This window comes from Chionomys nivalis, chromosome 6, assembly GCF_950005125.1.
Source record: "Chionomys nivalis chromosome 6, mChiNiv1.1, whole genome shotgun sequence".
Classification (NCBI taxonomy): domain Eukaryota; kingdom Metazoa; phylum Chordata; class Mammalia; order Rodentia; family Cricetidae; genus Chionomys; species Chionomys nivalis.
In genome coordinates this window covers 86,091,434-86,163,522 of record NC_080091.1, presented here as the reverse complement: position 1 = coordinate 86,163,522, position 72,089 = coordinate 86,091,434, and the positions used below count along the sequence as shown (strand labels likewise).

At 37.4% G+C, this 72,089-nt stretch overlaps 2 protein-coding genes across 3 annotated transcripts; both read right to left on the bottom strand.

Moving 5' to 3' along the window:
- Nucleotides 1-9,092: 9,092 nt before the first annotated feature.
- Nucleotides 9,093-12,799, bottom strand: Csn3 (casein kappa). Of its 2 annotated transcripts, XM_057773219.1 has the most exons (3): nucleotides 12,743-12,799; nucleotides 12,290-12,319; nucleotides 9,093-9,545 (listed from the first exon to the last, which is right to left on the bottom strand). In XM_057773219.1, the coding sequence occupies exons 1-3, from the start codon at nucleotides 12,797-12,799 to the stop codon at nucleotides 9,093-9,095; spliced, it is 540 nt and encodes a 179-aa protein (XP_057629202.1). The 2 variants fall into 2 exon arrangements, with proteins under 2 accessions (XP_057629202.1, XP_057629203.1); XM_057773220.1 differs by lacking the exon at nucleotides 12,290-12,319.
- A 30,806-nt stretch (nucleotides 12,800-43,605) lies between these two features.
- On the bottom strand, nucleotides 43,606-51,305 carry Odam (odontogenic, ameloblast associated). Its single transcript, XM_057773148.1, has 10 exons — nucleotides 51,255-51,305; nucleotides 51,126-51,167; nucleotides 50,441-50,488; nucleotides 49,757-49,987; nucleotides 49,315-49,359; nucleotides 47,156-47,260; nucleotides 46,712-46,759; nucleotides 45,476-45,547; nucleotides 43,842-44,003; nucleotides 43,606-43,635 (listed from the first exon to the last, which is right to left on the bottom strand). The coding sequence occupies exons 1-10, from the start codon at nucleotides 51,303-51,305 to the stop codon at nucleotides 43,606-43,608; spliced, it is 834 nt and encodes a 277-aa protein (XP_057629131.1).
- Nucleotides 51,306-72,089: the final 20,784 nt, after the last annotated feature.

Genomic DNA, 72,089 nt, shown 5'->3' with positions numbered 1-72,089 from the left:
TTCATTCTGGAGCATTCTGTTTAACAATAGTGGCACTTGAGAGAAAGAAATAACAGAGTCCATGATTCCGGAAATGTGGTGAAATTTTCTACAAGTTTTACATCATATTTAGAGGTTGAACCTTAATCTCAGGGTGATATAGATATGCTCTTTGATGTCAGTATTATAATTTTCAGGCTCAGCATGAACAGAAGTAGGAGTGGCAGTGGTGACATTATGGGCAGAAAATGTTATTTGTCCCAGTACTAAGTATAGAAGTAGTCACTCCTTGTGTAGTTGTCATGGTTTCAGAAACATCTATGTGATTGCCAGTTCAACTCTCTCCCTGAAATTCATGATGGTGGCTGTGGTGTTTCCTGTGGAAGGAGCTGCCGTGGTATCTTCAGAAGTTGCATGTAGCTGGAAGTCTTTTCTCTTTCCCGTCTGGTCCCGTGGGACTGGTTTCTCTTCCACCTGCTGTTCCCCTCAGCCCCTTATGAAATGATCATTTGGCGGCTTGCTATTATAATTGTTTGGCTCAGGCTTCTTACTGGTTAACTCTTACATATAAATTAACCAATTTCTAATGATCTGTGTATCACCTCATGCTCTGTGACTTACTGGTAATGCTCTGGTATCTTACTCTTCTGGTAGCTGCTGGCATCTCTCCTGACTCCACCTTCTTTCTTGCTGTGTCACTGCTTGGATTTCCTACATAGCTATATTCTGCCCTGCCATAGGCCAAAGTAGCTTATTTATTGACTAATGGTAGTTAAACATATTCATAGCATACAGAGGGACATCCCACATCAGTTGCATTATTTTTATCAGTTATGACTAACTATATAGAAGGGATTTCAACTATTGGACAGCAGGTGTGTCAGTTACTAGTTGTGCTGTCTTCAAAAGTCATGAGTGATGCTTTTCTTGGCAGTAGTGGCATCAGAAGGTGGGGTGATGGCTTGAGGCTTGAGATACAGAAAAGGCATCTGAGCTGGATGAATGTGGTGGTCCATTGTAATCCCAGTCTTCTGGAGGTGGAGATAAGGGATTTCTCTGTTGAGCTGGTACCTAGACAAGTTGAACTGGCCATTTGCTTCAATTCATGAAGCATACCTAGTCTAGCTGAATTGGTCATTTGCCTCAATGTATAAAGTGTATATCAATCAAAGAAGACAGCAAATAATCAAGTTCTGACCTCCACTGGCATGTGAACACACCAAACAAATTTGTATATTCTCATATATAAACACACACACACATACACTCACACACACAAACACACTCCATACACACACATCCTCATGGAGTGTTGTATAGGAGAGACTGAAGCATTCTCCTGTAATGAAGATCCCTAAGACAGAAAGCAAACAACTCAAAACAGCTCCAGGAAGTCTCTGAAATGACCAGAATCACCCCTCCTACTCCCCCAACTTGTTAAGCTGCCTGAAGGTTGTGCAGTGTGATACAGGTTCCCAGCTTTTGTGAGCTGTCACCCATGCTGGGGTAGGCCTCAGTGATACAACTGTCTTTGAATAATTTCTGCTCCTCTAAATAACCCCTCACCCATATTCCTATAACTAACCCCAATAAAAATGGGTTCAACAAGATGGGCTTTGATAGGTCTTATGATAGCCACCCCCATGTGGAGGTTATTTCTTATTGGGCTTGAGTTATATTTCCACAATGATTAGGGATATTAATTACTTTTATGTCATTGGGGTAACATCTATTTACACAATTTTCCCATTTCTTACTGGGTAATTAGTCATTTTTTTTCTGATACCAAGTTTCCTGGGTCATTTTTGTATCTTGAACACCAACCTCTTATCTGATTGATGTTTACAGTTATTTCCTCCAAATCTGTAGTCGTTTTCATTTTTAATTGACTTCCATGACTGGTTCATATTTGTGATGTCAAATCAGGAAACCATGAATTGTCTATCTCTTACAAAGTAAGCTCTTACAACTACTTAAAACTACTGTAGTTTTTAAGTTTCAGTTTCATGCTGTGGTAGTCAGATCTTTGGAGAAATGCCAAAACAAACAAACAAAAAATACCCCCCAAAAACCAAAAACCCAAAAACCCAAAAAAGCGAAAACCAAGGTCAACGCTAAGGAGTTTTCCCTCTGGACATTGTTTCAGAAATTTTGTGGACTTAGCCTTTGTACATTCTGGGCTGACTTTGGTAAGTGACGTGTAAGCAAAGCTCACTTTCATTCCTTTGCTCACACATCCAGTTATCCCAGGAAGAAAGTGAAGAAAGAGTTCTTTCCTTATGGTGTGTGCTTGGTGCCCTTTTGAAAACTGAGTAGATATGTGACATGTTTAGGATTATTTCGGCTTTTTGCTTGTTCTGTTACATTGGATTATGTGTCTGTTAAGGAATATGAACTTTCGAGCAATACTATATGGACTCGGTTATCAATACACTTTGTGGAAATTTATTTCATTTCCATTATTTCCTAACAACAAAATATTATGCAGTGTGAAGGGGCATAGCTCATTTGAGCATGTGGCTCTGGAAGGCCTTGCCCTTCTCCCCCATTCCTTCTGCCTTAATAAAACCTTTAGATTGTAATTCCAAAAGCGAGCCACCAAGGTCTATCCCCTTATTTGGCTACTTCCTCCTATCAGGGCTGATCATCAAGGTCCAGCTGTCAAAGTATTGAAATCCAGCAATCAGAAGTCCCCTTTTGGTCACCTAATTTACATCCTCAATTAAAACTAAACACCTCATTTTAGCATGGGGTTTTCCCTTTACCTTTATAAACTGCTGTTTGCCTATGTACCATGTCTGTCTCATTTCTAACCAGAGACAGCCCTTTGCCTCCCCAGGATAAATATCCCTTCCTCTTTTCCCTCGTTCCCTTCCCCTTATCCCCAGTCCCGTACCTCCTTTACCACCTCATCCTAGCCCATTCTAACACAGACTTCTGTTCTTCTCCTTTTAAAAATTATACCTGAAAAATAATTTGCTGTAGTTTTATGCCTGAGTCAGAAAGCAGCCACTTGAAGTTTTCTTCCCTGTTTAGTAAAGGAGCTCTCTGTGAAAACAGTGTTTGGGTGTGGTTTGTGCCTAATCTTAGATGCCCCCTTCTGTACATGGGTCTCCCTCACAGTCCATAAATAAAAACATAAAGAGAATGTTGATTGGCATATATAGTATGTATCACATAATTATTGGCTGCTTTTTAAAATTAAATTATTATTTATATATTGACAGTATATGGTACCTTGTACATAGTTTGTGATTTTTTTTTAAATTAATGAAGTTAAATTTTACTGTGCTGGGGGACAATGGTCTTGTACCCTGTAAAGATCTGTCACTTGTATTTGTTTAATAAAATGCTGATTGGTCAGTAGCCAGGCAGGAATTATAGGTGGGACTACCAGAACAGGAGAATTCTGAGAAGAGGAAAGGCTTAGTCTGCAGTTATCATCCAGACCAAGAGGAAGCAAGATGAGAATGCCTCATTGATAAAAGGTACCAAGCCACATGGCTAACACAGATGAGACTTATGGGCTAATTTAAGATGTAAGAATTAGTCAATAATAAGCCTGAGCTAATAGGCCAACCAGTTTATAATTAATGTAGGCCACTGTGTGTTTCTTTGAGACTGAATGGCTGCAGGACCAGGCTGGACAGAAACTTCTGTCAAAAAAAATGGTACTAACATGAAAAACTACATCCACATAAGACCTGAGAGAGCTTGGGAAATTCTAGACACAAAAGAACAGAGTTAAGCATGGTTTCTTAGTAGCAGCATTTTCTCAGGTGGGCTCTGTTTTATAGAGGCAAGCACATCTCATTTAAGAGAGGCTTCCTGACTCAGCTTTAGCTACAAAAATCTTGTAACCTTTTTAAGAAACTCCACCACAAAGCACTTCAGTGATGTTTATGAATAGCCAACAGCATGCTTCTTGGTAGTGGCAGGGACCTCGAAACTCCATAGAATTGTGGCAATAAACATGACTCCTGCCAATACCTGCACCATGAAGCTAGAGTCTCAGAAAGCTAAGGAATGAGGTGAAACCAGCTGTCAAAGTCATAGCTTTAATCCTAGCCATATTGCTTAGCAAATTAAAGACTCATGTGGTCAGAAAAAGAGAGATGGACAGTAAAGAGAGATTCAGATGAAGAAAAAAAACCTCTAAATGATTTTAAAATGTGTTTAAAAATACGCGTATGATTGGGAGAAAAAAGAAAAAAGGATAAAGTCCTTAAAAGAAAGGAAGGAAGGAAGGAAGGAAGGAAGGAAGGAAGGAAGGAAGGAAGGAAGGAAGGAAGGAAGGAAGCAGGAGAGTAGTTGGATATTGTAGGACATACCTTTAATCACAGCACTTGAGAGGTAGAGGCAGACAGATCTCTGTGAGTTCAAGGACAGCCTCATCTACAGATTGAGTTCCAGGACAGCAAAAGATACACAGAGAAACCCTGTCTCAAATACATAAATAAATAAAAATAAAAATAAAAGAAATAGAGTTTAAAATAAAACTATGTAAAGATGGAAAATACACAGAGAATCTGAATACTGTATGTTATTGTGTTTGATGGCTGGGGGAGAGGCAATGCTGCTAAACCCTAGCTCTCAGGATTTTTCAGCTGCAAGCCCACCAGAAACCACTCCCCTGCCATCAGGAACTCATGAGGGTCTTGTGCTCAGAGCAGCTGCAAGCATAGGAAAACAAGTTGTTTACTCTGGCAGACAAGGGGTCACAGAAAATTCAGGGTCTGAGGGACTACAGTCCCTAACAACCAATATTGGAGAAATTTCTATGGACTGCTGAGAAGAATATATCCTCCCACATAGCTATCATCCAAATTGAAAGGAAGGAGTGCCTTGGGCAGAAAAATCTTCCACTAAATATGGAGGCAGTATTGCTCATAGACAGCAGTAGATGCATCTCAACCACTGTATCAGCTGGCTAGACTGAGGTCTGACCAGAGCCATTGGCTGGTGTCCTGAAGGATTTTGGGAGCAGTTTTTTTTGTTGTTGTTGTTGTTTGCTTGTTTGTTTTTTTGTTTTTTTTCGAGATAGGGTTTCTCTGTAGCTTTGGAGCCTGTCCTTGAGCTAGCTCTTGTAGTCCAGGCTGGCCTTGAACTCACAGAGATTCACCTGCCTCTGCCTCCCCAGTGCTGGGATTAAAGGAGTGTGTGTGCCACCACCGCCCGGCTTGTGACTTCAGACAGGGCCCCTTGACCTTTTTTCCCTATAAGCAGCAATGTGTTACAATCCTTTGGGAGAAGGATAGAAACAGCTCTGATCACAGGAGGCTGCTGGTGAGGCTTTGGTGAGAGCAGAGGAACTTGGCAGTAACCCTGAACTTCTGCTAGCCTTCCCCCACTTTTCCCCACTGCCCCCACCCCCGCCTGTCTCTCCTACGACATGCCCAGAATGAATCTTTGAACTCTGAAAAAAAAGGTATTTAATTATAAATGCTACTGGATTAATTCAACACATATATTTTGAAAATGCCTTGATTTCAAAATTGAACAAAAGATATGTTACTTTGGAGAAGAGGTTTTGCTTTTGTTTCCACAGGAAATAAGAGGGTGTGGATTCATCCTAACACAGGGTTTCCTCCTTTACCTTTCTACACTGCCATTTGTCTATTCTAGTCTGTCTCCTATCTCTTCAGACGCAGTTCTTTGTTCCTCTGGTACACATATCCCTTTCCCCTTTCTCTTGTTCCCTTCACCTTCTCCCTCATCCTCTATTTCCTGTCTTGTCTTTTATTCCCTACTCTGTGTCCCTGTGTGGAAAATCTTTTTTTGTGTGTGCTGAGAACTTGGTCTTGGGGTATCTTGTACTGCATACTGGTCCCTTATAAGTCACCATGGATCACACCACATTTGTGAAAACATTGTAGGTTTAGAATAGGTTGGTAACCAGTAATAACTCCGCTAGACAATTCATGTTTTTCTAGTATGGTGTCATAAATATAAACCAATGATATAAGTGACCCACTAGCTTTCCTTATAATTAAAAAATTGTGTATGTGCTTAGTTCATATGAATATGTGTGCAGAAGCCTGAGGATAATCTCAGGAATCACGTTTAGAAATTCCATTTGATGCTTTTGAGACAGTTTTTCATTGGTCTGAAAAATGACTAATTAGGCTAGGTAGTCTGCCTGGTGAGCTCCAGGGATCTTTCCATTTCTGCCACTCTAGTGCTTAGATTAAAAGTTACCACCATCTTGCTTGGCTTGTATAGGTTCGGAAACTGAGCTCAGGTCCACATGCTTGTACCGCAAGTAAGTTGTTGACTAGCCATTGCTTAGTACTATTTCTTTAAGGGAAAATCTATGTTATATGTTAAAACTCTGATTATTCACCAAATAGACAGAAGAATCTGAAATTCTGAAATTCTAAAGCAATCTAGTGTAGTGTGTGTGTGTGTGTGTATGTATTTGGCCACAAACTTTTTAGATGCATTATTGTGAGACTCCTTTTGCATTTGTAGTCTGGAATCTTGTGATTAGCTGTGTTTGTAGCTGTGCTTGCTTGCAGTATACTTGTGCTCTGGGGCATGCTCTGGACTTTTATATAAATAAGTATATTTAATGACCACAAGAGTCACTTTGTGTATTCCTCTGGATTGCAACACTATGACATATCTTCTCTGGTCCCAGCACCATACTTCAAATGTCATCTGAATGTGGCAGTTCTTAGTGTCAAATCATGGACTGTGATCTCTGCCCACAGGTGAACTGTATACCCCAAATCACACTAAATATTAAGTCTATATTGCTTCCTGGGGCATTGCCATAGATCCCACATATGACATTCAGTGATTGACTGGTGAGATGGCTCAGTGACTAAAGGCACATTCTGCTTAGCCTGACATCCAGGTTCAATCCCTGGGCCTTACATTGTGGAAGAAAAAATGATTGCTTGCAAGCTGTTCTCTGACCTCCACACCTGTGCCATAGCATGCATGACACACACACACACACACAAAATGTTTAAAAAGGTATTGTCTGCTTTTCATTGACTTTATTCTGCATGAATCATAAACCAATTAACGGTGGCACCAATGCAAAATGAAAGGGAAGAAGCAAAGATCTGGATCTGTGAAAATTGCATCTTCTCTTAAATGATGGAAGACAAATGCCTGAAAAAGAGTATAATGTTGGAATTTGGTTTCTGTAAGACCTGTAAAAAATAAGATAGTTTGGAATTCTGTGCATAGCATGTTGACAATTTTCACATTTAAGGTTTTCTTTAGATTCAAAGAGTTCTTTTGTGACTGTATCCAAGAACTTTATTAAATTAAGTGTTTGAATTCAGATACAAAAAACTGACCTGTGCTGTGTACACACTTCATTGAAGTTTTTCAAAAAGACACTCTCCTTTACTAAAGTTTCTTTATAAATGATGCATAGTGATTTTAATTCAGGATTCTAGACTCACGAGTTATGAACACACATACTACTGAACAATGATTACTTCATTATAAGCATAGTAATGCAATGATTTTGGATCAATAAAATATATAACCTTATATTAAATAATTTTTTCATCCTATTTTATATTTTAGTCTCTAAAATGATCTATGTTGAATATTTACCTAGTTCTTCCCTTTCTTAGTATATATTAAATAACATCTCGAAACCACAATTTATAGCTATGGCAGTCTAGTGTAGTCCCAGGTGGTTTCTATTTCTCTTAAATTAGTCCCTACGGAAACATGGTATAGTATTAAGTGCCCACATTTGAAACTGAACAGGCTCTCACCTTGTACATTTTACCCACATTTCTACTTGAGTTGTGAGCTCAAAGTTATGACACAAAGAAAATCCAGAGAAAATGATAACCAGCCCGAGGTTATTAATGAGATGGTTGATTTTTTTTTCTGGCCTGTACCCCTCCTTCAGATCACAGACCCTTGCATGGCTTCTTAGACCATATAACATGCATCCAGTTTGATAGATAATAAACTTCTGTTATAACTCATCTTAGCATTCATACTTTTCTCTCTAAATAATTTCACCCTCTGTCAGGTTTTAAAAATACCATTAATATTTATCATTATTTAACTTCCTAGAATTTCCCAATTATTATAAACTTTAGCCATCTATTTATTCAAATAATTTATTCAAATAATAATGGTATTTTGCCTTATGTTTAATATTCTGAGATTTAATAGATAATTAGTTAATTAGATTACATTTAATATTCATGTATTTAAAAAGGTAAGCATTTTACTTCTTTTATGATTTATCTGAAAAGAGAGTAAGGAGTTCAACGCTTTCCAGGTGTTATGTCTGAAGTAAAGGACTTCATGAAAAGTAGATAATTTCTTTTGCCCTATTAATATGAAAGTTAGAGTGCAAATATTGCTATTACAGGCTCATTTCTTCTTTCTCTTGCTATGTCTTTCTGTCTGTCTCTCTCTTCCTTTCTTATGTTTTTCTCTATATACATGGAATTGAATTTAGGGCCTAACACATGTTAGGCAACAACTTTACAGTGAATTATATTCTCAGGCCTTTTTTTCATTTTTAAAGTTTGAGACAAGATCTTGCCTGCTTCTGGGGCTGGTCTAGTCTCTATCTAGACTAGACTGCTTTTGAACTTGTGATCTTCCAGCCTCCATTTCCCTAGCCATCTGAGATTATAGGCCCAACACTACATGTGGCTCTAGTATACAACACGATAGAAGAAATTTCACTCAAGCAACTTTAGAGTCCAAACGTGAGCTTGTACAAAGTATTTACTTCACTGTGTAAGTATGGATGAATTAAAATTAACAGATTAAAGGAGAATTGTAACCTTCAGGAAAATGGTTGATAAAAGTACAAATACAAGTTTTCTTCATTTTTCAAAAACATATTGTTTGCATTTCTTATTGAAACAAAGACCAATTTGTCGATGTTATACGGTCAATGCAGGTTTAGATATACACGTTCCCTATCCCATGTATAGTAATACCAAATTACAATCCTAGTTAGCTATTCTGCTTGGTCCCTTAAAATAATTTATCCTCTCTTACTAGTTTAGAATTTGTGATTGTCTGAATAAGTCATTACATGTTGTTTGGATTGTTCATTTTAATCTTGCTCACTTACCTTTATTGTCTTCTTTGATGGTTTCTTGACGTTTCTATGCTACAGTTGAAAGTATTGGGACTGTGGCGGTCTCAGGATTATTAACTCGCACTGTGGAAGCTTCTGGATTGGCCACAGTAATTTCCACTGGTTCAATGATAGGAACTGGTGTAGACTCAACAGGAGTATTGGTGTCAACAGTTGGCATGGCAGTGGTATCGTCATTTTGATTTGTAGGAATGGTAAGAAAGGATGGGCTTGCAATAGGATGTGGTACCTCAGTAGGCTGGGGGAAATTTGGCATTGTTTGCCATTGGAAGATTTGGGCTGGTGATCTAAGCAGAAGCAATCTTGTAATCAAGGAGTAATACATATATGGGTCAATAGCTACGGATGGCCTATAGTGGTAGTAATTAGGTTCATAACGAAGATTGCTGTTCAGCATATAGTGAACTGGTATACTCAAGACTCTTCTCTGATCATACAATATTTCATCCTTTTCACGGCACTGCAGAAAGGAAAAATGTGCAGAAAGGTTCTAATTGTAAATCAAAATGCAAAGGAAACTTCAGCAGCTTTTGAAATAATGCAGATTTTATGTTGAGCAAATAGAGTATTGAAAGTTTGTAATCCTAAATCATTATTTTTATTAGTTTTGAATATACACATTTTCCATTCCATGTATGATTTTGATATTGTGAAACATTACTTGTGACAACATAATATTTGTTTTGAACAAATTAGGTAATTAATAATGTAAAATATGTTTCCTCTTATGGAAGTCCGGTATATATGGAAAGTACTAATTAGACTTTACATATTTAGTTCCAGTACCTAAAAAGTCTCATAGAGAACTTTACCCATTATATGCAAACACACACAATGTTTACAAACACATGTGGGTGTATTCTTATCTCATAAATATTAATCGTTCACAAATGTTATCAGCCCAAGAAATGGCATGTTTTTTAACAGAATTGTAAAGTATGGGAAGATTTTTTAATTTAAACTTTGGATTTAAACATTTTTGTTTAATTTTCTCCACTAAGGACTTTTCTGTTTTTACTAATTTCTGCTACCATGTATTGAACCAACAAAGTCATACAGTACAGCAAGTTTTCCTGTAAAAAGAAAAAACTAATATATTCCGTCAAACACGTTTTGAAACAAAAGGAGACATTAATATGAGGAAATGAGATGGACTTATAGATGAGTCAGGTAAGACGTTTTCTCCAACTGAACTTTATGAAGTGGACAGGAGAGATAAAAGCTCTACTTTTGTTCCTTTCCCTTTAAGTATTCCATATTGAGAGTGGCCTCATGAGCTAAGGAAGCATTTGATTGGGCCCTCGCAATGTGGGTTAATCAAAGAAACTAAGACTTTCAGACAAACACCCAGGTTGGTTCGTGGTATCTTTGTTTAAGTGGTGTTTTCACATATCAAAAGATAACTAATTTATCCTGTAGAGATCAAACATTTTAATTTTAGTCAGAAGGTATTTCTCTTTGCAGATTATCATATAAATTATTTTTATTTAATTTATTCTGTAGAGATCAAATGTTTATTTAGTTTTAATCAGAAGGTATTCCTCTTTGCAGACTATCATATAAATTATTTTTATTTAATTTATTCCATAGAGCTCAAATGTTTAGTTTTAATCAGAAGGCAGACTCTTTGCAGAGTATCATATAAATTACTCTTAGGTTATATAAAGAATTGAAAATAGACTTACAGCCACTTGTTCCTGATTTTGCACCTCTGCAACCTGTGAGATTAGAATAAAAATAATGATAAATAACAAGGGAGAAAAATCTAAACAGAGAGTCTTTTGTTTGTTTGTTTTATGTTTCACTTTTGTATTAAAAGCAAAATGAATATTATACTCATTTTACATTAATAAAAGCATTTCATTGACACATAAAAGAAAGTATCACATTGCAAATTTTAGATGCTTTGGAAAGCTCATAAACTGAAACATAAACTCTATAAATTTCTTTCTTTTTTTTTTTTTTTGAATTATTTCACTTTGTTCTTGTGACTTGAAGCCTTCATGAATCTACCGGAAAGAATGTAGCTTTTGTACTCTGGAAGTCTCAGTGGCTGTGATTAACTACACAAGATGCAGCCTGTCCAAATTCCATCACAGAGCATCAAGGGGGCTCTCACGGTCCCCCCCTCCCTGAGCAGCTGTTGATAGTTACTAGTTGCTGGTAGAGAAAGGAGTGTTTTCAGAGTGTGAATCATTACACAATGGCATCTCTTTAGAAGAGGCTTTGTAGGCACTGGCAAGTTGCCCATACTCATGTAAATGACTCTTTACACAAATCTCTGTGGATGATCTCAATTATGTGTTGTTTACATGTAGAAAATATTAAGAATAAAAAATTAAAATAAAAAAGGAAATTAGAAGAGGGACTTGTTGAGAAGAGGAAGGGACTCAGTAGTAGTGGCAGGAGCATCAATGAGAGCAAGTGTGAACAAAATACATTTTGCATATGTATGTCAATGTCATGATAAACCACATTATGTATAATTAATATTTACTAATTAAAAACCCTTAATAAAGAAAACAGGAAGGAGAGCCGGTTATAAAGTAGGCTCAATAATTCATGAATTGCTGTAGAGCAGGAAGGGACTTATTTTATGACTTAAAATTATCTCCTATTACTCAAAAGAGAAAACCGAAACATAATTTCAACAATTAAATGAAAGTAACTAAATGTAAAACGCACAGTAAAATTTTAAAGGTAATTTTTATCCCAAGAATTTACTCAGAAGTATTGTTTAGTAGATACCTGTTCCCATTTAATAATTTAATCAGATGCTCCATCATCTAAAACCTTTGTAATCTTATCAAGAGGGCACATACTATTGCTTCCTCCTCACCCTCCTTTGGCTGCTGGCAGATGAGCTTTTGGAATTGCAGAATGAGTGTGAAAACAAAGCCTAAAAGTAGTCCAAACTCCAATGACAATTAGTTAACAATTAGAAACAGACCCTCTTACACGATTCCCTTACTTCTGTGTCTACCAGCCTTAGAGCTAATTATGGACATGGGTACCTGGGAATGATTTGGTTAGCCCACATAGTAAAGTGTCACAAAAGATAGTAATTTGAATCCTAAAAAGTATGAAGGTTGGTTAAACTTGTGCAAAAATTTAAGTACTTGGTTTAGAGGCATTTTACTATGATTGAACTTTTCAGACTATTGTGTTTGGAATTCATGTCTCTGATTGATAATATCAACTTACTGTTGGATCCGGGTTTTGCACCTCGGCAGCCTGAGGAATTACAGAAAGAGAAATCATGAGAAATAAGTTAAATATTTTAAAATCTTTAAATATTTAGTCCATAAGGAGGCTGGAGGATGAGAGAGATAGAAACTTCATAACAAGGATCTCTTACCCTGGACTAGGATTCCTATACTTACTGTTTATAAATTATATTTACAGTACTTTCTAACTTAGAAATATATTTTTACAGTATAGGAGTACAGAAGACATTCTATGAACAATGAAGTATGTGTTATGGTAACTAATTATCTAAAAGAGTATTTATTTTTATGAAACAAGTAAACATAGAAAAGCTATGAACCAGTTGTTATGATCCTTGAAGTGCCTACATTTTGATATTCATAGAATTGAAACTCTCAAATAAAATTTACTTAACATCTTACTAACAGAATTTAAATGAAATTAACTTACCAAAAAGGGCAGAGTCAATGCCAGAATATTCATAATTGCGATAAAATTCCTCATCATTGCACCTAAAAATAAATTTAAAAAATTAAATTAAGACTCTATTGCTCAAGTTAGAAGTGATTGCATGTAATGTTTTCCTTAAGGGAGAAAAAAAAAAACCTCTGAATTTATAGGTAGTTTTAGCCAGTACATTTTCACAGAAGTAAAGAAACAGCAAACTTGAAGTAAAATTTGTTTAAATTTTGACTATTAATGAAGCTATCATTAAAGTGTAATCTGCTGGGAAGTGTTCTGCCCAACACTGAGATTATGGATGTTGAGCTAGGCCGTGAGGATGAGCAGCATGTCAGCACAAACCTTGAGAAATGGAATGGGTGGGAATGCCATGGAGGTGGGCTATTATCAGCAGCAATCTCCATTTCAGATGCTTATCAGAGTCTCTGAGGCAAGACTTGCTCAGAAGAATTTGATAGGGAAAGAGCAGCTCAAACTTAGGGCAAACTTGGGAAACATCCATAGACATTTATTTTGATTGAGGTGACAGGGGGAATGATGTTACAAAGTCGAGAATTTAACAGTAACGATCTCAGTGTTCTGTGGTAAAGAGTGAGGCATGACTCTGAGCAACAAACAGTGCAGTATGAGCGGGCAGAGTTTGAACCTAGGTGCTCTCCTGCCTGAGTAATCATGGGCTTTCAGTGTCCTCTTTCTAGGCCTTACATTTGTTACCTGTAGAAATAGGACATCAAGCTGGGTCATTTCCAACATTTTGTGACCGTTAGTTAATATATCAGACATGGGATGGAACTGGGGGGGGGGGGCATTTGTCATAGTCTAAATTCACTTTTCCAGTAATGGAAGTGATATGATTAATTTTACTACTTTAATAAGAAATATATATATATATATATATGCATGTATGGCAATTTTAATGTCTTTGAGCTATTTAAAAAAATCAGTCTTTTTCTAAAAGAGTCACAATGCCCATCTGCTCATTTAATTTTCATAGTTCTTATATAATAACATTTCAAACTTCTAGTATGTTACTCTACATTGTATTTGTGAAAGGGATACTGTGTCTTACTGAATTATTTTTGTTATACTTATGTAAACTTGAGTTATGGGAAACATCTTTATAAGAGTCACAGAATCAAGACCTGGATGGCCCCACCCTGCAGAGTGGAAAAGAAAGACTATTTGCCCCTCCTGATAGAAGCCTCAGGCGATTCGAAAAGCTGCTTGCTAAAGTGATGTCAGAACCACCTCTAAGAGATCTCTGGATTGTAAACATCTCATGTGTAACCTAAGTAAACAAAATGTTTATTAAGTGGATGGAATTCCTTATTAAATTCCTTATTTCCTGACTACCTTTTCAAATGATTACCTGAATATTTCCTTGTTAAAATAATTTTAACTCATTTTAAATAATTAAAAATATATTCTACTCAAGAAATTGGTCATCAAAAGAACAAATAATACAATAAAAAATAGAGTACAGACCTAAACAGAGAACTCTCAACAGAGGAATCTAAAATAGCTAAAAGACACTTAAGGAAATGTTCAACATCCTTAGTCATCAGAGAAATGCAAATCAAAACAACTCTGAGATTCCACCTTACACCTGTAAGAATGGCCAAGATCAAAAACACTGATGACAACTTATGCTGGAGAGGTTGTGGGGAAAAGGGAACACTTTTGCATTGCTGGTGGGAGTGCAAGCTGATACAGCCGCTTTGGATATCAGTGTGGTGACTTCTCAGAAAACTAGGAAACAACCTTCCTCAAGACCCAGCAATACCACTTTTGGGTATATCTCCAAAGGATGCTCAATTGTGCCATAAGGACATGTGCTCAACTATGTTCATAGTATCATTGCTTGTCATAGCCAGAACCTGGAAACAACTTAAATGCCCTTCAACTGAAGAATGGATAAGGAAAATATGGTACATTTACACAATGGAGTACTACACAGCAGAAAAAAAATAATGACTTCTTGAATTTCGCAGGAAAATGGATCGAGCTAGAAAACATCATTTTGAGTGAGATAACCCAGACCCAGAAGACAATTATCACATGTATTCACTCATAAGTGGTTTTTAAACATAAAGCAAAAAAAAAAAAGCAGCCCACCAATCACAATCCCAGAGAACCTAGAAAGCACTGAGAGACATACATAGATCTAATCTACATGGGAAGTAGAAATAGACAAGATCTCCTGAGTAAAGTGGGAGCATGGGGACCTTGGGAGAGGGTTGAAGGGGAGGAGAGCAGAGAAAAATGTAGAGCTCAATAAAATTCAATAAAAATATATATGAATAAATTTAAAAAATATATTATTTATTTTATATTTAACAGGCTATTACAAATACACTATTATATATAATATTATATATATATACACCATTATGTATATTTAACATTAAATGATAAGAATTCCTTTCAGTAGAAAGGTAAGACTCTATTGTATGTACCAGATACAAACTTTAAGAGCTTGTGCTTGTCTCTGTCACTTGCTAAGGTGACATCATTTGTGAAATTATGGATCACTTCAGCATTAAAAGGCATGTTTTAATACACTATAGTAAAATAAAATATAATAATTATACTATAGTAAAACAAATTATGAGTTTTAAGTAGCAGTAAGATTTAAAGATAATTATTGGAATAATCTCAATAATTAATTATAGTTTTAATTTTTTGAGAAATCACCCTTTCTATTTACGGACAGGAATAGTAGGTTTCTTATGAATATCTTCTATATTTGTATATATATATAGTATATATACAGTGCTTTGTATAATTTGACAGTATCAAACGCAGACTTAAATATAGTTAAACATTTATGATCATAACACTAAAGTCTAATGTCTAAGTTAGGAATTAATATTGAAATGATACCTAGATATATTTAAGCTTAGCAATCAGGGCTAACGGGAAAAAAGTGTGATTCCAAAATAAGTCTGGTGCTATCACAAGTAAATGCTCTACATCACTGCGCTGGGCAGTTGAGGACCATTACCTTCACCCGGAGTCAACCCTTGCTTGGAAGAAGGTCTTGCTTGTTCCCTTGGCTGCAGAGAAGACTCAAGATAAATAGCCGAGACCAATCATAGGGTATTAGTACCAGCAGCCATACTCTTCTTCCCTCCTACTTCTTACCCAATGAGATGATGACAAGAAGGAAAGACTTTGCGTCCACGGGGTCATTTACAGGTCAGTCCTAGTCAGGGCACTGCAGAGCGGGAAATAGGGTTGTTAGTCATGAGGATGGAGGAAAACGAACCAAAATGAAACAAACCCCTAAAATAACGAATGCTTTGTGTTTCCCAAAAGTATAGGAAAATGTATAAAGATATACTAATTGCATTCTTAGCCTACTCATGTCATCTAGCAGAATCTAAAGCTATTGCTAAAATAAAACATAGCCACAGTTATTTTTCACATTGTGTTTGTGAAATATAACTTTGATTTCAAGTGACTTTATATTTCCTATGATCCATGTTGGTCATTTTGCCTTCAAATTCATTCAAGAAACATTTTCATCACCATGAAGACTGATCATTTGTACTTTGGGTTCAGCATGTATTCCTCGTAACACTCATGGTTCAACCACTGAATGCACACTGGCAGACTCATTAATCCATGTGAAAAAAAAAAACAAAACTTGTTTTTACTGGACCTCAAAAGTGTCAGGAATAATTGTTCTGTTCTAAGGACAGGTCATTCTGATTTAAAGCATGGGCTGCGAAGCAGCCCATGCCATTAATACTTGGGTAGAATGTAGCTAAGCATGTACTTTGTTGCCTAAATAACTCGGGAAAGAATATTTTGCTTTACCTGTGTGGTTTTTTTTTTTTTTTTTTTTTTTTTTTTTTTTTTTTTTGTAACTCACAGTGACTTCACTCTGTGGAAACTTCCTTAGATGAACGTGCTTGCCAGAATCCGTGTTGTACTGCCAGAATGGAAGCAAGACATAATGTCAGCATTGTAGAGTTCTCACGTATTTCTGTCTGTTTCAAGGAACTATGACTTGACTTAAAAAGATGAGAACATTGTTCTGATCCCTAGAATACGTGTGCAGCTTATACACAGGAAGTCCAGACTTTCTATTTCTTAGAAGTTGGTTTCTGTTATTTTGGGTGTTGCACATGAAATATCACCAGCCTGTCCATGTAGACTGTTAAAATATCCTTTTTCCTTTGGATATCCATAGTCAAGTGATAAAAGTGGGTGTTTATGGTCTCAAATTCTGTCATTCCTCAAACTCCGATGACACTGTATTCTACTGTCATTTCTCAGCCATCAAGAACAATGTTAGTTTTAAGATGTTTTTTATTTGTTTCAAAAATATCGAAAACTCAGATGTTTTATAGAAATATCACTTCAGTAGGGGAATATGTGTCAAGAACACCCCCAGGTTCTGGGAACACTTCTCCAGGGAAAAGCATTTTTTCAGTGGATTCAGAGCCACCCTCTTCAAATGCTAATCCATCCCAAGGAGGGGCTTGCGAAGCTGGGCATTATACTCTTTCTCATGCATTATCCCTGTCATTTTTCGGGCATTTTGAACAAAATGTTAACTGAATAAACCCCACTTCTACTGTTATGAAGTTCATGGTCCATCATTTATTCAAAGGCAATTGGCATTTGGTCATTGGATATTCTTGCCAAAGGCAATTTAGGTTGGAGGAGCTTTGCATGATCGATCCTTGATGGGTTTTGAGTTGAACTAAGTAAACTCAAATGTGTGCCTATATAGATGTTAGAGTGATCTTCAAAGAAAAGCAAAAAGGAATATAAGACTTTCACACCCTTAACTCTCCAAGGAATAAGTCCCCACTTACAGATATTTTGTAGTCTGAAACAAATTCACCACCCTCAGTCATGTGATATCTCTGTATTTTGAATGCAGAACAGCCATATACTATGAGAAGATAGCCAGGGCCTTCTTAGTCTATACTTAGCATTCTTTCATCTGAAAGTGGGCGGTGGTGGCGCACGCCTTTAATCCCAGCACTCAGGAGGCAGAGACAGGCAGATCTTTGTGAGTTCGAGGCCAGCCTGGTCTACAAGAGCTAGTTCCTTGTCAGGCTCCAAAACTACAGAGAAACCCTGTCTCGAAAACAAACAAACAAACAAAAAAGCATTCTTTCATCTGGATCCTGATCTGATAGTGACTATCCATCCAGATAACTGTTCCCTCAGCGGGCCTGCTGTAAGGATCATATTTCAAGCAATGTAAACAACAATTTTTGAAGTAAGTGGAAAGATGATTATTACTCATAGGCACTTTTGTTGGTAACCTCTTGCTAGTTTTTTCTTACATCTGATATCCACTATAATTATTCTATTTTTAGTGCTAATCATATTAATATAGTTTTATTTTCTGTTTTTAATTTGACTTCTCACAATACCGCTGCATTTTTGAATTCTCAGCAATGATCTCAAAAAAGTGTGTTCTCTAAGTACAGTGTTTCAAACAACAGTTGTACTATAAAAGACTCTTTCAGATTTCTATTACCCAACTTTTATGACAGCAGAATGATTGGCATTTTACTATAAAATGTATATGCTTCAGAGACCTTCACTGTAAGTGAATATCATAAAAAATAAGGACAAGATTCTCACGGAAATTGAATCTCTAAGACTGAAGTTCAATATCAAGTTCTCTGTCCTGCAGTTGTTTCATTTTGATCAGCAGTTAGCACACACGTAGTTCTTATTAAAAGGAGACCCAAGGGCTCTAATGGAAAGACAGACTATCTCACTTTAGAGAATATATAGAGAAATGGTTCTCGACCTTTGAGTAGTGACCCTTTTGGGCGATGAACAACCCTTGCACAGAGATCGCGTATCAGATATTTTACACTACGATTCATAACAGTAGTAGAATTACAGTTATGAAGTAGTAATGGAAATAATGGGGGCATTGCTTTTCAAGTGTTCATTGTAAGATTAGTAGGAAGTGACAGGGAACAGGACAAATTGTCGTCTTTCTGTAAAATTCACAAAGTTTTGTTATAGGAAAATAAGCATGTTAAACTAAGATCCTTAGGATCTTGAATCTCTAGTACATATATATTTAATGATATTTGTAAATTGTATTCAGACCAACATTTTATTTATGAATTAGTATTTTATGGTCCCTAGAGTTTCTACAGCAGAATATGGGCAGCTAAGAAATTACCTAGCTGGCTGTGTTGGCAATGTAATTGAGAAGAAAATAGGCAACTTTTAAATACTGATTGAGATTTTCATTTTTTTTCTTTCTTTTTATTCTTTTTTAATTAATATTTTCACCTGCTCCCCGTTTCCCATTTCCCTCCCCTCCTCCCAAATATTGCCCCCTCCCCCCACTCCCCTCCCCCTATCCCCACTCCTCTTCTCCACCCCCCACACCATTCCCCTTCCCTTTCGATACTGAAGAGCAGTCCAAATTCTCTGCCCTGTGGGAAGACGAAGGTCTTCTATCTATGTCCAGGAAGGTGAGCGTCTAAACAGGCTAAGCTCCCACAAAGCCAGTTCATGTATTAGGATCGAAACCTAGTGCCATTGTCCTTGGCTTCTCATCAGCCTTCATTGTCCGCCATGCTCAGAGAGTCCAGTTTCAACCTATGCTTATTCAGTCCCAGACCAGCTGGCCTTGGTGGGCTCCCAATAAATCAGATCCACTGTCACAGTGGGTGGGTGCATCCCTCGTGGTCCTGATTTCCTTGCTCATGTTCTCCCTCCTTCTGCTCCTCATTTGGACCTTAAGAAAATCTCTCCAAATGGGGAGATTTTCATTTTTTTGAGAGAATGAAACTTTTATAACCTTCCACATTGATATGTCAGAGATGCAAAAGGACTTTTTCGAAAAGTAGGAATTGGTGGTTCTTGCTAATATATTCCATTTACCAGTCACTGAACAGCTAAGTATTGGGGTACAGTTGCATTGATGTCATTTTCCAGCAGCTTAAATAGGACACAGAAAACTAGGTGGCATGTCCTCCTAGGTGTAGCAAGCTCAGATTTATAAAGGGCAGAAATGAAATACCGTGGAAGGTCAAAGTGGTGAATTTTTTTGACAGAGTTTTTTTTTTTTTATGAAGATCATATTTGTCTTGAATCTTGAAAGATAAAAGATAAATTAAATCTTAATGCTGAAATGGAGGACTGAACACTCCCTGAGGAAAAATCACCATGGGGAAGGCACAGCTGTGTGAGGAAGCCTGATTATAGGAATTGGCTGTGCCTGGATTTTCTGAGCTGGAGATATATGGAAGCCAAGTGGTGGCAGAAGATTTTGGGAAGAAGCTTGGGGTTGCTATTAGTTACCATGTGGAAGGACATGAGGGCCTGCAGGGGAAATGAATTTTGCATTGTAGTCAATAAAGAACTCTCAGTGGTCACTGAGCATATCAGAAATGAAGTTCAGTTTGTGCTTTGGAGGTAATATTGGAGGCCAAGTGACAGCTAACTGACATGTTAATAGCTATCAGTTATCTTTTGAAAAGTCATTTCTTCCTGAAATGAAGTAAAAAATATAGATTTAACTAGTCTCTGACCCTGACACAGACTTTAGTATAAGCGCTACTGACGCCAATGCAAAGGAGTCCTGGGATCTGACTTTGCATTGCTGCCATATGCTAGTTTCACGAGCATGAACAGTCCATAGGACGTTTATAATCTTCAGTTTTGCCAAATAAAAAAGAGCTTTGGGAAGATGCAACTCTGTGGTAATTTGAAAGCTCTTTTAACTTGTGAGAATGACATTAACACTATTGGGTATTAACTATTACTGGCTTCTTGAGTTTAGAAACAATGTATTTTTTTTACTTAGTATTCCAGCATGAAAGGAAGGGACTCACAAGTCTTCACACCAAAATAAGACAAAAATTAATAAAAATGTTAGCTTATTAATGTAATAAACAAAGACACTATGAACAGGTGATGGATTCTAGGAGGAGGAGAGTCACTGTTCTTTAAGGGTATGGCTCCAGTGCATGGTTATATACCCATGAGTTTATGCATAGCACAAACTGAACTTGGTGGGTTATTAAAAAACTGAAGAGGATATAAAGTTGGGAGATGGATATGGGAGAAGTGAGGAGGAGTGGGGGGAGGGTAAACATGATCAAAATATATTGTATGCATGTATAAAGTTTGCAAAAATTAATGAAATGTTGTACTTTGTTAATGTAATAAATTAAGTGAAAAATTAAAAAAGAAGTCATGTAAAAGTGCTAAAGACATAGGATCCTTCCTTTCATACTTGGTTAAAAGAATTCTAAAGAGACATCATATGCTATTTCAATTGCATTTATTTTTCTCTTTTAACAGGAACATTGATCCATCAAGGAAGTGGCTCACATTCAATTTCAAAGTAGCCTGAAATAAATGGTAGATATATAGTTATTAATCCAAATGTGTTATTCTCAGGGGAGCTTTTAAAATATATTTACATATACACATATATTGCATTTTTAACATATCTGTTGTCATAAAAGTGTATATAGTTCAAGAGTTGGAAAGCATTCGGTCCATGAATGCTGAGTAGGAAGATGTCAGCGCCTTTCCGTATGTGTGTGTACACATGTGTTAAATACATACATTGCTATATATGTGTACATGTATTATAATGAGAAACTAAAATAATCTTATGGGTCTGTATTTAGTCTTCAATATAGTGTATACTTTTCCAATTCATCTAAGACTTACAGACTCACCATTTTAATTCTGGTATCTTGAGATGACAGTATATCTATTTGAAGTGTGAGGCTGTAGGGTTTTTTTTTTTAACTGTTATATTTGCAACATTGTTTTGGGTTTTTAGCATTAAAAAGTTTGTTATTTTTTCTAAGAACTAGGATGAACCTTCCTTTAGGGTGTAGATTCATAAGTTCACCCAGTCTAAGCTTTATATTAAAATTTTGCTTTACCTAGGCCTTTGATTCAGTCCAAAGTAAAAAATGATTTGTATTAATAAGAAAATGTTCAAACAAAAATACGATAATAGGCTTGCTTTCGTTGTATCACCTTCAATGACTTTATAAACTGCTGTATTTTTGAATCTTAAGGGGACATAGGATGTATCGCCACTGTTGTTACCACTGATTTCTACCAGAGAAAAATGCTGAAACATATGGGATCCCAGTGTCTAGGGACAGCATAACATCTGTTTTCGCTGAGCGACACAGTCACATGCACAGGTAGGCACCCGAACAACCAAGGTGATTGTGTTATACTCACCACTCGCTTCATCTTCACTCACACCGTGACTTCTCCCTCATTTACTTCTCATTAGGAGGTGGAGTTGCAGGGAGAGAGAAGGGGATGGGAAAAGGGAAATAAAACCATGGATAGCCTTGATATCCATATTGTGGGTATGCACCAGGTGGATACCGGTATGGGGGAATATATATTCTTGGGAAGTCTTCTTCACTGTCGCTGGCCTGTTGGGAAAAAAGAAAGGCCTTGCTTGATGCAGCTCTTTTCTAAGGGGGTCTTTCTATATGAAGGAGAAAACTTAAAAGGTCTAAATTACTTACACTTTTTATTTGTAGAATTATCATTGACTTGATTATCTCAGCTTAGAAAGTTAGAGATAACTGTATTTCCAAATCTTAGAATTCAAAGTAAAGTTTTCTATAGTTATAAGGCAATGAGGGGAGGTAAAGGTACACACACACACATATATACATATATACAGACACACGCGCGCACACACACACACACACACCTCTTTGATTCAAATCATCATTCATCAAATTGCATGTTGGAAATCATCTCTCTTTGTCTCTTCCCTTCATCCTATCAGTTTCTGTGGTGAGCAGATGAAGTCCTATATTATTGACCTAAGCCAAGGACCCCACAAGCTCAGATCCATGGGAATGGCAAATCAGGGTTACGCTCAGAAGATTTGCTACACCTTCTCATAGCCCACCTATGAAACCAGTGTGTGCAGAAAGTATCAAATGGAGCTTCCTCCTCCTGAATGGCTATAACCTAAGACTGGTCCCATCCAGAGACCTCCTGCTGACAATAGTTAACCCATGTCCTCCTTGTTCTTGATGTATTTACATCAAGTGTGCTGAGCTTCTAGGTTGACGCTGGTGTGTATCCATTGGTGCACAGAGCCTACTCCATCCCAGCTTCTCTGTCTGTATATCTGTCATTTCTTCATTCCCAGATCGATCCTTAAGTCATGCAAATTAAAGCAAATCTTTATTTTTAGCTTTCTGTTGAGTCATGTTTTTTAGTTAACAAGATTTCCACAACTCTCTCTCTCACACACACACACACTCTCTCTCTCTCTATATATATATATATGCACATATATAGTTATATAAATATACATATATTGTTCTGTAAAATTTCTTTAATTTTCTTGAATGTTTTCGCTTGTCTGTTCATACCAAAATAATGTTTCACTGATTTTTTTCCCTAATTTGGTCATCATGGCTGACCTACTACTACCTGGAATGGAACACCAAATGGTCCTGGAAGGATTATCTGTTAAAGACTTGATCTTTATCTTGATGCTATTGGAAGGTGGTGCCTTTAAGAGGTGGAGCCTTGTGGGATGTTTTAGGTAACTAGGCTGAGTGCCTCTTTATCACAGAGTGTTTCCCAACTGGATTTGCATGTCATCCTTCATGAGTTGAAAAGCTATTTCTCTCCATAGGCGGATATTAATCAATTATTTTATACTGTATTCAGGTATCCCTTCAAAAATCAAAGTCTATGCCTTTGTCTTATGCTATTACCCTGGAGATTTTGAGAATTTCTTCAGAGGCTGAGAGGTTTGGATAACTAAACGTGTTTAACTGCCACTGCGACTGTCTCACACAGAAACCAGACATGTAAAGAGAAAGCTACTTACTCTTCGTTTCTCTCGTGCCTGGTCCTGGGACACCTAAAGTTTAAACAGTGAAATCAATTTAACTTGTGCTGATGAGAACATGAGAAATATATACATATACACGTAATAATTCAACTACCGTCTGATTCTGTTTTGTGCTATCCATTAAAATATATCTGGATGATGGCTATTGGTTATCTGAATGATGTAGAAACAATGTTCTGAAAAAAAGTTCCCATGCCTCATTATTGCCTTCTGTTTTTTGTGATACTGAGGATCTACCATCAACTCTTGGGCTTCTCATAGCTGGTGTCTAGGTTGATTTTGTCAGCATGACACATTTTTTCAATTGAGCTCCTCTTCCCATTATGACACAAAGTGAGGTTATCTAGGAAGAGGCACCTCAATTGAGAACATGTTTCCATCAGACATTTCTGTTGGGCAAGTCTATAGAGCATTCTCTTGTTTAATCATTGACGTAAGGGCCCAGACCATCATGCACAGTACTCCCCATGTGGATGAGAAAGCACGATGTAAGTCATGAGGAGCCAATCAGTAAGCAGCACCTCTTCCTGGCCTCAGCTTCAGTTCTAGCCACCTGCTCTGGCCTCCCTTAGTGGAAGATTGTGACCTGAGAGCTTTAAGCTGCAATGAACCCCAACCTCCCTAGGTTGCTTTTGGTTACAGTGTTTTTCACAGCAATAGAAACTATACTAAGACAACTATCAGGTAAGTGTCATACCACTGAGTGATACTCCCATATTTTAGTACATGTTTTTAATATCTATATTTACTGCACAAAAACTACATGGAATAAAATTGTACACTGAAGGGCATATGACAGTTGCTTAAATACAATGCTGCAGATCAGGCTTCCAGTATCTTTATAAACTAAAGTGTGTAGAGAGACTAATAACATCATGGAAAATTCGGAATCATAACAAGTGTTCATAAACATTCTATAAAGGTTTGACCAGTACTCACTGGGAGACAAGCTGCTACTGCCAGAATGACCAAGAACACAAGGAGGGCTTTCATCTTTCCAGAATATCCTAGACATCAGAGAAAGACAGATTATTAACAGCAATCCGGAAGATACGGTTCTGGTACAGAGGATGTAACTAACAGCTCCCTGAAATTAGGCAGTCATTTGCAGTTGTATTGTTGGTTTATTAGCGAGTAACCTTCAAAGGACAAACTCAGAGGTGATTTGTGGTTTGTGACTTTTTTATATCAGTTATTCAAAAATAATTGTTCATATATTTATGAATGCTATCTTATAGACCTTACTGAGCAAACTACTACTGGTTAATATATTTTACAGTTTTCTGTAGAATATTTAGTGTTTTACCCTGAGAAAATACTGATTTCCCATGTCATTGGCATTCATTTTGGGTGATGTTGAGATCATGGATATTCTACGGAAATTTAACCTACTGAACTTTTCTATGTACCTTTGAAAGAGAAGACTAAAATATAAGAAAAATGTGATCATGTTTTGAACTCTGTCTTTGTTTCTTATCATATCAATATAAATCTAAGAATCTACAAAGTACCGAGAGATGAGCAGAAGATGATTGATGAGTTATCTTGTCAAGGTTAGGGTTCCTTATTTTTTTTAATTAAAAACATTTTTGTTTTGAGACGGTGTTCCTGTGTAGCCCTAACTGTCCTAGAACCCACTCTGTAGACCCAGGTGGTATTGAACTCACAGGGATCTGCCTGCCTCTGTGCTGGGAATAAAGGCATATGCCACTACCATCTAGTGGTTTAGCATTCAATTAGCAGACTCTCAGTATAGAAACCAACGATATAAAATCACCCCGCCTCTCATGTACACGTATACACTTCTACCTTCTTTTTATAAGTTTGGCACTAGGCACGCTCAAGGATGAAACAATAAAACCTGAGCTCTTTCAGGTAAAGGCTAGTTAGAGATAAATAATTATGTCTTTGTAATGTGAAGTAATGTGTGGCACATCCTACACAGAACTTACAAACTGTCGAGAGTGTATAGAAGAAACAGGATGGGGAAATAGTTTTGAAGAGAACAGAATTGTAGACCATTTTATACAATGGGATTGTTTTCAATGATTATTTAAAATTTCATTGAATAGAGAAATAAACCACATTACAGACTCCTTCAGACTTTATACACCATACACACCATAATCTACATGCAACCTTTTTTCTACTTCTCAAGCTGTAGCAGGATATTGCTATGTTGAGAAGTCTTATGTTGTGAAGGTATCAGATGCATGTTCCTGTTCCATCAATTTCACTCAAAGATTAATAGGAAAGAGAATTTAAGTAATTGTATGTTAAAATCATAATGTTATATTACAGAATGGGCATAAATTTGAAGATACTTTAAAGATGAAACAGGAGGCTTTTAACAAGGTGATAATACATTTTTTTTTTTGTCAAGACAGGATCTCATTATGTAGCTCTGCCTGTCCTGGAACTCACTGAGTAGATAATAATTATTTAAATTCTCTTTCCTATTATCTTTGAGTGAATTTGATGGAGCAGGAACATGCATCTTATTCATTCATGACATAAGACTGTTCAACATGCGAACTCACAGATCCATCCTCCTGCCTCTGCCTTCCAATTGCTAGGTAGGACTAAAGACTTGTACTACTATCACACCTGGAAAACTCAAAAGTGATAATTCTTTGCACCCACAGAATTCTTGAAATCTTTGCTGACTTAGTTCATAAAATTCAAAAGGAAGGACCTGATCTTATTCCCCTTCTCTTGCTTCAGTACCCCATCCTTGCAAAGATTCCTTTATGGTTACTCTTTTAATAGATCCTTACTGTAGAGCAATGGTGGTTTTCAAAGAAATTCTTGCAAACAGGAATACACAAAATGGTTACCTAGTTGTTTATGAATCCAAGCAAGTGGTCCATGATAGTTTCAACATTCTCACTTCTGATTGTTGTTTATAATATATATAAAATTAATACACATATGTAACATCCATCTTCTAGAAGAAGCATATGGTCATCGCTTACCTTGATAGTTCAGATCTTCTAACTTAAACTCTCCGCTCAGTCCTTCTCTGCGGTGCTGCTGTGAGAAGTGGTGGTGACTAGCCTTCAGTGTTGCATCTCTTTTATACACTCACAGTGCAATGGAGTGGAAGGGTCAGTGGCTGGAAAGCCACTCCCTGGGATCAGTTAATACTACACTGATTCATTGGCTATCAAAATCCATAGAAACTGAGAAATAACATTGGCAGTTTCATGGAAACTATGACAAATCACTGTAGAATATTTCCTTTTGTGGTTTTCCTTTAAATTTTGTCTCTTGTGGATTTGAGGCTTATGGAGCTATAGACATAGTGTTTCATATCTATTATACCATTTAATCTCTGAAATAGTTCCAAAAATAAAAATGATTATCAAATTTTCCCATTGTGGGGGCCAAGAACCTGAGAAATTGAGAGGGCTAACCATTTATTTAATGTACAATAGCTAGAGTTCTGAGAAGATCGTGTTGATTGCAGCAGTTAGCTTCCAGACCCATCTGTAAGCAGCATTTTATAATTATAATATAATCACTTCTGATTTCTGAGACCACAGTGTAGCCGAGCACTTTTGGTACACGGGCTCTTTTTATCCAACTGCATAATTCATTTTGATGTTTGATGGATATCTCACAGACAACTTTGTCAAAGTGAACTTGGTATTTTTCCTGACCAACCATCCATCTACCTAACCAAAAAAGCTGAGATCACCACATTTTTCATTTTTAACTATTTTATAGTTTTATGCATGCATATAATGACTTCACCCCCATCACCTGCTTCCACCCTCTCTCTCCTACTTAAATTCATCTTCTTAACATGTCTCCTTTCTACTTTTATGTCTTTTTTTCTTTTTGTCATATGGGCACCTTTATTAATTTTTTAACAATTATTTTTTCAGGCAAAGCATTTTGATCATATTCTTTCTCTTTGACCAACTCCTCCTAGTTCCTACTTCCCTTCCCACCCACCTTAATACTCTTTCTCTATTGCTTTCAAAAATTAATGAATATCAAGACAGACAAATAAAAACCATTGATGAAAATCAAAACAGACAAAACCCATGAAGACAGAGTACTGAACCAACTCAAATGAAGTGGTAAGATTGTAAGAGCCAGATATAGTGGCTGACTCCGAGGAAATATCATATTCCAGACAGAATGCCTAGAACCTCTCAGAGACTGTGACAGCATGACCCAGACACGCTCAAGTTCCAACAAGTCAGAATTTGAACACGGAGGGAAGAGGAGGTGGACGCTAAGTCCCACCCCAACCAAGAAACTATTTACAATCTATACCGGCTGCTATCAAGTGAAGATCAATTTTCTCCAATGGAGTGACACACTTGAGGGCCAGGTCCCATGACTTGGAGCAGGTATAGGTTAGTATAAAATTTTTGTGTGACTCATTTAGTTTAGGGATACTTGCAAGTAATTTATCAGAGGCATGGGAAATTTATCAGTGGTTACCCAACTGAAGAAAACGGTATCAATTCCTCAGACATTAATAATTGCCAGTAGTTTTTAAGGGTGTGTTGGGATTTCATTCCCATCCTCAGTGAAGTGTTAATAGGCCCAAACTCACTGAGGTCTGTGTAGTAACTCCAGCCACAGTGAGTTAATGAGTGACTAAGTCTCGTCCAGACAATATCCTTTTGCTATGTATCTTTCCATCATTCAGTTCTTACATTCTTTCTTTCCCCCTTTCCATTATGCTCTCTGGGCCCTAGAGAATGTGCATAGATGCCCTACTTAGAGCCCATCACTTCACCAGCACTGATTTCTCTCCCTTTGGCCAGCTACAAGTCTCTGATTTAACTCCTGCCTGATGTGGCAGGAGGCCTTTCTGAACAATATTAAGAGTAGCACTATCTATGGAATATTTAAAATCCAGTTTGGCAATGTGTCTACTTGACAAAATAATACTAGTAGGTTTCCTCTGATCCTACTAGTTACCTCCCCAGTCAGTGACACTGGTCTAGGTTTATCACGTATAGTTTTAAGTACACTTCTGTCCTATGGAGCATTCCTAAAATCTAATCATAAAGTGATTGGTTACACCAGTGCACACAGCTTGCCTGTAGGTCATTACTGTAGCTCACAGGCTTCAGTTTCAGCTTCATCTCCCTATTTCTTCCCCCAAGATGAGTAGTATCTTCATCAATTGTGTCTTACCAGCTAGTTCTGGTGGATACCCAAGAGGAATGGCAAGAACCAGTATTGTTTTGGGGACTTTTAGGGCTCTAACAACTCCTATAGTGGTTTCCCATGCCTTGCACTAAAGTATAGAGTGGGGTGTGTGTGTGTGTGTGTGTGTGTGTGTGTGAGAGAGAGAGAGAGAGAGAGAGAGAGAGAGAGAGAGAGAGAGAGAGAGAGAGAGAAGTATTTTTCCTTGAAAGGTATTTTGAGGAGATTTACATCAAACAAGGTGAATGGATTGCCATACACAAGAGGCCATAAGCTTTTTTTTTTTTTCCCAAGGGGGAGCACTTAGATGTCAGAGATCAGAATTGATATATTAACATGGTAAAATAGTATAAAAGGTCAAACTTTAAATATTAGAACACCCATTTCTACAGATATCCAGGAAGCAACTGAGAGATATAGGGTGAAGTGTGGCTGAAGGCAGTTTTGCATAACCAAATTAAGTAATCTCTTTATTCAACTATAATGTGTAGGCTGGGTGACGAAGAAGGAAAAGCCACTGTCATGTTCTAGCAGTCAAGCAAATACAAAAATTCTTTAATCACTAAGGGATTAGAATTTGTGGTAGGGAAATTCACATTGCAAACCACCGTGTTGTAGGTAGGCCTTCATGAAGCATCACTGATTCTTATTTTAGTAAGAGAGAAGTATATTATAGCACATCTTGTGGTGTGTAGAATTTGGAACCTGGAGAAATTTGATGCACTTTAGGCAAATTATTATATATTATATATATCAATAAAAAGGATTCTTTTTTTGTTCCTTAACAAAAGAACAAAACTGTTACTTATCTTTGAAGAGAATAGACACAAATTCATGCCTGAGCTTTCTTAAATTCACATTCACTTAGAAGGGAATTCGGTATGACACATACACCTACTTGTGTGTCAATGTTGTAGTAGGTTGGTAAATTCACCCATTTCTTGACTACTTGGCCTACAATTGCTTTTAAAGGAAGATGTTGCCGACTTCTTCATTTTCAGTTTAATGTAGTGTCACAGTCACTCCCAGACCAGCCTCTGCCCATAGCACTGCTCAGTGGAAGGGTCATGGCTACCACGGGAAACAGATATGCCCTGAATGAATCTTATTGAGTGCTTGAATTGGACTGCTCTGGACTTGTGTAGACATTGCTAATGTACAAGTGTTTAAAAATCAAAGTCCAACATCAGAGCATCTGTGTAATTACTTTGCATTTACCAGAATCATGACATGATTTTACCAGTATAATTTGAATTTATAAGAGATACTATTACAGAGACCAACATTGGAGCACTGGACTGAAGTCTCACGATCCAAAGGAGGAGCAGAAGGAGAGTGAGCACGAGCAAGGAACTCAAGACGGCGAGGGGTGCACCCACACACTGAGGCAATGGGGATGATCTATAGGGAACTCACCAAGGCCAGCTGGCCGGGGACTGAAAAAGCATGGGACAAAACCGGTCTCGCTGAACATAATGGACAATGAGGACTACTGAGAACTGAAGAACAATGGCAATGGGTCCTTGATCCTATTGCATGTAATGGCTTTGTGGGAGCCCAGGTAGTTTGGATGCTCACCTTAATAGACCTGGATGGAGGTGGGTGGTCCTTGGACCTCCCACAGGGCAGAGAAACCTGCTTGCTCTTTGGGCTGAGGAGGAAGGAAGACTTGATTGGGGGAGGGGGAGGGAATGGGAGGTGGTGGCTGGGAAGAGGCAGAAATCTTTAATAATTAAATTAATTAATTAATAAAAATCAGAAAGAAAAAATAAATAAATATGAATGTAGAATAGAAAAAAAACAAAAAAAACAAAACAAATAAATAAATAAATAAAAGATAAAAAAAAAAAAAAGAGATACTATTAATATTTTGACATCATTTACAAGGCATTAATGGTCACAGTTAATACACATTAAGATGAATTTTTACAGTTTATTGCGAAACTTCTTTTTTCCTCTTTGAAAATACATATGTGAATACAATTTCTGGTATTAAAATATTTATTATTATTTATGTGAATGAATGTTTTGCCTACAAGTAGGTAAGTACCCTGTGTGCATGTCTGGTGTTTGTGGGGTAAGACGGGATATGCTCCTTTGAGAGAGGTTCAGGCGAAGATTTGCAGAGGCCTTCATATTAGTCTGAGTCAGGTTTTTTCTTACAGACTGGTTTAACACAGACAGGTCCTTTAACTATTGAAAACTACTCAATTATTATGCATTAAGCTATAATAAAGCCGTTCCCATTATTTGCTATATACCTTCAACTATTTTAACAAAATGATACTTCTTTTATGAAATTTAATAATACCAATGGTTTTGTACTTGAACTGATAATACCCTTCTGATGTTTCTCTGACCTTCCCTATGCTCATGGTCTGTAATTTCAAAGTTCTCTGTTTACCTTTTGGGGGAGAGGGTGTTTTGAGACAGGCTTTCTCTTCGTAGCCCTGGTTGTCCTGGAACTAGCTCTGTAGACCAGGTGGCCTCGAACTCATAAAGACCCACCTGCCTCTCCTTCCTAAATGATGGGATTAAAGGTGTGCCTGGCCACCTTTACTTTCATATTTGACTTATTAACATATAACACTTCTGGGGCTGGAAAGATTGCTCAGTGGTGAAGGGCATGCACTGCTCTTGCAGGCAGCCCCAGTTTGATGTCCTAGCATCCATGTCGAGTTGCTCACAACTGCCCATTACTCAAGCCCCATGGTATTTAAGGCCTCTGGTTCCAAAAGCACCTTCACACATGTGCACATATTGACACAAGACATACACAAATACATATAATTAAAAACAATAAAAATAAACCTTTAAAATATAGGCTTTTTACATTTAAAAACCTTTTGATTATAGTAAATCCTATTATAGTCTTCATAAATAGAAAATTATGTTAACTTCACAATAAGAAAACTTTTAAAATGCTTGCTCACTAAGTACTCACCAATATCAAATATTACAAATGACAAATGTATTATATGTGTACCCATTCACAAACATATACTTTATTAAGGGCCTTATGGAATAAACTATAAAATATCCTTACTTTAGAATAAATTGAGCTTAGAGGGTTAAGGGTTTAAGGCTATAAATCTAGTAAACGATGTAACTTGAGGTCAGGATTAGTCAATTCCTAACCATAATACAAGGAAGATGAAATGACTCAAGGAATAATCCACCAAATGAATCATAACAAGGTTTCTGAAATTGCAAAATATGTTCTTTTAAAATTTGCTTCATATTGAAAGGTTCCCTTCAGATTTATTTGATCAAAAAATTAATATATTGTAAAGACAGTCTTTCCACGTTAAATATTTTAACTGGGTTTTAAAAAATGATAGGTACATTTGACTAAGACAGGACATTTGAAAAATAACATTTTATCATAATATTAACTTTTTATTTTCAAGACATAAAATATGTAAACTTTAAAATAAAATTTATGTTTTATTGTTTGGAAGAATTAGTAAGTAGCCTAGATCTGCATTTTTTATATTAAGTTATAAAATTATTTCAATCATTAAAGAGTCATTGTTTGTAATATGCTGGAAACTTCAGGACCTTGTACAAGGAATTAAGGCAAACATTGTCTATGCCTTCATGGAGCTTACAGCCATTCAGACAAAGGAAAGAAAAGTAACACTTGGCTCTCTGTGAGGTTAGCGAAGGAGAGAGCAAGTGCTACAAAAGGTAGAGAAATAAATTGCTAAGTGAACCAGCCTTTGTTTCATACAGTCTAGGAACTTTTAAATTATATTTTATTACTCTTACATATCATTTATGGTTTTACTTTTATTATTTATTTAGTGAGTTTTCCTTACAGGCAATGGTTTTATGATTTGGTAGGATTCCTGTGTAAGAATGTGTGACTTTGCATCTGCATCTATGTCTTAGGCCTCCCCTTGGGCTCTTTCTCTCCTGTTTTGTTCTGTTCCGATTTGCATTTGTTTTATCTTATTACTATTTTTGATGCTTGTTTGATTTCTAATGAAAAGATAGAAAAGATGTGGATTTGAATGGGAGGGAAGTGGTATGGATTTTGGAGGAACTGAAGAAGGAGCAACCATAACCAAAATATATTGTCTAAAAAAATCTGTTTAATAAATCTATTATTAATAAAAGAAAAATAAGAAAAACAGAAAAACAGAATCATGAGAGGCAAATATGATTAAAATCTGAGTAGTCAACCCTGAAATCATTCACACACAAGTAAAATAGGATGAACTAAGTAGGTTTTGTTTATCTATTTAGTAATATGTGTATGTAAATATATATTTAGTTATATATATCTAAATTCAATTGTTGAAGTAAAAACAACAAAAGAAATGGTTGAAGAACAATATTCTTGGCAGTCACATATGGTATAATTCACAGAACATAAAGGTTTTCTTCACTGGAGTGGAAAGGCCAAGGGTGCATAGCAGAGATGTCACCAGGACCAAGTGACCCTGGGCCTTCTGAGCCTATTAAAGGAGTAGGAAAAGTAATCAGAGGCCGATTTGAAGGGACTGAATGTTTTAGGAGTGGCTGGCTGCATCCCGCCACCTGGCTCCTGGCCGCCAGCTAGCTTATGCCCCAAAATAATTACATGGAAACTGTATTCTTTTAAATACTGCTTGACCTATTAGCTCTAGCCTCTTATTGGCTAGCTCTTACCGATGTGGGAGTGATTTCTTTCTAATCTGCTGCTTTCATTGATTAATTAATAAAAAAACTGCCTAGGCCCATTTGATAGGCCAACCCTTAGGTGGGTGGAGTAAATGGAACAGAATGCTGGGAGAAAGAAGCTGAGTTAGGCAGTCGCCATGATTCTCCCACCAGACACAGACGCAGGTTAAGATTTCCCTGGTAAGGGAATTTGGACTGCTCTTCAGTATCGAGAGGGAGGGGGAATGGACTGGGGGGAGGAGAAGAGGAGTGGGAATACGGGGAGGGGAGCGGGGGGAGGGGGCAATATGTAGGAGGAGGGGGAGGGAAATGGGAAACGGGGAGCAGTTGGAAATTTTAATTAAAAAAGAATAAAAAAAATGAGAAAAAAAAAGATTTCCCTGGTAAGCCACCTCGTGGGGCTACACAGAATATCAAAAATGGGTTAGACCAATATGTAAGAGCTAGCCAATAAGAGGCTAGAACTAATGGGCCAAGCAACGTTTAAATGAATACAGTTTCCATGTAATTATTTCTGGTAAAGCTAAAGCAAGCCAGGTGGCGGAAAGCAGCCCCGCTGCTCTTATTACAACATCTCACATCTAGATTAACCCATTTCTAATAATGTGTGTACCACCACAAGGTGGTAGCTTACCGGTAAGATCCTAACCTGCGTCTGTGTCAGGTGGGAGAATCATGGCTTCTTTCTCCCAGCATTCTATTCTGTTTACTCTGCCTACCTAATTTTCTGTCCTATCAAAGGCCAAGCAGTTTCTTTATTAATTAACCAATGAAAACAACAGATAGAAAGATGACCCTCCTCCATCAACTGAATGCTTCCATGCAGAGGTAGGACATAACGAGGTTTCCATTTGTGAATGATCATATTGTCATAGGTCACATTTAGTATCTTCCCCTGAGGGTGACCTGTGAATCAGGGGTGATAGTGGAGATAAAAATAAATTCAGCAAAAACATCTGGAAAAAAAACCTTTGGACTGTGAGCATGATTCCTCTGATAGTGGCTGTTTTATTTACGTATTTACTCCAGTCTTGCAAAAACAATAGTAGCAGGAAATGATGGCTCATACACACAATAACAGCATTCAAAATGCAGAAGCAGGAGGATTATTGGGGTGTGAAGGCACCCCATGCTACACAGTGAGGTAGAGGCCAGCCTAGACTACACAGTGTGAACTTTATTGGGGGGAGTGGAGATAATGATCAGTGATGGTTAAAAACTCCAAGAAATTAACACTTGCAAAAAGGGTAATATCCATAGTGTTCTGGCTTTTTCTTTATTGGCATTACTCATGATTAGGGGTAGGGACAGTTAGGCCTCTATGAAAAAGTCACATTCACAGCAGCCTGAGACATAGGAGGTGGAAATTCCAGGCTTCTGTCGAAACTTCTGTAAGTGAGGCAGACTCTGAGGTGAGAGTCAAGGTGTGTACGCTGTGCTCAAACCCTTGGTTTATCCTGAAGTATGAATGAGTAAGGCAAGGTTTTGAGGAGTGCAGGAGAAACTGGAGCTGGAAAGCCGAGATGCTCATCGGAGATTTCTAGAGAGTCCACTGGTTTAGCGAAAGATTTAGAACTTAAGATACCTTCTAACCAGAGGCATTTGATAGAAACCCTGTAATGAATGACCAAGCAGACAGGCAGCAAGAGAGTTGTAAATACCAAGTTGATAGGACTTAGTTTTGCATTGGAACCAAGGAATAAGAATGAAATAAACATATAGACAAGTAAATAATAGCTCAAATACAAAAATAGTCCATCCTAGTCCACTCAGAATGGAGATCAATAAAACAATAGACAACAAATGCTTGAGGGAATTGGGGGAAAGGGAGCCCTCATTCACTGTTGACCAGCTTGCAAACTGGTATAGTTACTCTGGAAATTAGTTTGGAGAATTCACAAAACATTAAAAATAAATCAACCATACGACCCAGGTAGTGTGTGCCCGAAGGACTCAATATCCTCCTCTACAGATACTTGCTCAGTCTTGTTCATTAGAGCTCTATTTATAATAGCTAAGAAATGGAAACAACTTAAATGTCCTTCAGCTGATGAATGGATGTGAAAATGTGATACATATCCACTATGGTATAGTATTCAGCTGTATAGAAAAATGAAATCTTTTTGGGTCTGGCTTACCTCACTCAGGATAGTGTTTTCTATTTCTGTCCATTTGCATGCAAAATTCAAGAAGTCATTGTTTTTTACTGCTGAGTAGTACTCTAATATGTATATATTCCATACTTTCTTCATCCATTCTTCCATTGAAGGGCATCTAGGTTGTTTCCAGGTTCTGGCTATTACAAACAATGCTGCTATGAACATAGTTGAGCATATACTTTTGTTGTATGATAAGGCATCTCTTGGGTATATTCCCAAGAGTGGTATTGCTGGGTCCAGAGGTAGGTTGATCCCGAATTTCCTGAGAAACCGCCACACAGCTTTCCAAAGTGGTTGCACAAGTTTGCATTCCCACCAGCAATGGATGAGTGTACCCCTTTCTCCACCACCTCTCCAGCAAAGGCTATCATTGGTGTTTTTGATTTTAGCCATTCTGACAGGTGTAAGATGGTATCTTAAAGTTGTCTTGATTTGCATTTCCCTGATCGCTAAGGAAGTTGAGCATGACCTTAAGTGTCTTTTGGCCATTTGAACTTCTTCTGTTGAGAATTCTCTGTTCATCTCAGTACCCCATTTTATAATTAGGTTGATTAGCCTTTTACGGTCTAGTTTCTTGAGTTCTTTATATATTTTGGAGATCAGACCTTTGTCAGTTGCGGGGTTGGTGAAGATCTTCTCCCAGTCAGTGGGTTCCCTTTTTGTCTTACTCACTCATATTTGGTTTCTAGCCATAAATAAAGGACATTGAGCCTATAATTCGTGATCCTAGAGAAGCTAAATAAGAAGGTGAACCCAAAGAAAAACATATAGGGATCCTCCTGAATATTAAACTTCATCAGGCGATGAAAGGAGACAGAGACAGAGACCCACATTGGAGCACCGAACTGAAATCTCAAGGTCCAAATCAGGAGCAGAAGGAGAGAGAGCACGAGCAAGAAACTCAGGACCGCGAGGGGTGCACCCACACACCGAGACAATGGGGATGTTCTATTGGGAACTCACCAAGGCCAGTTGGCCTGGGTCTGAAAAAACATGGGATAAAACCGGACTCGCTGAACATAGCAGACAATGAGGACTACTGAGAAGTCAAGAACAATGGCAATGGGTTTTTGATCCTACTGCACGTACTGGCTTTGTGGGAGCCTAGGCAGTTTGGATGCTCACCTTACTAGACCTGGATGGAGGTGGGTGGACCTTGGACTTCCCACAGGGCAGGGAACCCTGATTGCTCTTCGGGCTGACGAGGGAGGGGCACTTGATTGGGGGAAGGGGAGGGAAATGGAAGGTGGTGGTGGGGAGGAGGCAGAATTCTTTAATAAATAAATAAATTAATTAAAAAAAAGAAAAATGAAATCACAAATTTTGCAGGTAAATGGATGGAAATAGAAAATATTATGTTGAGTGAGGTTACCCAGACATAAAAAGACAAATCTTATGTTCTCTCTCATGTGTGGTTCATAGCTCCAAAGTTTCTGATATAGATATATGAAAAAAGAAGGAATGGAAAAAGGACTGGGGAGAGGGGAAGAGAACTCTGGAGAACGGAATAGTATGATATAGGTGATATTGAGAGGAGAGACATAGAGGGGGTTTTGTTTGGGGAGGAAGGACAATGATGAAGGAGAGTGAGATGAGAAACACGAAGAATTCTTGGAAAAGACATAGGAAATACATATTTCATATTTATTTAAACTTGTGTACAATACATATAAGTATGTACATACATATGTGTTTATATAATTAAATCATACAACTTGGGGTGATAATTCTCTCTCTAAGAGTCCTAGATTATCCAATAAAAAGACCAGTACATAGCATGAGAAACTTCTCTTTCAAATTGCTGGTCAGGAGAATTAGATGTCCAAAACAATGTATCTTTTTTGCTATAACCTTTGCTTGTCTCCCAGAAGTTGAAAATAAACATCTATTGCTAAAGAGACCACATCAGGTGTATTTGAGCAGCAACTGGCAGAAAAGCCTACTCCTTAAGAATCTTTTGTTACTATGAAAGCTGCTAATGGAGGAAACCAATCCATAGTCCTACCTAGCTGTGATGTCTATGAACGACAGCAATGACCAGCATGGCAAGACATCCCTAAACGTGCAGTAGTGGCCCCCATATCCTGGTGGTAACCAACTGTTGCCTAATTGGACTCAGGGCCCACTTGACAGGAGGGGAATTATTCCTGGTACTGTAAACCTAGGCAAGTATTCATGGATAGTGGGGCCATGGACCTTAGAGCACCAACTACTATTGTCGCTTTTTTAAACAGTATACATTCTAACTGCATTCTAAATCACTTATTCTTGCATATAGATAAATGTAGACCTCATTCATCATCAAATAAATAACTGCTGACCAACAAATACTAGATCAGACATCTACCAGATCAATGCCAAGGGGCACTCTGGAGCAGTGGGTCTCAATTTGTGGGGCCTGACCCATTGGGGGTTGAATGACCTTTTCACAGGGGTCATGTATCAGACATCCTGCATATCAGATATTCACATTATGATTCATAACTCGAAAACTGCAGTTATGGAAAGCAATGGACATTTTCATGCTTGGGTCATGAGGTACTGTACTCAATGATTTCAGTGTTAGGAGGCTTGAGAACCATGTGACAGAGGAAAAAGATTGAACTCAGAGTTTTGTTTAGTTACTTATAAAGTCAGTGGACAGTTATCAGACACAGACTCTGCAGAGACATGTGAAAGAAATGAGGAATATGATGCTTAAAGCAAAATCAATCTGTAGAAAGGACACAGACAATCTAACCATTGTAGTCAGCAGGTACAAAACAAAGTAGCTAGAATAACTGTATCAAGGGACTGATGAGAATGTAAAAACACACAGAAGTAGCAAACTTCAGAACAGAAGAAACACAAGTGTTTATTCTATTAAGCATGGAAAGTTAACATAGACACAAAGAAACCGCAAAATAAAACCACAAGTCATCTCTTCATCTTTTGTGTTAAAATATCTAAAGTTAGAAAGAGAATTCTCAGCTCCAGTATCTGCCAGTGCACCAAGCTGAAATACAGAGGAACATTGCTAATGGAAACTAGAGCTGTTCAAGCAGCAAGTATTGAGAGAAAGAAGAGAGAACTGACGCGAAATGTTGCAAAGGTTAACGTTTAATGGGTTTGTGGCAGAAGAACTAATGGAAATGAGTTTTTTTTAAAGCTGGCAATTTTAAATGCTTGGCTAGTAGGTAGAGGGGTTAGGATCCATATATACTGTCTCCAGGCTACGTACAGGTTACAGGCAAACTTACAAATTGTTATAAACTGCTTAACCGCATCTTCTTACTTTTTTATCCTATGACCTTACCCTACTTTCTGACACCTATTCTAGAGTTGTAAAATGCATATTCATAAAAAGCAGTAAGCTAGAACTTTGATGTCAACTTTACAGATAGTGGTCAGTAACTGAAAACAGTTCAAATGTTCGGAAGCCGAGTTCTGTATCCATACCATGTAATGTGTCATTAGGAATAAATCACATAAAAATTGTTTGGTAAGAGAAGCCAGTCATGAGAAGTATATGTGATTTTTATTGATACAGATAAAAGGAACAGGGAGAATTCAAGTGTGTTGTGCTAGTGATGAAAGCAGGGAAGTAGCCTGGCCTGAAAATATCAGCGAATTGATTCAGATGCTGGTAACTCCCAAAACCATGTTCAAAAGAACACTCAGATTATGCTTGACAATTAGTTGGTCATTATAAGAACAGTGAATAGATTTTTTAAAAGCTTAAAAGGTGTTTATGATTCATCCCTAATATCACTAAGTGCTCCAGTTCATAAGGAGTCATGCTGGATTTCACCATTTTTCTAACTTCTCCACTGTCTCATCTTGAACAGAGAAGCTGTATCACACTCCTCTCTCCTCTCCAGTCTCTGGGCTTCCCTCTAACTATATTGTCTTTTAAAATTGGGTACTTGGTATAGTATATTCTAGGTTATCTCTTCAGTACTTGAATTGAATTGCATCATGTAACTTTAAAAATGATTTTCTGAACGGTTGGAATTTTGGGAACACAATGCTTTTAGCTGCTGAACACCTGAGGTTTTATTTTTATTTTTATTTTTTTTACACCTGAGGTTTATTATACTTCTTGGTGTTTGTCATATCTGGTATTAGGAGCTCAGTCAAGCACTGAGGATTACATTTCTTAATTACATGAGCTCAGGGAAAAGTACAGAGAATAGAATGAAGGCACAGTTGGTTGATTAATGGGTTGCTCGTCCATAGAGAAAAAGTAGATTCAGAGTTACAGCACTATTAAATGCAGAAACAGCTATTATCCTACAAAATATGATCAACTGTTGAACCTAGAACATCACTTTTTTCTATTTCCCTCCCTCCCTCCCTCCCTTCCTTCCTGTAGGTCTGACCGTCCGTTCGTTTGTCCGTTCTTCCTTTCTTCTTCCCTCCCTCCTTCTCTCCTCCCTCCCTCCCTTTTTCTTTCTTTCTTTCTTTCTTTCTTTCTTTCTTTCTTTCTTTCTTTCTTTCTTCCTTCCTTCCTTCCTTCCTTCCTTCCTTCCTTCTTTCTTTCTTTCTTTGTTTTTTCTTTCTTTCTTTTCTGTTTTCTGTTTTTTTTTTTTTTTTTTTTAGCTGTCCTGTAACTCAGAGATCCATTTGCCTCTGCCTCTCCCAAGTGCTGGATTAAAGGTATGTACCACTACTGCCTGGTGAACACCAAATTTTTTCTAGTAGCATTTTTTTTTGTGGGGTTTTTATTTTTTCCTTTACATTTTTCTCTGCTTCCATCTCTTCCTTCTTTCTTCCCATCTACCCTCCCCTGTGATCCCAATGTTCCCAATTTACTCAGGAGATCTTGTCTTTTTCACCTTCCTATGTAGATCCATGTATGTCTCTCTTACGGTCCTCTTTGTTGTCTAGGTTTTCTGGGGTTTTGGACTGTAGGCTGGTTTTTTCTTTGTTTTATGCCTAAAAGCCCTTTATGAGTACATATTATATTTGTCTTTCTGAATCTGGGTTACCTCACTCAATATGTTTTTTTTCTTAGATCCATCCATTTGCCTGCAAATTTCAGTATGTCATTGTGTTTTACCAGTGGAACACCTGATTTTTGAATACTATCACGTGTATCAATTTATTAACTCATTCCTCTTTAACATATGCAGATTCACATATGTGGTAGTTTGAATGTAATTGGCCCCATAAATTCACAGGGAGTAGTACTATTAGGAGGTGTGGCTTCATTGGGTAGGTATGACCTTGTAGGAAGCGTGTCTCTGTGGGGACTGGCACTGAGGTCTGCTATGCTCAAGATACGTCTGCACCAGCACCGTGTCTGCCTGCATGCAACCATGTACACCATGACGATAGTGGACTAAACCTTTGAATATGTAAGTTGCCCCAATTAAATTATTTTCCATTACTAGAGTTGCTGTGGTCATGATGTTTCTTCACAGCTAGTATAACATACTTCTATTAACATACATATAAGGTACATTAAATGTTAAATTTTCTGTTTTCAGATAATTTTTGCTAAAAATCTGAATTTGAGAAAATAAGTTGAAAGTAATTTTAGGTTCACATGTGAAAAAGAGAAAAGTAGCTCTTCAGTGCTTGTATGTGATTTCAAGGAGTACTTCCAGAAATTCTCAGATCCACGTCCCAGTGTCTGTAGACTGCTGTCTCCTTCTTTCTGTGCTTTCGCATTCGGCACCCATCTTTCTATGTAGTTGTGGTATAAATAGAGCACACACGGTCAATGTCTGTTTTGGAAATAATTCTGGAGGGCCAGGCATGGTACTGTACACCCTTAATCCCAGCACTCAGAGGAAGAAACAGGTAGATTTATATGTGTTGAAGCCTAGCCTCCATCTACATACTTAGTTCCAGGACAGTCAAGGCTAGAGGGTGAGACCCTGTCTAAACAAACAAACAAACAAACAAGCAAACAAACAAACAAACAAAAACACAAATCAAGACAGAACAAAACATTGACTTTGATGGAGAATGAATCATAAGCAAGCTGACAGAATGGGATTGGGAAAAACAAGCAGATGTTGACATGAGAAAGGTAGACTCATAGTTTATCTCTTTTTTACCAATTACCACATTCATCATAAATCTATTGACAGTACATATTTATTTTCTTTAATGGCACAATTTTAGAGACATCTTTATTAATACAGTTATCAAATTAATTTGCTATTATGAGCTTTATTTTTAGTATTGTTATTTTCTAGCTTATATAAGCATAATTACAGAATCTTTGGGAAAAACAGCCTTGTAAAGGTAGAACTTATTACATGGTGTATTAATTTTTTTGTGACATGAAGAGAATAATAAGTAAAGAAAATTAGGAGACTAGTGAAGAGGTTTTATACCATTAAACAAATATCTATTAGTATAGAAGAGGAAAATGATCTAAAAGACAGTGAAGGTACTATCACATCTTCTTCCTGAAAGTAAGAAAGAACAGAGTTTCAGTATTAGTAGGTTCTTTTGAATAAAGTTGTATAGCTATTTGAAATCATTTGTAAAAGAAACAAAAGCATCTCACTGGAAGTTTTACACTGGCTGAAGCTCACACTGTTCTGAAACACCTTTCAGGTTTGGTACCAGTAGCTTGAATTGATTTGCATGATTCAAATAGTGCATCAGTGAGGTGCTTTTCTAGAAATGAAAGGATGCTCTTTACTCCTGACTGTGCTCCTGATGGCCCTTTTCTATTGAAGTCTGCTCAATGTTGCTTCTTCCAGAAGGGTCTGAATGAGCTCATGAGAAATTTGAAATACCTTGTCCTTTAGTTTGCTTAGTAAATGTCTCTGCATTCCTTTCTATGTGTGTTTTTATTAGTAGTATAACTTTAATGATGCTTTCCTAATAAATGAATAACGTATCTTCAGTAGCCAAACAAGTTCATTAGACAAATATCTAACCATGGTTATATTTAGGATATAATTAATTAATTTTGAAATAAATTATTTTATTATTTTACTATACTTTATTTAAAACAAGTAGATATTAACATTATCACAGTATTTGGTTAGCAAAACGAAAAGATGCCTTGGAAGGACTGACTATGTGGAGAACATGTGATTTCTTTTATATAGAAACAATATATTCAGTATTTATGTGACTCATATCAAGTTTATAGTATAGGCAGATATGACTTTAAGAAGTTAATTTTGATTTTTAAAAGGTGGCTACCAGATGCCCAGGGCAATGTCCCCAGTTAGTTCCTTGGGCACCTGAGGATAGGGAACCTGAAATGATCCTATCCTATAGCCATACTGATGAATATCTTGCATATCACCATAGAACCTTCATCTAGCGATGGATGGAGATAGAGACAGAGACCCACACTGGAGCACCGGACTGAGCTCCCAAGGTCCTAATGAGGAGCAGAAGGAGGGAGAACATTTACAACGAAGTCAGGACCACGAGAGGTGCACCCACCCACTGAGACACTCGGACCGATCTATGGGGAGCTCACCAAGGCCAGATGGACTGTGACTGAAAAAGCATGGGATAAAACCGGACTCTCTGAACATGGCGGACAATGAGAGCTGACAAGAGGCCAAGGACAATGGCACGGGGTGTTGATCCTACTTCAGGTTCTGGCTTTGTGGGAGCCTAGACAGTTTGGATGTTCAACTTCCTAGATCTGGATGGAGGGGGGAGGACCTTGGACTTTCCACAGGGCAGGGAACCCTGACTGCTCCTGGGACTGGAGAGGGAGGAGAAGAGGAGTGGGGGGAGGGGGAGAGGGGCGGGAGGAGGGGGAGGGAAATGGGAGGCGGGGAGGAGGCGGAAATTTTTTTTTTCAATAAAAATAAATTAGGCAAATCTCATAATCGGTGTGGTTTTTGTAGGCAGATTTAAACACTAGCTTGTTTTTCTATAATCTTTATGCTAAGAATTCTTTGTTAATTTTAAATGATTTTTTTGTTAAAAATTGTCAGGGCATTTAAGCTATAATCTTGGCAAAAGAATACCTACCAAAATCTCCGAGTGATTAAGACAATGTCTTATGGCTCTCTTAGTTTATCAGTCTTGACCTAGTGAGAAAGAACATTCACAAGAAGCTCATATTACAATTAAAATCAAGTTACACCCTGAAAAATTGATTTAAAATAATAATTGTTGGCTGTTTTTATTCAGAGTTATGGCAATATATTATTACTTACATGTACTTTTATTATAATGTCTCACTTAGACCATAGAAAACAATTTATTTCATAGAATGAATCTTTGGTCACCCTACCTTCTGTTCTGGAAGTACTGGGGCAATAGTTGGGTCTATTGCAGGAGTGAAAACATTCTTATTGCTTGGTTTTGGTGAAGTTGGAGGCATGAAAACTCCTGCATTGTCATGCTTAAAGCTGACTGGTTCTCTTTGTGAATGCAGCGGACCGCCTTCTATGGGCTGTAAGATCAAGAACAGGACAAAGTGGTTACATCTCCAAGTAGACCCTTCAAACTCGGGAGACTGTGAAGCTGAAGGGTTGAGGGGCACAAATAGGCATCACATTAAACAATATATGTCTTATTAGTTTTATAGCTCATAAACTATCTTAGAAAGGTTGTGATTATATTTCACAAACATGGTTGTATATTGATAGCTACTTTTAAATTTATTCTTTGAGAACATCATACATGTATGTGAAGTATGACTAATAAAAACTCAGAGACAGAAATTGGGGTTCAACTTGAAGGTCTGAAAAGCAAAGCAGTCAGGCACTGGCTCTTACCTCTACCTAGGTCTAAAATGGTGATCCTGCCTCAGGGAATATCAGAATGAGACTGAGAGCTGTCTCCTATCATTTAATAATCCTCTCTAGTTCTGGTACTAATGGTGTGTGCCATGGGATTAAAGGCAGGCACTGCCCGGTTTCTATGGCAGCTAGTGAAGCTACTGGGATTAAAGGTGTGTGTCACCACTGCCTGGTCTGTAAAGCTGACCAGTGGGGCTGTTTCACTCTCTGATCTTCAGGCAAGCTTTGTTTATTAAAATACAGATGAAATGCCAGTACATGTATGCATGCAGTGTGTTATGATTATATCCATCCCACATTTTCCCTTCTAACTTTTTTGGAGTATTCTAGCACATCTGTCTCTTAACTTCAGGTACTTCTCTTTCTCCTACCTCTCTTTCTGCTCCTCCTCCGCTCTTTTTTTTTTAAATTAACATACCCCACTGCATCCAATTAGTAAAGTTATTAAACATGTTGGTGTGGTTCATTCATTAGTGCATGTGTTAGCCATTAATGAATACACCACCAAAGAAAAATGACTTTCCCTCTCCAAGTCATCAACTGCCAATAGTACTCCAACTTTTAAATAAGGTACACAGAATAGTTCCTGGAAAAAGTTTTTCAGTAAATAGTTGAGGAATTGATTGATTTAAATCTTGACTAACAAAGATTACAGGGGGAAGATCAGTAATTGTTGATGATAATTGTAACAGTATGTGGTAGTTTGAATGTAATTGGTCCCTATAAGCTGGTAGGAGTGGTGCTATTACGAAGTGTAGCTTTGTTGAAGTAGGTGTGGCCTAGTTGGAGGAAGTGTGTCATTGTGGGGGCGGGTCTTGAGGATTTCTATGGTCAAGATACTGCCCAGTGTCTGCATCTACTCCATATTGCCTTCTGATCAAGACATAACCAGCACCATGTGTGCCTGCATGCCGCCATGCTCCCCACATGATAATGAGCTGACTATCAGAGACAGTATGTGAACAACCCCAATTTAACATTTTCCTTATAAGCGTTGCTGTGCTCATGGTGTCTCTTCACCCTAACTAAGACACAGTGTTTACAGTAAATGAATACTACTGAAGAAACTTGGAAGTTCTCATTGTCAATTTCCAGTTACCGTAGGTTTTGTAAGGAATCTTACCATCCCGGGGGTTTCTGGAGCTGTGCCTACAAAGGTGTCTACAACTAAATGCTGCTGTCCTCCTTGTACACCCTGAAGAAGCAGAAGGATAAAGAGGTCTAAATCAGTGATGGATCAGCATACATTCTTTTGCCAACCAAAGCACTCCAGCACAATTCAACTTCTTACGAGTTTAGATTTGAGAAAGAGAAAGGCCACTGTAGGCAGGAGAGAACGGGCACTCGGTGTGCTTCAGGTGTAGAAGTCTGTAAAGCATCAACCACAGGAAATGCTGTGTCTGAATGCAATGAAGCTGGAATATGAGATTTTCTAGTGTCATGGTAAGAGACCAAGTACAAGTGACCTCACATCCTGGTTACTACTAGTGACTTGCTCCCCAGACACAGCCTCAGACTTGTTCTATTACCTTCTATCTGATCCCTAAGACACTCAGAGAACACCTCTACTCCCCGAGCATTCCCTTTCCAGGACTGACTAGTACTTGAGTATTCTCCCTCCAAAACCATCCAATGCAAGTTCTGTAAGTCCATGCAAGTGCACCTAAGAAATTTTTCTATGGTTTCTTATGTGTGTTCGCATAACAATGTAATAGGTAATCAGACTTCATCCATCTAGAAGTGTACTCTTGGTGATTTTTATTTGAAAGGCACACTTGTGTTTAATAGAGAAGCAAGTAGTACCAAATATATTTTTAGATATTTAAATTATGCATTTACTCACAGGTTCTGCTTGTTGTGGTATGTATCCAAATTGATTATAGAACTGTATCTGTCAGAATTTTGAAAAAGGTATTAGATTAATTGTGACAATTTTTGTCATAAATTTTTGAAAAATGATCACTTAAAATTATATGTGTTTTACATTAATTAAATGTTTTTTGAAAGTCTACATCTCTTAGTTTTCGAAAATCAACATTGAATGTTAAGACATCTTTGAACACATATCATGAGAGATCTGAATTTAAACTGAATTCTCAAATTTGTTTTAGGCTTAGAAAATGAATATATGTTATCAAATTGTATTTCAAGTTCTAGAGATCACAACTATTTTACTTTGCAATCTTTCATATTTTAGTGTTTTCATAATAAGCACATAAATATATTTATATTACATATATTACATATAAATTATCATCTGAACATATATTTATATGTATATATACATATATTACATATTAATAGAGAAGCAAGTAGTACCAAATATATTTTTAGATATTAAAATTATGCATTTACTCACTGGTTCTGCTTGTTGTGGTATGTATCCAAATTGATTATAGAATGGTACCTGTCAGAATTTTGAAAAAGGTATTAGATTAATTGTGACAATTTTTGTCATAAATTTTTGAAAAATGATCACATATATTTGAAAATATATATGTATGTATATATATATATATAATGAGTACTTGTAAATTCTAAATGTAAGAAAAATCCAATTCAGAAAAAAAAATCAGTTTTGAACCTGATTTTATTAGAACCATTTACTGACTTCATTCATTGAGATTATAGGCTTAGTGTGTTGCCACAGTAGTTCAGAGTTTGCTTCTAAGAGAGACACCATGTCCTATTCTGTGAAGTCAAATGACTGAGTGCACTATCCATCCTCAATTATTCTATTCTCAGGGTACTTACCTTTATTCAAGATTGAACTAATCAGATTAAAACCAAACCCACATAGTACCTGTTCCTCAAATAGCTGCGGGCCTGTTTGCTGAGGTGATGATGTGACCGCTTGTTGAAGTTGTTCCCAGGGCAGAAACATGTAAACTGGGTAGTACCCAAACATCTATGTGTAAACACAGAGGTACACAGGAAGTTTCATTAGATCAGGATGAACAATATTTCTCACTCTTTTAATATCACTAATACCTTTAATCTGGTATTATAGGTATGAACTACCATCTCAAGCAAAAACTGAACTGTGCATAGCACTTTTACAGTGTTGCCAAATTTAGAAACAACTTGTACCCAAAGTGATACCAGACTTCAATTTTAGAGTTACATATTTAAAGAACTTAGGATTCAACTAAGTAAATGAAGCATGTGTTCTTCTAACAAATAGTATCTTTAAAATGTTATATATAGGTTAGTGTGCAAGCCTCTAAGGAGAGATAGTCTATGCAGTATTTTTCCTATAATCTTGAGAATTGTAATTTTGCAGAACATGATATTAAAAGTTCTGCCTAGTGAATGAAAAGGAAATTAAATTAAATTCTTAATGATTTCCATTTTATTACAATAATTCTTGGGCGATCAAGAGGCTCAGGATTAAAAGCACATGTTTCTCCAGTAGATGACCTGGGTTTCCTTGCCAGCACACACATTGTGGCTCAAAACCACCAGTTAACTCCAGGTCTAAGATATCCAATGCCCTCATCTGACTTGAGGTGCTACATGCCTATGGTTCACATGTATACACATAGGCAAAACACTCATAGGTGTAATAAATCTAAATGCATTTTAAGAATAATCTTTATGAATTTTAGAATATTAGAGAAACCTAGGAAGTGATAAAACAAATAAAAGCACAAATGTTGCCATCCTTTGGGATTCTAGTTATGCCTTTGTGCATGTACATAAAGAGCCTGTGGAAAATAAAAATAAGGAGTATGGTACATGGATACACTGTTTAATGCTGAGTTATCTTTTGTATCATCAGATGAGTACAGTAGCTATAACATTTGAAGATAATGTAACCATGTTTCTGAAATAAATACAATTTGCATAATAGGTTTTTATCCTGGACAAGAGTAAAAATCACCCATTAAACATCCAGAAACCCAACAATATTTGTCTGGTCAAGTAAGTGATACCTAGCGCCTAAGGCGGGGCTTGGTGTTTGTAATTTTCAAAATTGCCCACTAAGCTTTTGGTGTAAAGCCAGTGTAGAGAGCTGGATTAGCGGTTAAGAAGGGGGAAGAGAACTGACTTCTAATTCAGGTATTTAGTTCACTGGGATAAGATACTTAATCTTGTTAAAACTATGTTTCCCGGTCCTTGAAATGAAGTAATCGTGTTTGTCACATATCTGACTCTCTACATACTTGCGATATGCAATGAGATAATGTCTAGAATTGTGTTATTATGTAATGGCGGTGGGAGTGAAACTTAATTGCATAATAACACTTACAGAAGAGACAAACAGTGTAACTTTGTTTGAGCAAGTAATAATCTTCGTGTGAATAGTGATTTATATGTAGCCCCATTCCTTTGAATCCGAGGTATTATATAATTAGCTAGTATTAACAGAACTTTCTGTATTAACATAACAAATTTGTTAGTTAATATAAAATTAATTTTTTATTGTTGAAGGAAAATTTTCACTTAATTATAATGTGACGCAAATCATAAGCACTGCATTCAAGAGTGTGGGGCGTTTCCAGTGGAGTTTTATAAGAGATGAATAATGTATGTTAGTGTTATTTTGCAATAAAAATATGATCACTATAATGTGTATTATTTATAGCTACATATCAGATATAAATGCAAAATTCTCTGAAACAAAGTTTGAGAGAGTACAGAGTCAGCTCCTGGGATTGTTCCCTTGTGTAGGCACTTAAATACAGAGAGAGACGACATGTCCTGGTCTTACTGAACTCTTTCCCTCTGCATAGTGATATCGTAGATATGCAAGGGTCCCAGAGATCCTATTTGGCTCTTGTTCTTAGAGAATCAAGTAAACCCAGCATCAGTAGATGTCTAGAGGCCAGTGATCGCGCCTCTAGCCAGTGATGGGTGATCCACAAGTGACGAAGCCCTGATGTTGGAGACCCAGGGGAGCAAGAGGTAGTGCTGTGGAGAGCGCACTTCTGTGTTAGCCATAGGATTCTGTCCACTCACCTGTGTCTGATCCTGAGGCACTTTGAAGGGAACCACATAGGACACCTGGAGAAAACAGACAAACAAACCCAGAGAATCATATAAACAAATCATACTCGAGTTGTTACGTAAAATTCTTGATCTGCTCTTCCTAGAGCTAGCTTCCCATGTATCATTTGCATTAGCAATATCCACTAATGTTTTATCTTCTACATGAGTTATTATTCATGCAAATTATGCGTCTACATACTCCTGATTACTGTCTATAATTTAGGGTAATAGATTTTAATGTTATTTTTATATTTAAAATTAGAAAATATAAGGAGATGCTTTACATGGTGGTTGAAACAGCATAGGAGACATAAGACACAATAATACTCTTGTCCTATATCAAAAATTTAAATTATCACAACAACTTTTATGTTCTGTCTTACAGCCACAAGATGGAAGAAGTTCCACTTACAAGGTTAGCACCCTGTGGGGTCTGTGGTGGGGTCTGCTGCTGTGAGGGTTCTGGTTGGCCAGCCTGGCCTACTTGGGCAAGCCCAAACTGTCCTGGGAAAAATCCAGCAAAGCTCTCTAGTGTTGAGAGTGGAAACTGTAGGCCTCCTGGGACCTGAGCTTGTTGCTGCTGCTGCTGCTGCTGCTGCTGCAGAATCCCAGGGAAGGGAGAAATCCAGGAGTTAAATGCACCCTGTGAAAAACAAAGATAGAAAGGAAACATTACTCTCTCATATTAAAAAAAAAAACTTGAAATCAAGACTGAGAAATAAAAATAAAAATGTAGACAATTTATATATTTTAAGTTTTGTGAGAAGACATCTCAGCTCATTATAAACAAACCAACCTCACAAATAAGAGGTTTTCAACTGTCATGAGAAATATGACATGCAAGGAGTTGAACAAAGAACACAAGTTTCTGCAGAAATTTGACTGAATTCAATTTTTTTTCTTTACTATTCCTTTTGGTTGGCTAGATACAGCTTTGTTTAAAATGGTTAGCTATCTCAAAAGTCATCAGAATTAGTGCCAGGCACATATAAAATTCTTAACAATATAAATGAATGCATTTTGTTCTCATTCCACACCATAGAACACGCACATCAGAAACACATTCCCTCTGAACTGTTTATTTACATAGCAGTACCTGAAATTCCAGTGGCAGAAGTCGACCATTATTCAGATTGAGGAGTAACTAGAAAAGGTGAGCCAACAGGAAAATGAGATGATTATGCATTCTGAAATGAATTCTACAGAGGGAGCACAAGCCAGAGCTAGTTGACTCGCTTCAGTTGTGAAGTGACACATTTCTCCACTAAGACTGCATTAAACCACAGTGATGGGAGATTTGGGTTGAAGACAAAGTTCAAGTTTAGCAATGCTGCCCCTACTATGAATGACACTGCACAGTTTTATCAGTTTAAGTTTTTCTTATTGAAGGGAAATTTTCATTTAATTATATGTGGAGTCAAATCAGAAATGCTGCATACAAGAGACAAGTTTTCAGTGGAGTTTTATAACAGATGAGTAATGTGTGTTAGTGTTATTTGTAATAAAATAAGGGTGTTTTAAGTTTATGCATCTGTATTTAATACCTACATTAGTACTACTGGAACAAAGTGGACAGATAATACTGTGTTTGGAAAGCTTATGATTACACAAGGAAGACAAAACAACTCTTTAGAAGCCACCTGGTAGACAAAACAACCATACAGCTTGGAAATATGTTTGGAGATTTTTAAGACCCAGTGGCCTGGGTGCAGGCTTTTATCTCTTTCCCTTTTATTTTCACTTAGAGAACACAGGAGAATGGCCTAATTACTTAAACTAACCTCATGACTGTTGCTAGCAGACAATAGGCGATGTGAGACAAGCTAAAAAAAAAAAAATAAAGAAAATGGTGAGGAAAGGGAATGGCATGGGTTTGTATGTTGAAATCAAGAGCACCATGCTCCACTTACCGGGGCTGATGATGTAGCTCCTAGGAGTCCAAGAAGAATTATAATTTTCATTTTCAGATGATATACCTACACAATGAGTTGTAATACTTAGCTTTAAAAGGTACTCTTTGCTTAAAATTTCATGACAAAAATAAAGGCATAGCAAAGTTCATCAGATGGCACTGTCAAATCCACGTGCTAACTGAGTCAGTTTCAATTTACTTACATTTTACAGCTCGAAATAAGAGTTATCTGTATGACTATCTCTTAATGTAGGTATTTATGAAGAAAATTGTTTGCTTGACCACAAAACTCATTTATTGGTAGATGATGTAGCCATATCACTGTTAGCCTCTGAATGAAGGGTATGCATTCTCCAGTCCGTGAAGCTCCATCCCCCCCTCAATACACACACACACTCTGCCTGGGATCAACTGACTGGGTCTTTGTTATTAGGATGATCTTAATGTCTGCAGTGAAAAAATATCACAACAAATATCTACCAGTACTAGGCCAAAGAGAAAATTCCCATTAGAAGTCTAATAATATTCAAGATTATTAGCTGTGGTAGTGGCAGCATTGTCTTCCTCATCCAGGAGAAGGTAAACAGCAGTAGCAATACTTACGGCAACTGTGGATACTTTTTGCCTCTATCTGTAAAAACACCTACTGTATTTCACACTGCGGCCATATCCACATGTCAGGGTGATCACTGTAGCGTATCAGAGTTTGGTTTTTGAAATATCAAAGCAAAGATCCGATATCTTACCTTACTCCTTTGTAGAATCTGTGTCCCTTTCTTTCTCAGTTTTGCTCTTCAGATCGTCTCTTAAAATTTAAAACCCATCTTTAGAAAAAAAGGGACCAATCATCATTGAAAGGGACCAGTGATTCAGTGGGTTTTAGACAATGGCTTAGCTAATAACCCCTTTCCTCATCGTCCTGGTGGTGTATGGGCTCTCACACCCTAAGTGATGCTTTTCAATTACCCCTGAGACAATTCTCTGGGATCACTCTTGGTTTCTCCATGGTCATGACTAACTCTCCTGGGCTAATTTTGTTCCACTCCTTTTATCATTTTTAAAATAGATACCTTAAATTAGTAACCCCAAACCCTTTACTAAAGTTAAGACTCTGTAAGTGATGATTTTTTTTTCCTCTGAGAAGAAAATTCAGACTGCAAATACAACTCAGATCTTGGTAGAAGTACAAAGCTTAGGTGGTAACAATATTATCCAGGGCTCTGCCATTAGGCTGAGGTAATGTGAACTAGATTTACTTGTTAGTTTATTTTTTATCTGAAAATAGATCATTGTCTCCTATAATACATCCAGGACATATTCCCCTCCCTTCACTCCTCCCAGCTCCCCCTGCACATTTTTCTTCCTCCCCAGCTCCGTATCCTCTCCGTTCTCTTCAGAAAAGAGAAGACCCCCAAGAGACAACAACTAAAATGATAAAACAAGATGAAATAAGACAAAGCAAAAGTCCTCATAGTGAGGCAGGATGAGGTGACCCAATAGGAGGGAAAGAGTCCCAATAGAAGGCAACAGAGTCAGAGACACACCAGCTCCCACTGTCAGGATCATTTCTAGAGTATGTCACTTTAGCTTTTTGAAAACAGTAGTGAATATTTTTCCATTTATGAAGTAAAATCCTAAAAAGTCTGAATTTCTAGATATCTATGAAATGAATATTCTTAAATTAATCTATGAAATGAATATCCTTAAATTAATCTATGAAATGAAAATCCTTAAGTTAATGTACATGAAGCATAATTGTCTTCAGTTTTATATATTGAAAGTATAACAGTGTTATTGACTTAACATCATTACTTATTTAAACTTATTTATTAAAGATAGTTGAGTGTTTATTTTGAATGTTTGTCAATATTTCAGTATTCTATGCTCTAATATTTTAGGAATACAAGCACTGTGATAATGAATTATGGGGGAATTAGTCAGTTAATTTGATCTTATCATGTACTAAAGCAGAGATAATGGCTTTCTAAAACAAAGTTGTATCTGTTTTAGTAAGATGGTGCTTATGACCTAAGGCCTGCCCTATCAGAAGTCCAAAGCAGTCTCTTTATTCAACCAATGAAAGCAACACAAGAGAAAAACCTTCTACACCATCTCTTAAATTTTATTTTATCTTCCCTTTCTCCCCACCCCACTCCTCTCATCCTAGGGCAGGTAGGAGAGCTAGTCCTGTGGTCATAAGAGCAGGAGAATTGTCCCTGATCCCCGTCAGCTGCAGCACTCCAGAGAGCAGGCCCTGCACCTTCCCAGGGCACCACAATAAAACCAAGGCTACTAATGAAGATGCGGGTGAGCCAGCTCCCAAGTTGTGAGCATGGGAGAGATGTCCCCATTTCTCATCTGTCTTGGGGCAGCATGGACAGGTGAATGAGGCCCTCTCCTGTCAACGTCTGAGGAAGGTAGGAGAACTGGCCCTGTTGTCAAAAGAGTGGGAGAGTTATCCCTGATCCCACAAACTGCAAAACTAGGGAGATAAGGCCCTACATCTTGCCAGGGCAGCACAATAGAGACAACTCAGTTCAGGTGGTGTGGACGAACCAGTTTCAAAGTTATAAACATGGGAGAGCTGTCACCATCTTTCATCTGGTGAACCAACTCTAGAGCTGCTCAACTCCAGACCTAGAGCTATGACTTGGCCCAGTCCAACATCCACCCCATCTCTGCTGGAACATGTGAAGGAACCTGACCTGCAAACCTCAAACTGTAGGATCTCCACAACATTGGGCAACAACAATATACCCAGGAATAGTCCTGGTGAGGAGCCAGCATCAACAGTGTAGTAGAAACCAGAGCCTTGAACCAGACCAATGTCTCTTTGTAATGAACATTTGCAAGTAAAGATGTATGAACAAAGGGGTGTATGGCATGGCTTACTGTATCACACTGAAGTTTTCATGATGAGAGTTTTAGTTTTTATTCCTTTAAAAACTTTTCTTTTTTTCCCTTAAGTTTTGTTTTATTTTGGGAGGATGGAGAGGCATAGGGCAGATGTGAGGGAAAGGGAAATGAACGGGATCGAGATACATGATCTAAGTGACACATGCAATAAAAATTATTTTATTTTGGGAAGTTGCAAGGGCAGAGGGAGCATATAAGGGATTGGGATGAATGAGATTGAGAGATGCTTGATGTGAAAGATACAAAGAATAAATAAAATAGGAAGGTTTTTTTTAAGATCATGGTTTCTTTTCCAGAGAGTCTTGGTTGGATTTCCAGCACCCATGTGCCCATTTACAACTGTCTGTAGTTGTAACTAGTTCTACAGAATCCAACCCCACTTTATAGATTCCATGTGCATCAGGGCAGGCATGTGCTGCATAGTTCTACATGTAAAACACCCATGCATAGTAAGGAAAAATAAATAAAAAAGGAAGTACCAGAATTGTGGTTAGAATGATTTTTTTATTACTTTTATTTTATTACTTTATAAATAATACCGTTCAAAATTTCCACTTCCTTCCCTCCTCTCACTTCCCTCCTTCTCCCCCACTCACCCCCCTCGTTTTCCCCTCCAGTCCTAAGAGAGGACAGGGTACCCTGCCCTGTGGGAAGTCCAAGGCCTTCTCCCCCTCCAGCCAGGCTTAGGAAGATATGCATCCAAATAGAATAGGATCCCAAAAAGCCAGTACATACAGTAGAGACAAATCCCAGTGCCATTATCATTGGTTGCTCAGTTGGCCCCAATTGTCAGCCACATTGAGAGTCCAGTTTGATCCCATACTTGTTCAGTCCCAGTCCAGCTGGATGTGGTGATCTCCCATTATATCAGGCACACTGTCTCAGTGGGTGGACCAACCCCTCGCAGTTCTGACTTCCTTGCTCATATTCTCTTGATTCTTAATCTAGCATTCTTTCCAAGGCAGATAAATGTCTAACTTGAGAGAAAACATGTTAATACCATAATAATTATAATTATAATAGTTATATAATTATAATAATTGGCAAAGTATAGAAAAATTGAGTGGGTTTATATATTCTCAGAAGTGAATTGCAATTTAAATCAATAGGTTTTTGTGACCAAGAGTTACTTAGTAGCTTTTTCAGAAAACCACTGAAGAAAAATACCAAGTTTTGATCTTTTTAATTAATGGATGCTTACTTTTAATTTCTGTGAAACTCTAATAAGGTAAAATATCATGCTATTTTAACTTCCTGCAAAACATGTACCACTGATTGATGACTAATGTATCTACTTATTTTATTTATCTGATGTTTTAATCGTTAGCATTAGTAATAGTAAATTTTCATACTTTAATTTTCACCGCTAGTGCACAATTTCACGGGATCAGGACTTCTGTATTGCTCACTGCCTTACTCCTGGTGACTCTCCTAAAGACGCTTCACAAATATTTCTCGAACAGTTAAATGATGACTTATAAATTCTAGACACATTTTAGACAATGAAGTTAAATATTAAAGCACAAAAATATTGTCATAAAATATTTAACAAAGACTAATTTTGTCAAATGGGTGAATTATAATATCATAATTATTTAGATGGCTTTTTATAGTCTAAGGAAAAAGTATACGTACAGTTTAATTTTTTTCTTTACAATAGACTCTATTGTATCATTTATGGTGCTTATCTAAGAAAAAGAAGTGGAGATTTGTAATTATATGCTTCCATACATTTCTGTGCTTCAGCAAATTTAAGAACAACCACTTCTATTTTCCTACTTGAATACTGAATCTGAATGTTGAGAGACAGATATAGATGGGAGAAATAATGCCAGAGAAAAGGATCAGAAGTGGGAGAGAGTTACAAATGTGAAGCTATGAAAAAATGATGCTACAAACTAAATGCTTCAAGTCTGTTTGATAAGATAAGGCTATAACATCAATGTGGGTAAACTTACAGAAGACTAGACACCAGTTTGTCACACTGAGACAACTTTCAGAATATTCAGCTACATTTAGTTATTACTCATTGGTTATCCAATTCACATTATTTTGTTCTCTGGAATTAGGGACAGACACTGTCACCCTTAATTTTTATCTTCTCAGAATGTCTACTCGTCTTGATGTAGATGCTGTGATGTGCTAACTGTAGGCCCGGGAAAGGACCAGGACCTTCTTGTCCAGCTGCTGGGAATTGTCATCTGGTAGCCTCTTGGGAATTCCTTCCCCTCATCCTCTAAGGCTGTTGCCCTTCCCAGTCCAGCCAATACCCTGAGACTCACTGATGCCCAGGCTACTCACAGTCCCAGCTTCTTCAAGTCCTCCATGAGTCTGAGGATTACACACCATCTTCACTTTTCCAGGTTTCTGTTGTTACCTTTTTCCTGTTCTGTACTGGAATTTAGCTTCCAGGATCCTTAAGAAAATTCCTTGAATGCCAATCTGCACTTCAAAATCTCCAGTTCAGCCTCTTTCAGGACCTCATTCTGAGACACTGGCTAAGATTTTGGACATGAAAACCATATTCATGAATGATATAAGGAATAAATCTTATTATATTAGGAGTTATCCATTACTCACGAACTAGCTAGTGTCGACTTATAAAGAATAGAATATTTCTAAAAATCATCTCTAACTTGCTAGTCTCAACCACTGAGCACTGAATCATGAGTATTATGTTTGTGTTCCAAGATCATAGTATAATATTCAAACCTAAACTTCTTATTGACTTGTTATGAATTTTAGAAATTGGCACCAATATTTTCTGCCATAAACATAAAAATAAATATTTTATGCTGTAACAGGGATAAAATAATTAAAGAAAAATCTCAAGGTCTTTTTTTTTGGTCTTTTATGCAGAGCTTAGTAGTGAAGATTTTTATTGAATTTTGATTTTATAAAGTGGTTTTTAAAACTTCCTTCTATCATGCTGTTGTAATGCATTTCTAATCAAAAACAAAACAAAACAAAAACAAAAGCCGAACTTCAAAGACAGAAAGAGATTTCTCTTGGTGAAAAGAAGTACCTGGCAGTCTTGTAAAGTATTCTGCAGACATTTTAGCTGTGGGGTATAAAATTAGGAACACTATAAGTCTTCAAAAAATCCTTTGCATTTACTTGGGACTGAAACACTTGATAGTTTTCTCAAGCATTTTTTGATTCTGTTGGTTAATATTTTTATTTGCTCTTTGAGAGTTTCATACAAGATCATATTTACCCATTTCCCAACTCTTCCCAGACATACCCCCTTCCTACCCACAAAACTTTATGTTCTTTTATTTCTAAATTCTCTAAGACCAATTCATGCTGCCCAGGTATTTTCAGATGGATGTTTTTCCACTCGAGAGTGGTTGGATTGCCAGGAGCTGTACTCTAAGACTGATTAAAATTTTCTTTGAGGATTAGGTGAAAATTCCCCAGACCTCTTGCAGGCTACAGTTCTCCATGTATACTCTTTTAATCAATGGCTTCTAACTTACAAATTTTCTGATTGTTAGAGAATTTCCTAACCATTAAGTAGGCAATTTATTTTTGTTTCTTCAAGAACCTTAACTGGCTTGCATCTTCTGTGAGACAATGAATCCAGGATTATTCCAGACATCAATGTTCTTAGCTGAGATTACTAAACATGAAGGTCACTCGGTAATAGTGCCTACTGTTCAGGTTATATTTTAGCTAAGAAGCATGATATTTCTCTGTTCCATTTCCAAGGAGCTTTTCTACCTGCAATAGCAATAACTGGAAGCAACCTAAGCCAAAAACTAATTAGCCAGAATCACAGACAACTTCCTTGTCTTAGAATGCTGTTAGAAAGGACAAGAGCTGTGGAGGCACCGGATTCATGAGCATCTGGTATGTCAGTAGGCAGACTTATTTGTAAGTTCTAGTCATTTTTATTTTTATCCAATAAGAAGTTCTCGTGGTTTATGAAATTATTTCCAGAGATCGCTCATTTATTTTTTTTACTGTCATGTTTATGACTACATTGGAGGCATTAAGAATTTCAAATGTGTATACAATTCTTTTCAAGAATATTTTGGCTTTTCTGTGCTCTATTCTTTAATATGTAGATGTGGATACCTGACATGCAGACCATTCCCTGCAGTCTCTTATAAAACTTCACACTGGGAACCTTTTTTTCTGAATAACGACGCTAATTAAGACATAAATAACATATCACCGATCTAGCGTGTGGACTGCATCAAGCCCTGTACAAGGGTTTTATTTGTATAAATCAGTTCAATTGCACCATTTCTCACCATAGCCCTCGGACATATTTAGATGTGATTTTGATGCTCTCATTTTCAAGTGAGACTCACAAGGTTCATTAGGATTAAACAGTCTTACCAAGAGTATATGGATGAGGTCCAGTGTCAGAATATAAGCTGAAGACTAACTCCAGAATGTTCTTTCTGGACAGCCACATTAAACCATGTGTGCTGAGAGCGATGATCTTCTGGCACAGATCTAATACACGTAAGACCACATTAGTATTAAAATGTGTTTCTTATATTATTGTGGTATAATCAGACATAGGAATCAAAAGCATTCAAACAGTACAAGTAACTTACTACTAAAACATCTCTCTGATGACTACAACATCCTAGAACAATCTCACCTCATGATTTCATTCTCAAGACAGAAACTGAGAAAACAAGTCTCGTATATAAACCACTAAAAAGTGTTATAGAATTGAATGTAACTCAAAGATATAAATGAATATTTTTTAATGAATTAAGAAAAAAAATCAATAAAAGTATTACCATTTAAGATTTGCTAAGGTAATTACTGGTTTCTACAAAGAAGACTACAGAGTTCCATGAATCAACGTGGTGTAATGATTTCTGAGCTGTCTGAGAATGGGTTATGCCTAAGTCCCAGCTTTGAATAAGTGTTAGGTTGGGCTGAGATGTCTCTCTTAAAATCCAAAGCGACTGAAATAACTGGTGTGGAATAATGTGGGGGCAGTGAGGCTGAAGTTTGGTTGCAAGAATGGCAGCAGGAGGCTGACTGCTGGGGTAGGGTCACCAGCAATTACTCATCTTTAGTTCCGTGGAACACAGACTTCACTGAGTGACTCTGTTGACTATTTCCCAAGGGAAGCATGCCCATTAGGTTTCCATATTGGAATAAAAACTTCATTTGCTTAGGGACTTTATAAAATTTCCAAGCCCAGAATATCACAGAAAGTTAAACTAAATAAAAAAAATCTTTAACTAAAAATATTTAAAGGAGTTTTTAACATCTGCCTATAAAATATACTTTTACATAAAAGTATAGAATTGAAATATGTGTGTTTCCTCATTGTACATTTCATGTTACTCTGGAAAAATGACCTTTAGATCTGAAGATTAGATGAGTTTTCAGATAGTTCCTCTTGGCATGAGCAGATGAATACAGGTTGAGTCCAGAGAGGAAGAACTGTTAAGATCTGGCCTGGAGCTATCTGTTCATTTAGAAGGATGTGCTTGAGAAATCTCTGGCAGCTCCTCTGCAGTGTTGAGAAACCTTCAGTGGAGAATTCTGAAAAAAACTAAGTGCCTTATTATTTCCTCTAAAGGTCAAGCTAACGCTAAGTAACTCAGGGGAATATCGTCTATAATGATGCATTCATGTCTGATGGGTGGGGTGGCTGGGGTTTCAGGAAGTATGACCACCACACACCACCTGAACCAGGAGAGGTAAAGCTGGCAAAAATGGCTGCTGTTTCAGAAGGTACAAAACTGTGCGTTCCCAACCTCCATCTGTGTAAGTGCTTCAGTCTGATGTTTATAACATGCAATTCCTGTTTGGAGAAGGCGCTGATGAAGTGCAGTGTGGCAGTTCATTAGGATATTAGCTTCTTCCAGTAATGCGTGGATAGGGTGGTTTTTTTTACAAAGCTACTTCATTATAACTACCTAATTTGTTTTCTGTAGATGACCACTTAGTAGATTGAGTTCATGGCTTAAATTTGAGTGTCATTTCATGCTCTTAATAACTATAGAACTTTTGAAAAATTCTAATTAATATGCATCTATTCTCATTCCCATAAAAGGGATCAATTATAAATTTATAGGATATCTGCAGAAAGAGAGGAATGTTGTTTGCTCTTATAATGACCTAATGAAGCCAGCATGGAGGAAACTTGGCCCCCCTTGATCTTACAGGGAAAAGGCGTTATGAGACTGTAGGAGTTTGAGAAAGGTCTCTAAACTGACTTAATAGTATGTGAGCCTCCACTGCATTAAACATAATCCAGGCTTAATAAAGAAAATTTACCTAGTTAGAAATCTGTTTGATCAGTTGAAAGTCACTAATATTGTCATATCCATCCCTATGCTCCTCTTGTCTCATTTATTGTGCTCACTTTGTTAAATCATAGCATCCTCTACTAAGATGAAGGTAGATTTTTTTGGAGTAAAATTATTTATTGAGTACTAGGAATAATCCAGATGAATTTCACTCAGAGAATTACTTGCAAGAAAGTGAGTGTGATAGTTTTTGTATGAAGATTGATAAGAAAATGATGGGTATGTATATTAGTGGAAAGGTGATAAGAAAACCATGGGACATGATAAGCCCACCCATTTATTTATTTATTTGTTGTATGTTTTTTTGTGTAGAATTTTAAGCCTTGTAAGTTTGCCTGTAATTCCCCATATATTCCAAGAGAGCTTATACCCTCCTGAACTCCTGTCCCAATCTCCTGAATGCTGGGATTACAAGTGTGTGCAACTGTATTCATCTCTGATAAAACTTTATAATGCAGAAAACCTTGGCGTTGGGACATAGAGGCAAGGAAGAGTTCCATTGGGCAGATACACAGGAAAAAACACTCTAAGCAATGTACATCATGTGCAAAAACCTTGGGCCTGAGATAATTAAACGGTTTGGGGATCATTACTAATTCCAGATAATTGGGGTGTAGGATACTTGTGGCAAGTTGATAGGAGGTGAGGTAGAGACAGTCGTTAGGGGTCATTTCATGAAATATTTTCTTAGACAAATAAATATGATTGAATTCAAACCTGTTGGCAACTGGCACATGTTAATTAAGGAAGGCAATGTATGCATCACCTGCCAGTAACGTCTGGCAAATATTTCCATTCCTCATCCTGGCCATTTCTATGGTCTAGTTTGCAGCGTTTCCACTTGGTGATTTGCTTTGATCAGCTAAATGTGAGTGAGAAATATATGTTACTTCTGGCCAGAAGCTTTAAGATAATGTCCTGTTTTCTCTCTGCGGTGGCCCCTGGCAACGTTCCAGATAATAGCTATTCATCAACTTCAGTTATTCAGTCTGGATTCCCCAGGGCAAAAAAAAATGTTCAGTGGAGTTTGAAGAAGAGCTACAATACTGGGGAAAGGAGAGACAGATGGAGTTTGAATTGGTGAGATTTCAGGTTGCCATTGGATACCGCTTCTTCGTGATTAGTGGCGGAATTACAGTTTTGCATGATCATTCTGAAGGAAGTGTTGCAGAGAGACGCAAACAAGCAGAGGAAAAGCCATTGTGCCTTGCAATGTGTGATTTGGCAGGAGCACAGGTCCCAGCTATAGTCTATTCTGCTACTTATACCTCTATGGTCAAGCAGTTATCTGGTATCTTCAAGGACATTGCATTCACAGATAGAAATATCTATTTGAATTAGCTAACCCTGGTATTCACTTTTACAGTTATAGTATTCACTTATACATCTGGTGAAAAAAATGAACAAAAAACTTGAGAGAGAGAGAGAGAGAGAGAGAGAGAGAGAGAGAGAGAGAGAGAGAGATTTGAATCACTAATCTCAGTAAGCTTCTAATTGCTTTCATGTCCCCGGGTTCCCACCCCTTTCTTGTACTCCAAACAAATGATTTTTTCCTTTAATTTTACAGACATTTCATCCCAGAATCTTTCCAGTAAGGGGATTATCGGCATCGGATCATCCTCTCTCTGAAATATTTTATCAGTATTTCTGGTGAGAACCTACTCTCTTAAGAACTTATCTTCCTATCCTTAACTATAACTAGTAACTATGATAGTGTCATTTGATTTGAGGAATCAACATGAGAATTGAAACACATAATCCAGGAAACACTTTATATGCTGTCTGAAGTATGTGGAATCCTCTTTAACGTCCATAATTACCATCAGTCATGCTGGCACTTGCAATGCCTACTTCTCAGGCTCTCATTTCTTAGTAAGCTTAAATGTGAGGGGCTCAATTTCCAACAGTGATTTCTACAGATGGCCTCTTTACTTACCGAACGCTTTCCCCCCAAGCCCCTCATACAAAAATACCTAATTTGAAGAAAATAAGACGTGGAACCAGAGCTTGAACAAATCTGCCTTTCCATATCCTGGTGAGTCTTGTCTTAATATTGTGTCTAAATATGGCTAAATATGGCTAAATGTGGCTAACTGAAAAGTAGGATTTTATCATAATAAGTGCCTGCCATGAATGATGTGCAGCATCTTGGAATGCCGTGCTGAAGTTAATTTAAGGAAATAAATCAGTTTTGCTGGCTCAAATGGGTACAGCGAGGTCCTATGGTGTGTGACTGTCAACTCCAAAGCCGACTAAATACCAGTTCGTTCAAATTCCTGGCTTGTAGCTCAGGGTGCACCGCGAGGCGCTCTACCACATGAGGGCGCTCTCTCCATTAACTAGATATTAGATATTTTGTTAATTTTCCATTAATGTTCCTCTTGCTTATAAAAATGCAAATTTCATTACTTTCATGAAGAATTTCTAAATTGTTCAGATAGGTTTCTGACCCCCAAATTCAAATAATTGAAGATATACTTCGTCTCAGTCAATTGTATACTTTGAAGAAATTGGAAAAGTTATAGATTCTGAGATAAAAATAACAAAGCATTCCAGAATGATCTGTGGTCATGGAACTTGTTGGTGATGGTAAATATGACTGCGTGTTTTTTGTAAGTTATATAGCATAGGAAATGTGTAAAATTAGAATAAAATCCACAATTATTTGGGAGAACACTGCCTCTATTGAAATCTAATTTTAAAAGCTTACTTAACGGAGACATGACATTTATTTGGATTTTACTCAATGAAATTTAGTATAACTCAGAGGACATGCCATAATCCCTCAAGGACTGTGCAAACTTCCGTCGGATTTCCACTGAAAAGGGCATGGACTAATTTGTCACACAAGACATATTTCAGGGATTAATGTCTAGTACAAGGAAATTAGATACAAGAGAAATCAATAAAGCACTTACCGATGAGAACAGGTACTTTGTCTGCTAGAGAGAGACAGCCAAAGAAACAAAGCCAGAATGGAAAGTCAGAAACCAAGCCAAGCCAAACCAAGCCACTGCCTGGAGGAGTTTCCCCCGGAGAATGGCACTGTCCGCGCACCCATACAGAAAAAGCCTGGCCACAGACTAGCCACCCTTTTACCCAGAGGCCAAACTGAGCTGCAGTTTTACCAGTTATTTAGATGGTTTGCTAATTTCAAGGGTCAGTTCCCCCCCCCCCCCATCTGTTTTCTACTTTTCCTCGGAGGAGCATGGTTTCATTTCCAGTAGAACTTTTATTACAGCTCTACAGACTTTTGATAGCAAAGCTTTGAGTACGAATAAGTGCTGTCTGTCATTGTAAACAAACCTTCAGACACTCGCTTAATACTAAGCATTTAGGATCTGGGGAGGTTATAGGAGATATGTAGTTAGAATGCTTTGTGGAAGGTCACCTGTATCTTTAAATTGACATCCAGAGACAAGACAGAAGCCCAGTAATATGACGAGAGTGAGCGCAGAGCAGAGATGGGACAGAATTAAGAGTGTGTGGTCCCTAACGTCAGCTTTAGACAACTTGCTATTGCTTCTGGTATTATCGAAAACGTCCCAGTCCATATTGTCATCTTCAGAGATGGAATCTTCAGAGACGACAGTACAGGCTGGGAAATTTTCAGTGATAATGTTTAATTGTTGGAGTTGAAAAATAATTTTCCCGAGGTAGCAAACCCCTCCCTGTAAATTAGCCAAAGAAAGAACAAGCTTAAAAGAACTTGTCTAGATTAGTGACCTGAAGTATGTAGAATGTTTCTACAGAGTTTCAAGGGTATAAAGACGGTAATTAACTATCTATGGAACTGATCCCCTCATATAATTAAGCTGAAGTAATGAAATCTTGTAGCCCGAGCAGAGCTGAGTTTAAAGCGCAATGAAACCACCGTGGAAACGCTTGCGAGCTGAAGTGGTACTCTGTGTTCCCTGCTCTGCCACCCTGAGCTGTGAAGGCTGACTCTCAGACAGTACTGGGATCCCACTGGGCGCTTTGTCTCCATTCTCCCGGAATGGTAAGAACAGAACCTGCTGATGTGAGGCAGTACATTATTTAGATGCATTTTAGGTGAATATTCCTCTTACTTATGGAATTTAATAACACATTAGGAGGATATAGTGGAATTTCTGACATTTGCTTTCTGTCGCATTAGTCAGTGAGGGATGACTTTTCCTTTATGTAATTCCTGAAGCTCATGGTCCTTTCTCTTTGGTTTGGGAACTGTTCATTTCTTTGAGAAGGACATAGTTCACTTAGGTTTATGTCCCTTTAAAAAACATCCTACGGTCAGTCTTTCACAGGAGGGCATCTTCCAGAAAAATTTCACGACCTAATTCCTTATATTCTAAAAACTTATTTCTACTCCACTTTGTTGAAAAAAGTTGTGCAGTCCAGAACTGGAATAGTATAAAGAAGAAATCTGGTTGAAGCAAATGTAGTTGTTTCTGCTAACACACACACACACACACACACACACATATACACAGACATATATACGTATATATGTATATACATATGAATCAGGAAAAAGTGATTTTCCCATAAATATTCAATTACCTTATTTTACACGTAGAAAAAAAATGATATTCTTTTCTTGGAGAAAAACCACACTGATATGTAAAATGACGCAGGAATAACTAAAAGTCAGGGTTCCAGAAGCAACACTGAAAGACTTTGGGAATATATATTATTGTCTAGATTGCTAAAAAGACAGACGAGAGAGAGAGAGAGAGAGAGAGAGAGAGAGAGAGAGAATATAATACCAGAGAAAGGGTGCTATTATTTCTGTTTTTCTTTTGTGTTTGTTTGTTTATTTATTTATTAAAGGTTTCTGCCTCCTCCCTGCCACTGCCTCCCATTTCCCTCCCCCTCACCCAATCAAGTCCCCCTCCCTCGTCAGCCCAAAGAGAAGTCAGGGTTCCCTGCCCTGTGGGAAGTCCAAGGACCTCCCACCTCCTTCCAGGTCTAGTAAGGTGAGCATCCAAACTGCCTAGGCTCCCACAAAGCCAGTACGTGCAGTAGGATCAAAACCCAGTGCCATTGTTCTTGACTTCTCAGCAGTCTTCATTGTCTGCTATGTTCAGCGAGTCCGGTTTTATCCCATGCTTTTTCAGACTCAGTCCAGCTGGCCTTGGTGATTTCCCGATAGATCATCCCCATTGTCTCAGTGTGTGGATGCACCCCTCGCGGTCCCGAGTTCTTTGCTCGTGCTCTCTCTCCTTCTGCTCCTGATTTGGACCTTGGGATTTCAGTCCGGTGCTCCAATTTGGGTCTCTGTCTCTGTCTCTGTCTCCTTTCATCGCCTGATGAAGGTTAATTGTCTTCTCTCCTATGTTTCAGACAGGCTACTGGGAGAGCACAGGTAAGCTGGGAAACTGTGGAGGATTGTTGAGTTTGAACTAGTGGAATGTGGGCAGGGGCAGAGAATTCTTTGTGCAGTTTGTCCAACATTGACACTTAAGTGGATGTTCTCAGTGGTAGAGCCAGGGAGGAGCCTCACTCTTCCACACAGAGACAGGGCTGCTGGACAACATTCAGTCTTTTCCCCTGAACATGCCATTATCAACCCCAAAGTATGGTAGAAAAATGAACCATATGAAGAAGGCTGGTCTACCTAAGGAGGGTCCCTGTTCAAGTAAATGTTGGTTTTGCAGTCAAAAATTTGAGGTGCACCCTATTACAGGAACTGAATGAAAATATAGGTCTCCCAAATGACTACACGAAGGAACTGCATCAGTGTTATAGGAGGAAGGTGTTTCAGATATTTGCACCTGAAAATTTAAAAATAATGTATTAGGGACTCAAAATATAAGTGACCAGTTTGACTGATTTCATTTGCTTCCCCTCCAAGCTCCCCCAGGTACAGTGTGGTGTGTGATGTAAAGTCTAAGGGCCTTGCTTTCTTCATCATGTTTTCAGGCTTCTTTGCAGGCAGTGGAGGCTCATTATACTTTCTATTTCCTGCCTATGACAGTCAAGATTATTCTACCTCACTCTCCATAAGATCATATGTACTGAGATTCATGTGTTATATACATATCTAGTGTGAGGAAGAAATAACATTCAAAAGACATTAATATTTTGGGGATATCTGTGTCCATGTGATGATGATATAGTGACTACTGACTTATGTCTAAATGGGGTTCATCATCATACAAATTTATACAGATAAGACTAATGATCACATTATTCCCAACAAGTATATCCTTGTTATACTATTTTAGAATATTATAGTACATTTTATTATTATATTGCTTTTTATTTCAAATACATTATCTCAGTTTTTAACCCACAGTTTTAGCAACGTAAAGCAGACTCCTCATTCTCTAAAAAACCATCAAACATTGTATACCCAGTGTGAGTATGTTCTATGTCTCCCACTACTAATGCAATTTCAGGCAACTCAGTCATTTGTGTTTTAGTTTACTCATCAATAAAATAATACAGAACATACAAAATTAGGGCTTATCTGAAACATAAGACTTTGAGAGTTTCTGTAGATGCATGAGAAATAGAAATTGTTACTTGATTTTGAAAATCTATTTCTCCTGAGGCAATATTAATTTGTTGTGTCTCTGTGTTCATAAGTATACTGAACCTGAAATTGTTTTTTATCTGTTAATGAGCTAAGACAAAGATGAATATTGTGCCCTCTTGAATTATATTTGTTACAAATTTTATTTTAAAACAAAATGATTCATTGAAGAAAAAATATTCTTTTAAAAAATCTTGAATCAGTAACAATCAAATTTATCACTGAATTATTTGGTATTATTTCATCTTGTATGTTAATCAAACAAACACCATTATTAAAATACTATCATTTCTACTTAAAAGATGTGGGAATAAAACCACACGAATAAACAACAATTATCTTGGGTTATCCTGTTACTAAGTGTTGATCTTGAGATACTGAATGATGTAGTCTAACACCTCAAATTACTTTGTTTTTATTACAGAGGAGGTGCAAAATATAGAATTCCTTCACTACCATAGACTGGAAGATCCTGCGAATTCTCTTCTGGAGATGCATGTTCAGAAGAATCATCATCGTCATAAATGTTGTGGTTACTTAAATTATAAGGATAAAGGAGACAAATGAGAAATGAAGTGCACTTGTGTAAATAGTGAGATCAGCATCCTGACAGCCTCACTGGTTTCAAGTCAGGAAGGGATATGTGTGTGTGTGTGTGTGTGTGTGTGTATCCACAGACATTGCTACCCTTTATTGCTAACCTGAGGTAAGGATGGGCTAAATTTCTTTTATTTTTTTTTATTTTTCATTGTTTTTTATTTATTTTTATTCTTTTTTTAATTAAAATTTCCACCTGCTCCCCGTTTCCCATTTCCCTCCCCCTCCTCCCCGTTTCCCATTTCCCTCCCCCTCCTCCCACATATTGCCCCCTCCCCCCACTCCCCTCCACCTATCCCCACTTCTCTTCTCCTCCCCCACTCCATTCCCCCTCCCTCTCGATACTGAAGAGCAGTCCAAATTCCCTGCCTTGCTGGAAGATCAAGGTCCTCCCACTTCTATCTAGGTCCAGGAAGGTGAGCATCCAAACAGGCTAAGCTCCCACAAAGCCAGTTCATGTATTAGGATCGAAACCTAGTGCCATTGTCCTTGGCTTCTCATCAGCCTTCATTGTCCGCCATGTTCAGAGAGTCCAGTTTCAACCCATGCTTATTCAGTCCCAGTCCAGCTGGCCTTGGTGGGCTCCCAATAGATCAGTTCCACTGTCACAGTGGGTGGGTGCACCCCTCGTGGTCCTGACTTCCTTGCTCATGTTCTCCCTCCTTCTGCTCCTCGTTTGGACCTTAAGAGCTCAGACCGTTGCTCCAAATTAGGTCTCTGTCTCTGTCTCGATCCATCGCCAGATGAAGGTTCCGTAAGTTCCCAGTTTTTGCCCGGCAATCTTGCCTACTTCCCCTATCCAGGCTCTTAGCGATAAGGGAAATGCAAATTAAAACAACTTTGAGATACCATCTTACACCTGTCAGAATGGCTAAAATCAAAAACACCAATGATAGCCTTTGTTGGAGAGGTTATGGAGTAAGGGGTACACTCATCCATTGCTGGTGGGAATGCAAACTTGTGAAACCACTTTGGAAATCAGTGTGGCGATTTCTCAGGAAATTTGGGATCAACCTACCCCCAAATCCAGTAATACCACTCTTGGGAATATACCCAAGAGATGCCCTATCATATGACAAAAGTATCTGTTCAACTATGTTCATAGCAGCATTGTTTGTAATAGCCAGAACCTGGAAACAACCTAGATGCCCTTCAGTGGAGGAATGGATGAAGAAAGTGTGGAATATATACATATTAGAGTACTACTCAGCAGTAAAAAACAATGACTTCTTGAATTTTGCATGCAAATGGATGGAAATAGAAAACACTATCCTGAGTGAGGTATCCCAGACCCAAAAAGAGGAACATGGGATGTACTCACTCATAATTGGTTTCTAGCCATAAATAAAGGACATTGAGCATATAATTTGTGATCCTAGAGAAGCTAAATAAGAAAGTGAACCTAAATTTCTTTATGTAACCTCTGACTTACTCAGATGCCTTTGCATTGTATAGTCTTTAGGGGTATTTGGAGACCTAAAATTTCTCATCTAGTGCTTTCCGGAAGTCAGCAGATGATGTAGGTGACATTTGAAAACGTGAAAATAGGTGGTGAGAACACTGTGGGGTCATATCTCTTCACCTGCTTGGGCATCTTTCCATTTCTGTTACCAAACCAGAATATTCCACTGCTTTAGATCACATTAGATTATGTTATGGCTGTTAAAATAATTATTTAATAGAAATTTCTTCTCCACATGAGAAAATTCACTAATTAACCCTGTATCTAAGATTTAGAGCGCCTATATAGTAGCTTTAAGATCATGTCTAGACTCTTTGTACTTTTTAAAAATATTTTATAATAACTACATAGTTTTATTTGGAGGTATATATTTATTTTGGTAGAGAAATATGATGTTTTTGTACAAGTTGGAGCAAAGATAATGTGATAGTGGACACATCTAATTGGGTCACCACAGGACAGGTCAGAAGTTTGAAATAGAAGGGAAACATTCTGAGCTGCACCACTGGCCCTTTAACCAGTTACAAAAAATAGGTAGCTCAGTATTTCAAACAAGGACAAACTTTCAAATAAGCAGGCAAAATTTAGCATTTATTATTTAATTTTAGATAGTCTTGTTTAGTTCTCAAGCTTGAATTTACCAATATTTATGTGATGTATTCTGTCTAGGCATAACTCAATCACAAGTAAAGACCATACCAAGATGGCACACAGCCTTGGGGGTCAGGCAAGGGGATTATGAATTTGAGGCCAGGCTGGGCTGTATAGTGAAATACTGTTTTAAACAAACAAGCAAAAATTTACTTTCTAATTTTGTAACTATATACATTTAAAAATTAATAATGAAATATATAATATTAAATTAACTAAAATTTTTGTATAGCAGTCACATGGTTACAAAAATTAATAAATACTTAGAAGAATTAAGAAATGCATTTCAAATGCCATAGCAAAAATCAGTGAAAGTCTTATTTAAAATGCTAAAATATTAAATGACTACCTCTGCGTTGATTAGATTCCAGGTTTTTGGAATATTTTCCCACCAAAACAATGACAAAAAGAGAGTGAGTGGTTTAATTTTTTTAAGAAAGCTTTTAGAATGTTTACTAAAATAATTGATTATTTATATTCAAAATAATTGTGGACTGTTGCAAGGAGGGCCCACTTGTTTGTCCCGGCTGCCTGGCTAGCTTATCCCCGAAATAACCACAAAGAAATTGTATTTCTGCTTGACCCATTAGCTCTAGCCTCTTGTTGGCTAGCTCTCACATCTTGATTTAACCCATTTTTATTAATCTGTATATTGCCATGTGACAGTGGCCTACCAGCAAAGATTTAGCATGTCTGACTCTGGTGGTGGCCCCATAACATCGCTATGACTTTGCCTTCTTCCTCTCAGCATTCTGTTTAGTTTTCCCCACCTACATAAATTCTGCTCTATCAACAGGACCAACGGGGTTTCTTTATTAACCAGTGAAATCAACACAAGAACAGAAGGACCTCCTACACCAGTGGACAGACAGAACTATCTAGTTGCAATACTGAATTTCATAATTTACTTAAGTATATAGTATTTTCAATTAGATTAACCTTTATAATATCATACAAAATAGCATTTTATAGAATCATTTTTAATTTCTGGCTTGGATTAAGATTTTTGCCTAACATATGCACACACACATATATAATTATATAATGTGCACACATATATTTTATTATATAGACACATTCTATTTTAATGTATACTAATCTATTTTAGCTCCTTCTTAGAAAAATTAGTTTTCAAGGCTAATTTGCAAATCCTCAAATAAGATCTATGATTATATCAAAATAATTTATCAACCCTCTAGTGTTATATACTAAGTTTAAATTAAACACACATAAAATTTACAGTCTCAAAACTCCATTATGTATTGGCAGTACCATTTATTAATTTCAAATTAAAATACATTGCATCATTTACCCCTTTAGTCCTTTCCATACCCTACCTTGCTCTCTCTCAGATTTACATCTTCTTATTCTTTGTTTTATATACATGTACTTATATGTATATTCACACACATATGTATATATATACACACACACATGTGTGTGTGTATCTGTGTACATTTAAGAACAATCTTTTGAGTCTGTTTAGTGTTTCTTGCACGAAAGTGCCATTTAAATGTATACAAAATAGCAAGAATGACCTAAGCAAGTGTACACACTAAGTTTACAATGGGTAACATTCTGAGTGGAACACAGTGGTGTTAGTTTACTTGGAAAAAAATTTAGCAGGCTTGATAGTAGATAGTTTCTTTTATCGTAAAAGCCCAAGTTGCTGTGGCAAGATGTTCTGTAGTGATAGGAGTGGCGGGCTGTGGTCCGGTTCCTGGCTCCTGATTAGCTTTACCTGAAATAATTACATGGAAACTGTATTCTTTTAAACACTGCTTAGCCCATTAGCTCTAGCCTCTTACTGGCTAACTCTCACATCTTGATTAACCCATTTCTATTAAGGAGTGTAGCACCACGAGGTGGTGGCTTACCAGGAAGGATCTTAACCTGTGTCCATCTTGGAGAGGAGAGCTATAGCGTCTGCCTCACTTCCCTTCTTCCCAGCATTCTGTTTTGTCTACTCCACCCACCTATGTTCTGACCTATCAGGCCAAGCAGTTTCTTTATTAATTAACCAATGAAAGCAACACATAGAAGACCAACTTACATCAGTGTTTTCATTAATAAAATTATAAATTTTGGGTAAATGGAGTATTTATATTTAAATATAAAAGATGACTAGTTATTTGCAATTATTGAGTTTACAACATAATATAGAATCTACCCATAATGTCCCTGTTGTCTAGAATTCTTTTTATAAAGCAAGGAAACCCAGATTCTTTTATTTACTTACTGTTACTTCCATCACCATATTAAAAATGCACATAAAACCCAGTAATTTCATTGTCAATTTCTATGAAGAAACACAAAATCATAGTTATTAAATATCAAGTATCATCATTGGAAGAAGTCATCTGCTCACAGGGAACAGTAGCAAAATAAGGAAGG

Coding starts and splice junctions, on each gene's coding strand:
- Csn3 (XM_057773219.1), bottom strand. CDS start 12,799: ATGATGAGGAATTTTATCGCAATTATGAATATTCTGGCATTGACTCTG. Junction 12,320..12,742: donor CATTGACTCTGCCCTTTTTG/GTAAGTTAATTT, acceptor GTAATTCCTCAG/GCTGCCGAGGTGCAAAACCC. Junction 9,546..12,289: donor TGCAAAACCCGGATCCAACA/GTAAGTTGATAT, acceptor TCCTTTCTGCAG/TGCCGTGAAAAGGATGAAAT.
- Odam (XM_057773148.1), bottom strand. CDS start 51,305: ATGAAAATTATAATTCTTCTTGGACTCCTAGGAGCTACATCATCAGCC. Junction 49,988..50,440: donor TTCTGCCACTGGAATTTCAG/GTACTGCTATGT, acceptor TGTTTTTCACAG/GGTGCATTTAACTCCTGGAT. Junction 44,004..45,475: donor CTCCAGAAACCCCCGGGATG/GTAAGATTCCTT, acceptor TTGATCTTACAG/CCCATAGAAGGCGGTCCGCT.